This window comes from Scardinius erythrophthalmus (assembly GCF_964197995.2).
Source record: "Scardinius erythrophthalmus genome assembly, chromosome: 6".
Taxonomy (NCBI): domain Eukaryota; kingdom Metazoa; phylum Chordata; class Actinopteri; order Cypriniformes; family Leuciscidae; genus Scardinius; species Scardinius erythrophthalmus.
The window spans coordinates 35,579,953-35,652,041 of NC_138226.1; positions in this window are offsets into that span (position 1 = coordinate 35,579,953).

A 72,089-nucleotide genomic window follows, 5' to 3' on the forward strand; every position below is an offset into this window, starting at 1 on the left:
GACCTTCTCAGACCTCCCTCGTTCAGATAAACACTGTAGCGGGGTCGAGGATGAGCGTTTTGCCCGCTGTATTACGCGCGCTCCCCGCCTCAAATGTCACAGGCGTAACGCCTATGCTAGCGCGCCCCGAAGCGCCGCCGTCGCACAGCGAACAGAGCGCGCTTCGCATCCAACCCCTAGCCGGCCATGCAGACGCATGGGCCGCGCTTCCAGGGGTTTCGGACTGGGTGCTAGACATTATAAAGAAAGGCTTCTCGCTACAGTTTTGTCGGCGCCCTCCACGCTTCACAGCGCGCGTCGAAACTACGGTGAATTCAGAAGTAGCACACCTACTTCGCGCCGAAATATCAAAACTGTTGAGCAAAGGGGCGATACAACATGTATCCCAAGCTCAAAGCGAAGGGGGGCTATACAGCAGATACTTCCTAGTCCCCAAAAAGGACGGTGGTATCAGACCCATACTAGATCTAAGACGACTAAACAGAGCTTTAGTGAAACGCAGTTTCAAAATGCTCACGACCAGCAAAATCCTCGCGCACATTCGCCGAGAAGACTGGTTTATGTCGATAGATCTAAAGGACGCGTATTTCCAAATACAGATAGCGTCACGCCACAGGCGATTCTTGAGATTCGCCTTCGAGGGTCGGGCATACCAGTATACAGTCCTGCCATTCGGCTTGTCCCTGGCACCCCGTACATTTACGAAGTGCATGGACGCAGCGCTCGCCCCCCTCAGACTCAGGGGCATGCGAGTGCTGAACTATTTGGACGACTGGCTGATCATAGCTCAATCACGATCTCAGCTCGTGGAGCACAGAACCATGTTACTCGATCACCTCGAGAATCTTGGTATCACGATCAATTGGACGAAGAGCTCCCTGAACCCCAGTCAAACTATATCGTTTCTGGGCATCGTTCTGGACTCTCGTTCTATGACGGCGCGGCTGTCGCAACAGCGCGCGCTGCGCATACAGCACGCAGCGAGATCCTTCCGCTGCGGTGCGATTATCCCGCTCAAACGGTTTCAGAGGATGCTGGGCCTCATGGCCTCAGCATCATCAGTTCTCCAGCTGGGCCTGCTTCGCATGCGCCCTCTGCAGTTCTGGTTGAAAGCGCGAGTGCCACGCGGAGCGTGGGCACTCAGCCGATTGCGCCTCAAAGTCGATCAAGACTGCGCAGCAGCCCTGAGACCATGGGCGGCGGGCGATTGGTACCGTTCAGGTGTAAGCCTGGGGACTTCCTCGAGAGTGAAAGTGGTGTCTACGGACGCATCCACCTCGGGATGGGGAGCGCTGCTCGAGGGCAGGCCGTTCTTTGGCCTTTGGTCAGAACGAGAAAAGCTCCATCATATCAACTGCCTGGAAATGCTAGCAGTTCACAACGCGCTGACGCGCTTTTGTCCCCACATCAAGGACCAACACGTCGTAGTCCGCTCGGACAACACGGCCGTGGTGTCCTACATAAATCGCCAGGGCGGTCTCGGATCCAGTTCCCTTTACAGGCTGGCCGAGCGCCTCCTAATATGGGCTCAGCGCAACCTGAGCTCGCTGAGAGCGGTGCATGTGCCCGGGACACTCAACCTGGGTCCAGACAGGCTGTCCAGGAACAATGTTCCCACGGGCGAATGGTCTCTACACCCACAAACAGTCCGGCTGTTGTGGCAGAGATTCGGCAGGGCGGAGGTGGACCTATTCGCGTCCCCAGAAAACGCTCATTGCCCCGTGTTCTTTTCAAAGAACGACAGCGCGTTGTCCCACAAGTGGCCGCACTGCCCGCTATACGCGTTTCCCCCAGTCTCCCTCCTACCTCAGGTGCTGGAGCGAGTCAGGGAAGTGAAATGCCCAGTACTGCTTATAGCACCGTTCTGGGACAACCAAGCCTGGTTTCCAGTCCTGATGCAGTTAGCAGACTCCGCTCCATGGCCTGTGCCATTGAGGAGAGATCTCCTCTCGCAGGCCAGGGGCTCGATTTGGCACCCACACCCAGAGCTGTGGTCCCTTCATGCGTGGACGCTCAACGGTTACCCGTTGGCCTCACGGATGGAGTGCTGAACACCATCACTCAGGCTAGAGCGCCTTCCACCAGGCGGCTTTATGCCTCGAAGTGGTCGGTTTTCTCCAGCTGGTGTACAGCTCGGGGCCTGTCACCCCTCGATTGTGAGGTGACGGAGGTTCTCTCCTTCCTACAAGAGCTGTTGGACAAGGGCAGATCCCCTTCCACGCTCAAAGTCTATGTGGCGGCTATCGCAGCGTGCTCGACAGCAACGCCAGGCCAGTCACTGGGAAGGAACGATTTAGTCATCCGCTTCCTCAGGGGAGCTAGGAGGCTGAATCCCCCCAGACCTCCCTCAGTCCCGGTGTGGGACCTTTCTACGGTCTTGGCAGCCATGAAAGGTCCCCCCTTTGAGCCTATCCAATCTGTTAGCCTCAAACATCTGTCTTTCAAAACGGTGTTTTTGATGGCCCTCGCTTCGGTGAAGCGCATAGGCGATCTGCACGCGCTCTCTGTGAGTCCAACGTGCTTGGAGTTTGGGCCCAATGACTCCAAAGTCATACTCAAACCTAAGCACGGCTACGTGCCGAAATCCCTCAACACTCCGTTTAGGGCTCAGGTTATTTCCCTGTCTGCCCTGCCGGGATCAAACGAGGAAGGGGACTCGAGCTGTCTTTGCCCCGTTAGGGCTTTAAGAGCTTATGTGTCCCGCTCCGCTGCCCTTAGACAGACGGAGCAGCTCTTTGTCTCGTTCAGTGGACGTTCCAAGGGAACGGCTGTTTCGAAACAGAGCCTGTCCAGGTGGGTGGTTGACGCCATAACAATGGCTTATACTACCAAGGGCCTTCAGTGCCCGTTGGGCATTAGAGCGCATTCCACAAGAGGCGTTGCCTCATCGTGGGCCTGGTCTAGCGGGATTTCCTTACAGGAAATATGTACGGCGGCGGGCTGGGCCTCGCCGTCTACATTCATAAGGTTCTACAACCTAGAAGTTCCCGCCTTGCAGGCCAGGTTGTTTTCGGTTTAGCCGTATCAGCTGTCTACCACAACACTGATTTCGCAGGCGCACAACGCCACCGAAGACTTCACCGCACTTGCAAGCCAAGTATTTTCGGTGTATTCGAGTCAGCTGTCTAAACACGGCACTGATATCGCAGACGCACAGCGCCGCCGAAGTTTTCGGGCAGAATTGTGTAAGACCCATGTTCTTCCCACATTAGCCAGGCTCCCTCCTGCCTATGTGATGTTATATCGCGTCTAGAACGCACCTATTTGGGCGAAAGTGTGTAAGTCCCACATTTCCCACATCAGCCAGGCTCTCCCTGCCTATGTGACGTTGTATCGCGCTTAAGGGCGCATCCATTTGGGCGAAATTACGTAAGACCCACATCTCCCACATCAGCCAGGTTTTTCCCCTGCCTATGTGGCGCTGTTTTGCGCCTAAGGGCGCATATATCTGGGCAAATTTGCGTAAGACCCACATTTCCCACATTAGCCAGGCCTTCCCCTGCCTATGTGATGGTATATCGCGTCTTAGGACGCAGCTATCTGAGGGTGGTTGTCCCCCCCCCCTCCAGACTCTCCGAGTCTACCGGGTGATTATGCACTGTATACCTGGACTAGCTTCCAGTGGTCGGTGTTTTCTCATCCCAGCACGCACGGCGTCTTACAAGTGGTTCCCGCAGCGTTTATTCAAACGCAGTACGAGAGAACTCTCGTAAGAGAACGTACTCGGTTACTAACGTAACCTCGGTTCTCTCTAGAAGAGGGAACGAGTACTGCGTTCCCTGCCGTGCGCGCGGTTCGCTCTGGTTCGCTTCGGCGATGAAAACCAGTTGAATCAGCCTACTCGAGCTCCTTTTATAGGGGATGGCCACACCCGTTTCGGCGGGATGTGACGAGGAGCGCGCGAAGCGCTCTCATTGGTCTGATGTTGCATCAGCCCTCGCTCGATAGGCTCATGCAGTTGCCGCAGAACAGCCAATGAGTGAGCGAGCCGTCTCGCCATGGCTGTGCACTGCTGCAATGCGTTTTACAAATATGAAAATTAAGGATAATTTTGCTTCAGTATTTCGTGAAAAGAGACTTTTCCCGCAGCGTTTATTCAAACGCAGTACTCGTTCCCTCTTCTAGAGAGAACCGAGGTTACGTTAGTAACCGAGTACGTTTTCATGCCCAACTACCTCTCCCACTGCAAGACAGCACTTCTCCACACTAACCGCGGACGCCACTTTCACGCCATGACGCCGGGTCAATGAACCCAAACAACACCGTGAGTGTGGGGCCGTCATGCTCCCGATAAGGCGGCACGCGGCCCAAAACAACTACAACAAACCCCCCAAACCGCACAAAAACAACAAACAAAAAGAAAGACCAGAAAAAAGCCAGAAAGAAAGAAAATTAGATTCACTCACAGAGTCCAAACGCACTCGGCCCGTACTCAGCACTCACACCAGCAGTACTCTCACCGCAAACTCCGCCCACTCACTCACAGCATCCGCTCAGAGAGAGAGAGAGAGTGAGTGAGTGAGTGAGTGAGTGAGTGAGTGTGAGTGTGTGTGTGTGTGTGTGTGCAACTCTACATTATAGGGTCAAAATATCCCCACAAAGATGTCAATATCCGAATTTTTTTTCTTCTTCAGAAAACAGCTTAGCCTATAAATCAGACTTTTGTTTATTGAAAATGTAAAAATGCAGACAGTTTTCTGTGATAGGTAAGGTTAGTCTATAGGGGGCTAGAATGTTTGTTTGTACAGTATAAAAATCATTATGGAAAGTCCCCATAAAACATGAAAAAAATAACATTGCTTGGTCTGTTGAAGGCTGGTCTTGTTGAAATGAGAGGCCTGTTGATCAAATCATCCCAGTCTCATCAGCTGGACTGAAAGAAGTTTCAGTGCTCTTAGGACACTGAAAACATGGCTCAGAGCAATGGTCACAAGTGACACTTGACAGTATTGCTGTGTGTCGTGTCCAACAGGACAAACTGGACAGTATTGATGTGAAACATATGCCAACAGTTAATTTCTGTTAAATGATTAGTTCACTTAGTTAAAAATGAAAATTCTGTCATCATTTACTCACTCTCGAGTTGTTTCAAACCAGTTTCTTTCTTCTGCTGAAAACAAAAGAAGATATTTTGAAGAATGTCGATAACCAGACAGTTGATGGTAGCTATTGACTTTCATAGTATTTTTTTTTTTCTACAATGGAAGTCAATGGGGTCCATCCACTGTCTGGTTATCGACATTCTTCAAAATACACTCTTTTGTGTTCATCAGAAGAAAGAAATTCATACAGGATTGAAACAGTTTGAGGGTGAGTAAATGATTTTCATTTTTGGGTGAACTATATCCCTTTAATGAAAGATGCAGACATGTGTTTGGCTTCTTCAAAAAGCAAGGAACAAGACAGTATTGCACTATTGCATTGCACTATGAGTGCAGTAAAGTTAAGTCTCTGTTAAACTGCCACCATGTCTTTATTAGTTATTTGTAACATTACAGAATTAAATAATTTACGTATTTTTAAGGTCAATATAGACTAAAAACCTTAATACATTACCCTATTAATTTCCTGATTCCTCCGCTTATTTAGCTTATTTATTTAGAAAATTAATTTTCTATGGGCATATAAACGGCTGAAACAGGTAGCCTAGTGCATCATCCCAAATTTTTCAACATCAGCATTTTAATATAATTATAGTCAAATATGGCCTTTAGAAAAATGTGTTTTTTTTTTGAGGAGCTGGGGTAGTGCACTATATAGGCCCCTGTGGCGCGGCCTAAGCTTTTGTCCTTAATGGCATTTTTTTCCTTACATTACTTTTACTTTTACACTTTAAGTAGTTTTGAAACCAGTACTTTTATACTTTTACTTGAGTAAAAAGCTTGAGTTGATACTTCAACTTCTACAGAAGTCTTTTTAAACCCTAGTATCTATACTTCTACTTGAGTAATGAATGTGAATACTTTTGACACCTCTGCCACCAATGAACTCAGCCAGCTGATTTGACTAATTAGACTGATTTTATTAACCAGAATGAATTTCTGTCAGATGTCTACAGAAGCTGTTTCTGAAAATTAATAGGGGTTTAACTCTAATCTGTTTCATTTGAAATCACCGTAATGGTGATTATTGTTTACATTAGTTGGTCTCTTAACCCTCTCATGGTCTTAGCAGTCACACTGGGGGCCTTCCCGGTCATAAATGACCGGACACCTAAAAATGAAACTTCCTCCATCCCAGTAAAAAACAATGCAATTTATTTTTGTTCTATAATATTTATTCTTTTTAATTTAGAATTTTGAGACAATTTGATTGAACTTATTAATATTTATGCAATATTTATAGTCCATTTTATGCCATTGAAAATAATGATTTTTTTTTTTTTTGATAAAAAAATAAAATAATTCTATGCAGTATTTTCGGGTAAAATAGAGACTAGGCTTTCAGAAAAAAAAAATTAATCAATTTATTAAACATAAAATTAAATAAAACATGTTATTGCATGAGTTTACCACTAGATGCCTGTATAGCTCTAAATGGAGATGTTTGTGAATTCTAGTTGTTTTTGGACCAAATTACTTACTTTTAAGATGTGGATTGAATGTATTTTTTTAGAAATTCTCAAATAATACTTTTTGCCAAGGTTTATAACATTTTATTAATTATTATTTTAATAATTTTAATAATTATTATATTAATTATATATACATATATTAATTATAATTATTAATTATGTTATGTTTTTCACTCTTGATGTTTTAGAGCTTCACCCCTTCATTGCTGAGCACTTTTTTTCTGCATCGTGGCTGATTTGTAGAGAATTTTTGTGTTTTTGTCAATTTCCCATTCATTTCCTATGGGGGTAATTTTGACCGAAGACCAAAATCGTGACTTTCTTTTTTTACGACCACTTAGCATGCTCGGATCATGAACTCAATTTTTTGTGTGTGTTCACATACCTAATGCCAGAAAAGTCACCAAGTTTCGTAACATTCTGATGAAGCTGTGATTTTTAAAAATTCAAAACAGATTTTTGTAATCTGAATTTATTGGTGTGTATGTGTATAAACGTGTGTTTGTATGTGTGTGTGTGTGGGTGGGTGTGAATTTTTTGCACTCTTGATGTTGTAGAGTGTCACCCCTTTACTGCGGTGTACTTTTTTTTAGAATCGTGTCCGATTTGTAGATTGTACAGACAAAAATTCAGAGAATTTTTGTGTTTTTGTAAATTTCCCATTCATTTCCTATGGGTCGGTCATTTTTGACCGAAGACCACGAGTGTGACTCTTTTTGTTTACGACCACTTAGCATGCTCGGATCATAACCACAATTTTTTTTTTTGCATTCACATACCTAATGCCAGAAAAGTCACCAAGTTTCATAACCTTCTGATGAAGCTGTGATTTTTAAAATTTCAAAACAGAAAATTATTCGGTCAGAAATGACCGTAACTCTTGCAAAAAAAGCAGTACCAGCAAGCAGTGGTCAACCTAAAGCTTCCAAATGCAATCCCATCAAATCAAAGTAGGATTGATCCTGGTCAGTACCTGGATGGGACTTCCTGGGAGTCTGGTAGCTGCTGGAAGAGGTGTTAGAGAGTCTTAATCACAAAGTGTTAGTCACAATAAGCTGTACTGTATAAAGGGTACCACTGGTTTAAAATATTCCCTATATTACATATCATCCAACGCCCCAGTAAAGTCACCATTCAATATTCTAGAGAAAAGGAGTTTTTCCCATAGAGTAAGCTACTTATGCAATAGAAACCTCTCGAAAGGGAAAGTGTTGGTTACTAATGTCACCTTGGTTCCCTGAGATGAGGGAACGAGTATTGCGTAACTCGCTGTGCTTGTGCTTTGATCAAGGGATTGCTTCAGTCGATTTAACCCAATGGATGAATTGCAAAGCAAGTGCATATTTATTCTCTGGAAGGCAGGTTACACGAATAAACAAGGTATGCAAAGGGGCGAAATGGATCGCTGGATCCTACAACGTTGGTGAAAACTTGCTGGGACCCAAGGGGTATATATGCCTCTTGCAAAGGCATCAGCCGATACCACTGGGGAACAGGCTTTGACCCCATGGGTGATATCTTTTCCCTTCAAGGTTTAGTCACAGAACATCACTGGAAAAGAACAATACATCCAGACAGAGCAAACTTGAACAAATATAAACTTCTTCTTACGATTAATTTTCACACTTTTATCATATAGTGACCAGTGGCATACATGTAAGTGGCTACATGTGGTGTGATAGAACTTCAAGACCCTAGGCATAGTTGTCTATAAAAATCTCATACAGCAATCATGAGAACAGCAACATGAAAACAAATAAGATGAACCCGTCAAAGTCTAGAACTCTTGATTTGTTTGATTCCATAATAACCCAATGGATGAATTGCAAAGCAAGTGCATATTTATCTGGAGGGCAGGCTGCACGAGTAAACAAGGTATGCAAAGTGGCGAAATGGATCGCTACCCTACCACCTTGGTGAAAGTTTTTTGGGACCCGAGAGGTATATACTGTATGCTTCCAGCAAAGTCTTCAGCGGATACCATTGGGGAACAGGCTTTGACCCCATGGGTGATATCTTTTCCCTTCAAGGTTTAGTCATAGAACATCACTGGAACAGAACAACACATCCACACAGAGCAAACTTGAACTAATATAAAATTCTTCTTACAATTAATTTTCACACTTTTATCATATAGTGACCAGTGGTGTTGTAAATACCTAAAGAGTTACATATGCCAAGTAAGCATACATGTAAGTGACTACATTTGGAGTGATAGAACGTCAAGACCCTAGGCATAGTCGTCTATAGTAACATGAAAGCAAATAATAAGAACCTGTCAAAGTCTAGAACTCTTGATTAGTTTGATTCCATAATAACCCAATGGAAGAAATGCTAAGCAAGTGCATATTGATTATCTGGAGGGTAGGCTACACGAATAAACAAGGTATGCAAAGGGGAGAAATGGATCGCTGAGTCCTACCACCTTGGTGAAAACTTGCTGGGACCCGATGGGTATATATGCCTCTTGCAAAAGCTGCCGCAGATACCATTGGGGAACAGGCTTTGACCCCATAGATGATATCTTTTCCCTTCAAAATTTAGTCATAGAACATCACTGGAACAGAACAATACATCCACACAGAGCAAACTTGAACTAATATAAACTTTTTCTTACAATTAATTTTCACACTTTAATCGTTGTAAATACCTAAAGAGTTAAATATGGCGAGTAAGGAAACATATAAGTGGCTACATGTGGTGTGATAGAACTTCAAGACCCTAGGCATAGTTGTCTATAAAAATCTCATACAGCAATCATGTGAAAAGCAACATGAAAGCAAATAAGAAGAACCCGTCAAAGTCTAGAACTCTTGATTAGTTTGATTCCATAATAACCCAATGGATGAATTGCAAAAAGCAAGTGCAAATTTACTATCTGGAAGGCACGCTACATGAATAAACAAGGTATGCAAAGGGACGAAATGGATCGCTGGGTCCTACCACCTTGGTGAAAACTTGCTGGGACCCGAGGGGTATATATGTCTCTTGCAAAGAATTCAGCAGATACCATTAGGGAACAGGCTTTGACCCCATAGGTGATATATTTTCCCTTCAAGATTTAGTCAAAGAAAATCACTGGAACAGAACAATACATCCACACAGAGCAAATTTGAACTATTATAAAATTCTTCTTACGATTAATTTTCACAATTTTAACATATACTGACCAGTGGTGTTGTAAATACCTAAAGAGTTACATATGGCGAGTAAGCATACAGGTAATGTAAGTGACTACATGTGGAGTGATAGAACTTCAAGACCCTAGGCATAGTCTTGTATAGTAACATGAAAGCAAATAAGAAGAACCTGTCAAATTCTAGAACTCTTAATTTGTTTGATTCCATAATAACCCAATGGAAGAAATGCCAAGCAAGTGCATATTGATTATCTGGAAGGCAGGCTACACGAATAAACAAGGTATGCAAAGGGGCAAAATGGATCGCTGGGTACTACCACCTTGGTGAAAACGTGCTGGGAGCCGAGGGGAATATATGCCTCTTGCAAAAGCTTCAGTGGGTACCATTGGGGAACAGGCTTTGACCCCATAGGTGATATCTTTGCCCTTCAGATTTAGTCAAAGAACATCACTGGAAAAGAACAATACATCCACACAGAGGAAACTTGAACTAATATAAACTTCTTCTTACGATTAATTTTCACAATTTTATCATATAGTGACCAGTGGTGTTGTAAATACCTAAAGAGTTACATATGCCAAGTAAGCATACATGTAAGTGACTACATGTGGTGTGATAGAACTTCAAAACCCTAGGCATAGTTGTCTATAGTAACATGAAAGCAAATAAGAAGAACCTGTCAAAGTCTAGAACTCTTGATTGGTTTGAATCCATAATAACCCAATGGAAAAAAATGTTAAGCAAGTGCATATTGATTATCTGGAGGGCAGGCTACACGAATAAACAAGGTATGCAAAGGTGCAAAATGGAACGCTGGGTTCTACCACCTTGGTGAAAACTTGCTGGGACCCAAGGGTATATATGCCTCTTGCATAAGCTTGAGCAGATACCATTGGGGAAGAGGCTTTGACCCCATAGGTGGTACCGTTTCCCTTCAGATTTAGTCAAAGAACATTACTGGAACAGAACAATACATCCACACAGAGCAAACTGGAACTTATATAAATTTCTTACGATTAATTTTAACACTTTTATCATGTAGTGACCGGTGGTGTTGTAAATACCTAAAGAGTTACATATGCCAAGTAAGAAAACATATAAGTGACTACATGTGGTGTGATAAAACTTCAAGACCCCAGACATAGTTGTCTATAAAAATCTCATACAGCAATCATGAGAACAGCAACATGAAAGCAAATAAGAAGAACCCATCAAAATCTAGAACTGTTGATTAGTTTGATTCCATAATAACCAAAATGGATGAATTGCAAAGCAAGTGCATATTTATTATCTGGAGGACAGGCTACACGAATAAACAAGGTATGCAAAGTGGCGCAATGGATCGCTGGGTCCTACCACCTTGCTGAAAAGTTGCTGGGACCCGAGGGGTATATATGCCTCTTGCAAAAGCTGCAGCAGATACCATTGGGGAACAGGCTTTGACCCCATTGGTGAAATATTTTCCCTTCAGATTTAGTCAAAGAACATCACTGGAACAGATCAATACATCCACACAGAGCAAACTTGAACTAATATAAACTTCTTCTTACGATTCATTTTCACACTTTTATCATATAGTGAACAATGGTGTTGTAAATACCTAAAGAGTTACATATGCCAAGTAAGCATACATGTAAGTGACTACATGTGGTGTGATATAACTTCAAAACCCTAGGCATAGTTGTCTATAGTAACATGAAAGCAAATAAGAAGAACCTGTCAAAGTCTCGAACTCTTGATTAGTTTGATTCCATAATGACCCAATGGAAAAAATGCTAAGCAAGTGCATATTGATTATCTGGAGGGCTGGCTACACAAATAAACAAGGTAAGCAAAGGGGCGAAATGGATCGCTGGGTCCTACCACCTTGGTGAAAACTTGCTGGGACCCGAGGGGTATATATGCCTCTTGCAAAAGCTTCAGCAGATACCATTGGGGAACAGGCTTTGACCCCATAGGTGATATATTTTCCCTTCAGATGTAGTCAAAGAACATCACTGGAACAGAACAATACATACACAGAGAGCAAACTTGAACTAATATAAACTTCTTCTTACGATTAATTTTCTCACTTTTATCATATAGTGAACAATGGTGTTGTAAATACCTAAAGAATTACATATGCCAAGTAAGCATACATGTAAGTGACTAAATGTGGTGTGATAGAACTTCAAAACCCTAGGTATAGTTGTCTATAGTAACATGAAAGCAAATAAGAAGAACCTGTCAAAGTCTCGAACTCTTGATTAGTTTGATTCCATAATAACCCAATGGGAAAAAAAATGCTAAGCAAGTGCATATTGATTATCTGGAGGGCTGGCTACACGAATAAACAAGGTAAGCAAAGGGGATGTAGCGTTTACAACTCTGGGTAAATATGAATTAGCTCAAGAATATGGGGAATCTTGTGAATATTAATATTTATGACTCATGGTCATAATTCATAAGTCGCATGTACATTTATTTTATCAATTATCGAGATTACCTTGTTCTATAACTGTCTGACCAACATTTAATTCGTCCAGCAAAACAAATGTAAAATCATTACAGTCAAGAAGAGGTATTCACAAACTTCGAGAGAGTTTATGTCCTGGCCACGGACATCAAACTTTCTGAGTTTATTAATTAAAACTACTGAATGTAGTCTAATATCGAGCTTGTAGCTTAGATCTTTTAGATTCATTGACTTATAAGGTGGATTTTTCAAACACAGAGACAGTGAAAAGTATTTATGAATTTTAATAAATGCAAAACTAGAGATTATGAGCTACGAATATAAACGTACGTAAAAATGCAAACAATAAACAAACAACATATAACCAAACAATAACATAAGTGATCAGAATGAAATGAAAGAAAGAAAGAAAGAAAGAAAGAAAAGAGAAGAGGAAGAAGGGTAACTTAATTCACAGACCTCAGAGACACCAGGAAATCAACTTTTATCAACTCAATATACTTGCAGAATTCTGTGCTCTTTCAGTGCGATGCTGTAAAAGAGGCGCGCGTGTCCGGCTGGTTTGCGTCTGGCTTCGTCTTCTAGGTCGTTTCGCAAGACGATGTAAAGGCTTACTTGAATTTAAGTTACCGAGAAAGTTAGATCATTTCCCATTTTGAGGGGAAAGGCATGGATGAGCTTAGTTGCAAAGGCAAGGCAGCTACTCGAACATGTGTTGGTCCGAGGAGAAGGCCCAAAGCCTTCCCAGAGGTCCCTGGAGAAGCGTTGCCAGGAAGGAGAGGAGGAGGTCAGAGCGATCGAAGAGAGAAGAGAGGGAGGAAACTGAAGGTTTGGACTTTTATCAGTGTCCCATGTACCGCCCCCCTTCTTCGTGGAGGACGAATCAGCTGTCGAGATCTTTTCTAGCGGGAAGATCCTTTGTTCGTTTGGAACGATCTCCTGGCTCGAGTTACAGGGACGATTGACTTAAACCTTCCAGTTCCAGAAATATGAAATGTGTAAACAATGTATATTACTGCATTCTGCTATTGGAATTTGGCTCTGTTATATTGAGAGAATTCCATAGACATCAGACACATCACATGAAGGTTGTAGAAATGCAAAGTTACAGGAGATATGCAGAATTATACACATTTAAAGTTTTGATTACCACATGACAAAATCGTAGACACCCCAATATGACATGGTCATAACAAAAAGCACCTCAGAAATATATCACCATTTTGGTAATGTCCTATGTGGGTAAGTCAATGGGAAATCTGTGTGTGTGTGTGTGGTGCGTTTGGGACGTGACTCGCTGGAATGTTAGTTTTCCTGGGTTGTAAAGTTTTATGGTCTTAGGTAGGGTTACCACAAGACACTATTGAGGAACTTCTTTCATGAACCTTCAGAATTAAAGATTTTACTCTAGCAAGTCACACCTCTATTATAAATTTGTAATGAATGGTAAAATGAAATTTTACTATGTGGAAGTCCATAAATGGAAATGTGCTTCAGTTGCATCTCGTGGTGGGTTTCTGGTTGAAAGTCCACGAGTGTGTGTGTGTGTGTGTGTGTGTGTGTGTGTGTGTGTGGAATGTCACGAGGCTGTAAAGTCACAGGAAGTCCATGCTGAAATGGGGGTTTTAGAGGAGATTGTCCAGAACAGGTTTCCTTTTGTGACTAAAATGTCCCTCTGGGGAGCACCAGATTGCCATTTTGACATGTCCAAGCCGACTTAGCAACGCCGTGGACAGACCCGTTGTCTAAAAAGACAACGAAGGATGTGTTTGGAAACAAGGAATTACTAATTGGAACAGCATGTGACCGCATGTCAGGCATTGTCGCTACAGGGAGAAATGGATCGCTGGGTCCTACCACCTTGGTGAAAATTTGCTGGGACCCGAGGGGTATATATGCCTCTTGCAAAAGCTTCAGCAGATACCATTGGGGAACAGGCTTTGACCCCATAGATGGTATCTTTTTCCTTCATATTTAGTCACAAAACATCACTGGAACAGAACAATACATCCACACAGAGCAAACTTGAACTAATATAAACTTCTTCTTACGATTCATTTTCACACTTTTATCATATAGTGAACAATGGTGTTGTAAATATCTAAAGAGTTACATATGCCAAGTAAGCATACATGTAAGTGACTACATGTGGTGTGATAGAACTTCAAAACCCTAGGCATAGTTGTCTATAGTAACATGAAAGCAATTAAGAAGAACCTGTCAAAGTCTAGAACTCTTGATTAGTTTGATTCCATAATAACCCAATGGAAAAAAAAAAGCTAAGCAAGTGCATATTGATTATCTGGAGGGCTGGCAACACGAATAAACAAGGTAAGCAAAGAGGAGAAATGGATCGCTGGGTCCTACCACCTTGGTGAAAACTTGCTGGGACCCGAGGGGTATATATGCCTCTTGCAAAAGCTTCAGCAGATACCATTGGGGAACAGGCTTTGACCCCGTAGGTGGTATATTTTTCCTTCAGATTTAGTGACAAAACATCACTGGAACAGAACAATACATACACACAGAGCAAACCTGAACTAATATAAACTTCTTCTTACGATTAATGTTCACACTTTTATCATATAGTGAACAATGGTGTTGTAAATACCTAAAGAGTTACATATGCCAAGTAAGCATACATGTAAGTGACTACATGTGGTGTGATAGAACTTCAAAACCCTAGGCATAGTTGTCTATAGTAACATGAAAGCAAATAAGAAGAACCTGTCAAAGTCTAGAACTCTTGATTAGTTTGATTCCATAATGACCCAATGGAAAAAAATGCTAAGCAAGTGCATATTGATTATCTGGAGGGCTGGCTACACGAATAAACAAGGTAAGCAAAGGGGCGAAATGGATAGCTGGGTCCTACCACCTTGGTGAAAACTTGCTGGGACCCGAGGGGTATATATGCCTCTTGCAAAAGCTTCAGCAGATACAATTGGGGAACAGGCTTTGACCCCATAGGTGGTATCTTTTTCCTTCAGATTTAGTCACAAAACATCACTGGAACAGAACAATACATCCATACAGAGCAAACTTGAACTAATATAAACTTCTTCTTACGATGAATTTTCACACTTTTATCATATAGTCAACAATGGTGTTGTAAATACCTAAAGAATTACATATGCCAAGTAAGCATACATGCAAGTGACTACATGTGGTGTGATATAACTTCAAAACCCTAGGCATAGTTGTCTAAAGTAACATGAAAGCAAATAAGAAGAACCTGTCGAAGTCTAGAACTCTTGATTAGTTTGATTCCATAATAACCCAATGGAAAAAAAAAATGCTAAGCAAGTGCATATTGATTATCTGGAGGGCTGGCTACACGAATAAACAAGATAAGCAAAGGGGAGAAATGGATCGCTGGGTCCTACCACCTTGCTGAAAACTTGCTGGGACCCGAGGGGTATATATGCCTCTTGCAAAAGCTTCAGCAGATACCATTGGGGAACAGGCTTTGACCCCTTAGGTGATATCTTTTCCCTTCAGATTTAGTCAAAGAACATCACTGGAACAGAACATTACATCCACACAGAGCAAACTTGAACTAATATAAACTTCTTCTTAAGATTAATTTTCACAATTTTATCATACAGTGACCAGTGGTGTTGTAAATACCTAAAGAGTTACATATTCCAAGTAAGCATACATGTAAGTGACTATATGTGGTGTGATAGAACTTCAAGACCCTAGGCATAGTTGTCTATAGTAACATAAAAGCAAATAACAAGAACCTGTCAAAGTCTAGAACTCTTGATTCGTTTGATTCCGTAACAACTCAATGGAAGAAATGCTAAGCAAGTGCATATTGATTATCTGGAAGGCAGGCTACACGAATAAACAAGGTAAGCAAAGGGGCGAAATGGATTGCTGGGTCCTACCACCTTGGTGAAAACTTGCTGGGACCCGAGGGGTATATATGCCTCTTGCAAAAGCTTCAGCAGATACCATTGGGGAACAGGATTTGACCCCATAGGTGGTATCTTTTCCCTTCAGATGTAGTCAAAGAACATCACTGGAACAGATGAGTACATACACAGAGAGAAAACTTGAACTAATATAAACTTCTTACGATTAATTTTCTCACTTTTATCATATAGTGAGCATTGGTGTTGTAAATACCTAAAGAATTACATATGCCAAGTAAGCATACATGTAAGTGACTACATGTGGTGTGATAGAACTTCCAATCCCTAGGCATAGTTGTCTATAGTAACATGAAAGCAAATAAGAAGAACCTGTCAAAGTCCAGAACTCTTGATTAGTTTGATTCCATAATAACCCAATGGAAAAACATGCTAAGCAAGTGCATATTGATTATCTGGAGGGCTGGCTACACGAATAAACAAGGTAAGCAAAGGCGCAAAATGGATCGCTGGGTCCTACCACCTTGGTGAAAACTTGCTGGGACCTGAGGGGTATATATGCCTCTTGCAAAAGCTTCAGCAGATACCATTGGGGAACAGGCTTTGACCCCATAGGTGATATCTTTTCCCTTCAGATGTAGTCAAAGAACATCACTGGAACAGAACAATACATACACAGAGAGCAAATTTGAACTAATATAAACTTCCTCTTACGATTAATTTTCTCACTTTTATCATATAGTTAGCAATGGTGTTGTAAATACATAAAGAATTACATATGCCAAGTAAGCATACATGTAAGTGACTACATGTGGTGTGATAGAACTTCAAAACCCTAGGTATAGTTGTCTATAGTAACATGAAAGCAAATAAGAAGAACCTGTCAAAGTCTAGAACTCTTGATTAGTTTGATTCCATAATAACCCAATGGAAAAAAATGCTAAGCAAGTGCATATTGATTATCTGGAGGGCTGGCTACACGAATAAACAAGGTAAGCAAAGGGGCGAAATGGATCGCTGGGTCCTACCACCTTGGTGAAAACTTGCTGGGACCCAAGGGGTATATATGCCTCTTGCAAAAGCTTCAGCAGATACCATTGGGGAACAGGCTTTTGACCCCATAGGTGGTATCTTTTTCCTTCAGATTTAGTCACAAAACATCACTGGAACAGAACAATACATCCACGCAGAGCAAACTTGAACTAATATAAACTTCTTCTTACGATTAATTTTCTCACTTTTATCATACAGTGAACAATGGTGTTGTAAATACCTGAAGAATTACATATGCCAAGTAAGCATACATGTAAATGACTACATGTGGTGTGATATAACTTCAAAACCCTAGGCATAGTTGTCTGTAGTAACATGAAAGCAAATAAGAAGTACTTTTCAAAGTCTAGAACTCTTGATTAGTTTGATTCCATAATAACCGAATGGAAAAATGCTAAGCAAGTGCATATTGATTATCTGGAGGGCTGGCTACACGAATAAACAAGGTAAGCAAAGGGGCGAAATGGATTGCTGGGTCCTACCACCTTGGTGAAAACTTGCTGGGACCCGAGGGGTATATATGCCTCTTGCAAAAGCTTCAGCAGATACCATTGGGGAACAGGCTTTGACCCCATAGGTGGTATCTTTTTCCTTCAGATTTAGTCACAAAACATCACTGGAACAGAACAATACATCCACACAGAGCAAACTTGAACTAATATAAACTTCTTCTTACGATGAATTTTCACACTTTTATCATATAGTGAACAATGGTGTTGTAAATACCTAAAGAGTTACATATGACAAGTAAGCATACATGTAAGTGACTACATGTGGTGTGATATAACTTCAAAACCCTAGGCATAGTTGTCTATAGTAACATGAAAGCAAATAAGAAGAACCTGTCAAAGTCTAGAACTCTTGATTAGTTTGATTCCATAATAACCCAATGGAAAAAAAAAATGCTAAGCAAGTGCATATTGATTATCTGGAGGGCTGCCTACACGAATAAACAAGATAAGCAAAGGGGAGAAATGGATCGCTGGGTCCTACCACCTTGGTGAAAACTTGCTGGGACCCGAGGGGTATATATGCCTCTTGCAAAAGCTTCAGCAGATACCATTGGGGAACAGGCTTTGACCCCTTAGGTGATATCTTTTCCCTTCAGATTTAGTCAAAGAACATCACTGGAACAGAACATTACATCCACACAGAGCAAACTTGAACTAATATAAACTTCTTCTTAAGATTAATTTTCACAATTTTATCATACAGTGACCAGTGGTGTTGTAAATACCTAAAGAGTTACATATTCCAAGTAAGCATACATGTAAGTGACTATATGTGGTGTGATAGAACTTCAAGACCCTAGGCATAGTTGTCTATTGTAACATAAAAGCAAATAAGAAGAACCTGTCAAAGTCTAGAACTCTTGATTCGTTTGATTCCGTAACAACTCAATGGAAGAAATGCTAAGCAAGTGCATATTGATTATCTGGAAGGCAGGCTACACGAATAAACAAGGTATGCAAAGGGGCGAAATGGATCGCTGGGTCCTACCACCTTGGTGAAAACTTGCTGGGACCCGAGGGTTATATATGCCTCTTGCAAAAGCTTCAGCAGATACCATTGGGGAACAGGATTTGACCCCATAGGTGGTATCTTTTCCCTTCAGATGTAGTCAAAGAACATCACTGGAACAGATGAGTACATACACAGAGAGCAAACTTGAACTAATATAAACTTCTTACGATTAATTTTCTCACTTTTATCATATAGTGAACAATGGTGTTGTAAATACCTAAAGAATTACATATGCCAAGTAAGCATACATGTAAGTGACTACATGTGGTGTGATAGAACTTCCAATCCCTAGGCATAGTTGTCTATAGTAACATGAAAGCAAATAAGAAGAACCTGTCAAAGTCCAGAACTCTTGATTAGTTTGATTCCATAATAACCCAATGGAAAAACATGCTAAGCAAGTGCATATTGATTATCTGGAGGGCTGGCTACACGAATAAACAAGGTGAGCAAAGGCGCAAAATGGATCGCTGGGTCCTACCACCTTGGTGAAAACTTGCTGGGACCTGAGGGGTATATATGCCTCTTGCAAAAGCTTCAGCAGATACCATTGGGGAACAGGCTTTGACCCCATAGGTGATATCTTTTCCCTTCAGATGTAGTCAAAGAACATCACTGGAACAGAACAATACATACACAGAGAGCAAATTTGAACTAATATAAACTTCCTCTTACGATTAATTTTCTCACTTTTATCATATAGTTAACAATGGTGTTGTAAATACATAAAGAATTACATATGCCAAGTAAGCATACATGTAAGTGACTACATGTGGTGTGATAGAACTTCAAAACCCTAGGTATAGTTGTCTATAGTAACATGAAAGCAAATAAGAAGAACCTGTCAAAGTCTAGAACTCTTGATTAGTTTGATTCCATAATAACCCAATGGAAAAAAATGCTAAGCAAGTGCATATTGATTATCTGGAGGGCTGGCTACACGAATAAACAAGGTAAGCAAAGGGGCGAAATGGATCGCTGGGTCCTACCACCTTGGTGAAAACTTGCTGGGACCCAAGGGGTATATATGCCTCTTGCAAAAGCTTCAGCAGATACCATTGGGGAACAGGCTTTTGACCCCATAGGTGGTATCTTTTTCCTTCAGATTTAGTCACAAAACATCACTGGAACAGAACAATACATCCACACAGAGCAAACTTGAACTAATATAAACTTCTTCTTACGATTAATTTTCTCACTTTTATCATACAGTGAACAATGGTGTTGTAAATACCTGAAGAATTACATATGCCAAGTAAGCATACATGTAAATGACTACATGTGGTGTGATATAACTTCAAAACCCTAGGCATAGTTGTCTGTAGTAACATGAAAGCAAATAAGAAGTACCTTTCAAAGTCTAGAACTCTTGATTAGTTTGATTCCATAATAACCGAATGGAAAAAATGCTAAGCAAGTGCATATTGATTATCTGGAGGGCTGGCTACATGAATAAACAAGGTAAGCAAAGGGACGAAATGGATTGCTGGGTCCTACCACCTTGGTGAAAACTTGCTGGGACCCGAGGGGTATATATGCCTCTTGCAAAAGCTTCAGCAGATACCATTGGGGAACAGGCTTTGACCCCATAGGTGGTATCTTTTTCCTTCAGATTTAGTCAAAGAACATCACTGGAACAGAACAATACATCCACACAGAGCAAACTTGAACTAATATAAACGTCTTACGATTACTTTTCACAATTTTATCATACAGTGACCAGTGGTGTTGTAAATACCTAAAGAGTTACATATGCCAAGTAAGCATACATGTAAGTGACTACATGTGGTGTGATAGAACTTCAAGACCCTAGGCATAGTTGTCTATAGTAACATGAAAGCAAATAAGAAGAACCTGTCAAAGTCTAGAACTCTTGATTCGTTTGATTCCGTAACAACTCAATGGAAGAAATGCTAAGCAAGTGCATACTGATTATCTGGAAGGCAGGCTACACGAATAAACAAGGTATGCAAAGGGGCGAAATGGATCGCTGGGTCCTACCACCTTGGTGAAAACTTGCTGGGACCCGAGGGTTATATATGCCTCTTGCAAAAGCTTCAGCAGACACCATTGGGGAACAGGCCTTGACCCCTTAGGGGATATCTTTTCCCTACAGATTTAATCAAATAACATCACTGGAACAGAACAATACATACACAGAGAGCAAACTTTAACTAATACAAACTTCTTACGATGAAATTTCTCACTTTTATCATATAGTGAACAATGGTGTTGTAAATACCTAAAGAATTACATATGCCAAGTAAGCATACATGTAAGTGACTACATGTGGTGTTATAGAACTTCAAAACCCTAGGCATAGTTGTCTATAGTAACATGAAAGCAAATAAGAAGAACCTGTCAAAGTCTAGAACTCTTGATTAGTTTGATTCCATAATAACCCAATGAAAAAAATGCTAAGCAAGTGCATATTGATTATCTGGAAGGCAGGCTACACGAATAAACAAGGTATGCAAAGGGACGAAATGGATCACTGGGTCCTACCACCTTGGTGAAAACTTGCTGGGACCCGAGGGGTATATATGCCTCTTGCAAAAGCTTCAGCAGATACCATTGGGGAACAGGCTTTGACCCCATAGGTGGTATATTTTTCCTTCAGATTTAGTCAAAGAACATCACTGGAACAGAACAATACATCCACACAGAGCAAACTTGAACTAATATAAACTTCTTACGATTCATTTTCACAATTTTATCATACAGTGACCAGTGGTGTTGTAAATACCTAAAGAGTTACATATGCCAAGTAAGCATACATGTAAGTGACTACATGTGGTGTGATAGAACTTCAAGACCCTAGGCATAGTTGTCTATAGTAACATGAAAGCAAATAAGAAGAACCTGTCAAAGTCTAGAACTCTTGATTCGTTTGATTCCGTAACAACTCAATGGAAGAAATGCTAAGCAAGTGCATACTGATTATCTGGAAGGCAGGCTACACGAATAAACAAGGTATGCAAAGGGGCGAAATGGATCGCTGGGTCCTACCACCTTGGTGAAAACTTGCTGGGACCCGAGGGGTATATATGCCTCTTGCAAAAGCTTTAGCAGATACCATTGGGCAACAGGCTTTGACCCCATAGGTGGTATCTTTTTCCTTCAGATTTAGTCACAGAACATCACTGGGACAGAACAGTACATACACAGACAGCAAACTTGAACTAATATAAACTTCTTACGATTAATTTTCTCACTTTTATCATATAGTGAACAATGGTGTTGTAAATACCTAAAGAATTACATATGCCAAGTAAGCATACATGTAAGTGACTACATGTGGTGTGATAGAACTTCAAATTCCTAGGCATAGTTGTCTATAGTAACATGAAAGCAAATAAGAAGAACCTGTCAAAGTCTAGAACTCTTGATTAGTTTGATTCCATAATAACCCAATGGAAAAAAATGCTAAGCAAGTGCATATTGATTATCTGGAGGGCTGGCTACACGAATAAACAAGGTAAGCAAAGGGGCGAAATGGATTGCTGGGTCCTACCACCTTGGTGAAAACTTGCTGGGACCCGAGGGGTATATATGCCTCTTGCAAAAGCTTCAGCAGATACCATTGGGGAACAGGCTTTGACCCCAGAGGTGGTATATTTTTCCTTCAGATTTAGTCAAAGAACATCACTGGAACAGAACAATACATACACACAGAGCAAACTTGAACTAATATAAACTTCTTCTTACGATTAATTTTCACAATTTTATCATACAGTGACCAGTGGTGTTGTAAATACCTAAAGAGTTACCAATGCCAAGTAAGCATACATGTAAGTGACTACATGTGGTGTGATAGAACTTCAAATCCCTAGGCATAGTTGTCTATAGTAACATGAAAGCAAATAAGAAGAACCTGTCAAAGTCTAGAACTCTTGATTAGTTTGATTCCATAATAACCCAATGGAAAAAAATGCTAAGCAAGTGCATATTGATTATCTGGAGGGCTAGCTACACGAATAAACAAGGTAAGCAAAGGCGCAAAATGGATCGCTGGGTCCTACCACCTTGGTGAAAACTTGCTAGGACCCGAGGGGTATATAAGCCTCTTGCAAAAGCTTCAGCAGATAGCATTGGAGAACAGGCTTTGACCCCATAGGTGGTATCTTTTCCCTTCAGATTTAGTCAAAGAACATCACTGGAACAGAACAATACATCCACACAGAGCAAACTTGAACTAATATAAACTTCTTCTTACGATTAATTTTCACAATTTTATCATACAGTGACCAGTGGTGTTGTAAATACCTAAAGAGTTACCAATGCCAAGTAAGCATACATGTAAGTGACTACATGTGGTGTGATAGAACTTCAAGACCCTAGGCATAGTTGTCTATAGTAACATGAAAGCAAATAAGAAGAACCTGTCAAAGTCTAGAACTCTTGATTTGTTTGATTCCATAATAACCCAATGGAAAAAATGCTAAGCAAGTGCATATTGATTATCTGGAAGGCAGGCTACACGAATAAACATGGTATGCAAAGGGGCGAAATGGATCGCTGGGTCCTACCACCTTGGTGAAAACTTGCTGGGACCCGAGGGTTATACTGTATATGACTCTTGCAAAAGCCTCAGCAGACACCATTGGGGAACAGGCTTTGACCCCATAGGTGATATCTTTTCCCTTCAGATGTAGTCAAAGAACATCACTGGAACAGAACAGTACATACACAGAGAGCAAACTTGAACTAATATAAACTTCTTACAATTAATTTTCTCACTTTTATCATATAGTGAACAATGGTGTTGTAAATACCTAAAGAATTACATATGCCAAGTAAGCATACATGTAAGTGACTACATGTGGTGTGATAGAACTTCAAAACCCTAGGCATAGTTGTCTATAGTAACATGAAAGCAAATAAGAAGAACCTGTCAAAGTCTAGAACTCTTGATTCGTTTGATTCCGTAACAACTCAATGGAAGAAATGCTAAGCAAGTGCATACTGATTATCTGGAAGGCAGGCTACACGAATAAACAAGGTATGCAAAGGGGCGAAATGGATCGCTGGGTCCTACCACCTTGGTGAAAACTTGCTGGGACCCGAGGGTTATATATGCCTCTTGCAAAAGCTTCAGCAGACACCATTGGGGAACAGGCTTTGACCCCTTAGGTGATATCTTTTCCCTTCAGATTTAATCAAAGAACATCACTGGAACAGAACAATACATACACAGAGAGCAAACTTTAACTAATATAAACTTCTTCTTACGATGAATTTTCTCACTTTTATCATATAGTGAACAATGGTGTTGTAAATACATAAAGAATTACATTTGCCAAGTAAGCATACATGTAAGTGACTACATGTGGTGTGACAGAACTTCAAAACCCTAGGCATAGTTGTCTATAGTAACATGAAAGCAAATAAGAAGAACCTGTCAAAGTCTAGAACTCTTGATTAGTTTGATTCCATAATAACCCAATGAAAAAAATGCTAAGCAAGTGCATATTGATTATCTGGAAGGCAGGCTACACGAATAAACAAGGTATGCAAAGGGGCGAAATGGATCACTGGGTCCTACCACCTTGGTGAAAACTTGCTGGGACCCGAGGGGTATATATGCCTCTTGCAAAACCTTCAGCAGATACCATTGGGGAACAGGCTTTGACCCCATAGGTGGTATCTTTTTCCTTCAGATTTAGTCAAAGAACATCACTGGAACAGAACAATACATCCACACAGAGCAAACTTGAACTAATATAAACTTCTTACGATTAATTTTCACAATTTTATCATACAGTGACCAGTGGTGTTGTAAATACCTAAAGAGTTGCATATGCCAAGTAAGCATACATGTAAGTGACTGCATGTGGTGTGATAGAACTTCAAGACCCTAGGCATAGTTGTCTATAGTAACATGAAAGCAAATAAGAAGAACCTGTCAAAGTCTAGAAATCTTGATTCGTTTGATTCTGTAATAACCCAATGGAAGAAATGCTAAGCAAGTGCATGCTGATTATCTGGAAGGCAGGCTACACGAATAAACAAGGTATGCAAAGGGGCGAAATGGATCGCTGGGTCCTACCACCTTGGTGAAAACTTGCTAGGACCCGAGGGTTATATATGCCTCTTGCAAAAGCTTCAGCAGATACCATTGGGGAACAGGCTTTGACCCCATAGGTGGTATCTTTTTCCTTCAGATTTAGTCACAGAACATCACTGGAACAGAACAATACATACAAAGAGAGCAAACTTTAACTAATATAAACTTCTTCTTACGATTAATTTTCTCACTTTTATCATATAGTGAACAATGGTGTTGTAAATACCTAAAGAATTACATATGCCAAGTAAGCATACATGTAAGTGACTACATGTGGTGTGATAGAACTTCAAGAACCTAGGCATAGTTGTCTATAGTAACATGAAAGCAAATAAGAAGAACCTGTCAAAGTCTAGAACTCTTGATTAGTTTGATTCCATAATAACCCAATGGAAAAAATGCTAAGCAAGTGCATATTGATTATCTGGAACGCAGACTACACGAATAAACAAGGTATGCAAAGGGGCGAAATGGATCGCTGGGTCCTACCACCTTAATGAAAACTTGCTGGGACCCGAGGGGTATATATGCCTCTTGCAAAAGCTTCAGCAGATACCATTGGGCAACAGGCTTTGACCCCATAGGTGGTATCTTTTTCCTTCAGATTTAGTCACAGAACATCACTGGAACAGAACAATACATCCACACAGAGCAAACTTGAACTAAAATAAACTTCTTCTTATGATTAATTTTCTCACTTTTATCATATAGTGAACAATGGTGTTGTAAATACCTAAAGAATTGCATATGCCAAGTAAGCATACATGTAAGTGACTACATGTGGTGTGATAGAACTTCAAATCCCTAGGCATAGTTGTCTATAGTAACATGAAAGCAAATAAGAAGAACCTGTCAAAGTCTAGAACTCTTGATTAGTTTGATTCCATAATAACCCAATGGAAAAAAATGCTAAGCAAGTGCATATTGATTATCTGGAGGGCTAGCTACACGAATAAACAAGGTAAGCAAAGGCGCAACATGGATCGCTGGGTCCTACCACCTTGGTGAAAACTTGCTAGGACCCGAGGGGTATATAAGCCTCTTGCAAAAGCTTCAGCAGATAGCATTGGAGAACAGGCTTTGACCCCATAGGTGGTATCTTTTCCCTTCAGATTTAGTCAAAGAACATCACTGGAACAGAACAATACATCCACACAGAGCAAACTTGAACTAATATAAACTTCTTCTTACGATTAATTTTCACAATTTTATCATACAGTGACCAGTGGTGTTGTAAATACCAAAAGAGTTACCAATGCCAAGTAAGCATACATGTAAGTGACTACATGTGGTGTGATAGAACTTCAAGACCCTAGGCATAGTTGTCTATAGTAACATGAAAGCAAATAAGAAGAACCTGTCAAAGTCTAGAACTCTTGATTTGTTTGATTCCATAATAACCCAATGGAAAAAATGCTAAGCAAGTGCATATTGATTATCTGGAAGGCAGGCTACACGAATAAACATGGTATGCAAAGGGGCGAAATGGATCGCTGGGTCCTACCACCTTGGTGAAAACTTGCTGGGACCCGAGGGTTATACTGTATATGACTCTTGCAAAAGCTTCACCAGACACCATTGGGGAACAGGCTTTGACCCCATAGGTGATATCTTTTCCCTTCAGATGTAGTCAAAGAACATCACTGGAACAGAATAGTACATACACAGAGAGCAAACTTGAACTAATATAAACTTCTTACGATTAATTTTCTCACTTTTATCATATAGTGAACAATGGTGTTGTAAATACCTAAAGAATTACATATGCCAAGTAAGCATACATGTAAGTGACTACATGTGGTGTGATAGAACTTCAAATCCCTAGGCATAGTTGTCTATAGTAACATGAAAGCAAATAAGAAGAACCTGTCAAAGTCTAGAAGTCTTGATTAGTTTGATTCCATAATAACCCAATGGAAAAAAATTATTAGCAAGTGCATATTGATTATCTGGAAGGCAGGCTACACGAATAAACAAGGTATGCAAAGGGGCGAAATGGATTGCTGGGTCCTACCACCTTGGTGAAAACTTTCTGGGACCCGAGGGGTATATAAGCCTCTTGCAAAAGTTTCAGCAGATACCATTGGAGAACATGCTTTGAGCCCATAGGTGATATATTTTCCCTTCAGATTTAGTCACAGAACATCACTGGAACAGAACAATACATCCACACAGCGCAAACTTGAACTAATATAAACTTCTTCTTACAATTAAATTTCACACTTTTATCATATTGTGGCCAGTGGTGTTGTAAATACCTAAAGAGTTACATATGCCAAGTAAGCATTCATGTAAGTGACTACATGTGGTGTGATAGAACTTCAAAACCCTAGGCATAGTTGTCTATAGTAACATGAAAGCAAATAAGAAGAACCTGTCAAAGTCTAGAACTCTTGATTAGTTTGATTCCATAATAACCCAATGGAAAAAAAAAGCTAAGCAAGTGCATATTGATTATATGGAGGGCTGGCTACACGAATAAACTAGGTAAGCAAAGGGGAGAAATGGATCGCTGGGTCCTACCACCTTGGTGAAAACTTGCTGGGACCCGAGGGGTATATATGCCTCTTGCAAAAGCTTCAGCAGATACCATTGGGGAACAGGCTTTGACCCCATAGGTGGTATCTTTTTCCTTCAGATGTAGTCAAAGAACATCACTGGAACAGAACAATACATACACAGAGAGAAAACTTGAACTAATATAAACTTCTTCTTACGATTAATTTTCTCACTTTTATCATATAGTGAACAATGGTGTTGTAAATACCTAAAGAATTACATATGCCAAGTAAGCATATATGTAAGTGACTACATGTGGTGTGATAGAACTTCAAGACCCAAGGCATAGTTTTCTGTAATAACATTAAAGCAAATAAGAAGAACCTGTCAAAGTCTAGAACTCTTGATTAGTTTGATTCCATAATAACCCAATGGAAAAAATGCTAAGCAAGTGCATATTGATTATCTGGAGGGCTGGCTACACGAATAAACAAGGTAAGCAAAGGGGCGAAATGGATCGCTGGGTCCTACCACCTTGGTGAAAACTTGCTGGGACCCGAGGGTTGTATATGCCTCTTGCAAAAGCTTCAGCAGATACCATTGGCGAACAGGCTTTGACCCTATAGGTGGTATCTTTTTCCTTCAGATTTAGTCACAAAACATCACTGGAACAGAACAATACATCCACACAGAGCAAACTTTAACTAATATAAACTTCTTACGATTAATTTTCACACTTTTATCATATAGTGAACAATGGTGTTGTAAATACCTAAAGAATTACATATGCCAAGTAAGCATACATGTAAGTGACTACATGTGGTGTGATAGAACTTCAAGACCCTAGGCATAGTTTTCTGTAGTAACATTAAAGCAAATAAGAAGAACCTGTCAAAGTCTAGAACTCTTGATTAGTTTGATTCCATAATAACCCAATGGAAAAAATGCTAAGCAAGTGCATATTGATTATATGGAGGGCTGGCTACACGAATAAACAAGGTAAGCAAAGGGGCGAAATGGATCGCTGGGTCCTACCACCTTGGTGAAAACTTGCTGGGACCCGAGGGTTATATATGCCTCTTGCAAAAGCTTCAGCAGATACCATTGGCGAACAGGCTTTGACCCTATAGGTGGTATCTTTTTCCTTCAGATTTAGTCACAAAACATCACTGGAACAGAACAATACATCCACACAGAGCAAACTTTAACTAATATAAACTTCTTACGATTAATTTTCACACTTTTATCATATAGTGAACAATGGTGTTGTAAATACCTAAAGAATTACATATGCCAAGTAAGCATACATGTAAGTGACTACATGTGGTGTGATAGAACTTCAAGACCCTAGGCATAGTTTTCTGTAGTAACATTAAAGCAAATAAGAAGAACCTGTCAAAGTCTAGAACTCTTGATTAGTTTGATTCCATAATAACCCAATGGAAAAAATGCTAAGCAAGTGCATATTGATTATATGGAGGGCTGGCTACACGAATAAACAAGGTAAGCAAAGGCGCGAAATGGATCGCTGGGTCCTACCACCTTGGTGAAAACTTGCTGGGACCCGAGGGTTATATATGCCTCTTGCAAAAGCTTCAGCAGATACCATTGGCGAACAGGCTTTGACCCTATAGGTGGTATCTTTTTCCTACAGATTTAGTCACAAAACATCACTGGAACAGAACAATACATCCACACAGAGCAAACTTGAACTAATATAAACTTCTTACGATTAATTTTCACAATTTTATCATATAGTGAACAATGGTGTTGTAAATACCTAAAGAATTACATATGCCAAGTAAGCATACATGTAAGTGACTACATGTGGTGTGATAGAACTTCAAGACCCTAGGCATAGTTTTCTGTAGTAACATTAAAGCAAATAAGAAAAACCTGTCAAAGTCTAGAACTCTTGATTAGTTTGATTCCATAATAACCCAATGGAAAAAATGCTAAGCAAGTGCATATTGATTATCTGGAGGGCTGGCTACACGAATAAACAAGGTAAGCAAAGGGGCCTCTTGCAAAAGCTTCAGCAAATACCATTGGGGAACAGGCTTTGACCCCTTAGGTGATATATTTTCCCTTCAGATGTAGTCAAAGAACATCACTGGAACAGAACAATACAAACACAGAGAGCAAACTTGAACTAATATAAACTTCTTCTTACGATTAATTTTCTCACTTTTATCATATAGTGAACAATGGTGTTGTAAATACCTAAAGAATTACATATGCCAAGTAAGCATACATGTAAGTGACTACATGTGGTGTGATAGAACTTCAAGACCCTAGGCATAGTTTTCTGTAGTAACATTAAAGCAAATAAGAAGAACTTGTCAAAGTCTAGAACTCTTGATTAGTTTGATTCCATAATAACACAATGGAAAAAATGCTAAGCAAGTGCATATTGATTATCTGGAGGGCTGGCTACACGAATAAACAAGGTAAGCAAAGGCGCAAAATGGATCGCTGGGTCCTACCACCTTGGTGAAAACTTGCTGGGACCCGAGGGTTATATATGCCTCTTGCAAAAGCATCAGCAGATACCATTGGGGAACAGGCTTTGACCCCATAGGTGATATCTTTTCCCTTCAGATTTAGTCAAAGAACATCACTGGAACAGAACAATACATACACAGAGAGCAAACTTGAACTAATATAAACTTCTACTTACAATTAATTTTCTCACTTTTATCATATAGTGAACATTGGTGTTGTAAATACCTAAAGAATTACATATGCCAAGTAAGCATACATGTAAGTGACTACATGCGGTGTGATAGAACTTCAAAACCCTAGGCATAGTTGTCTATAGTAACATGAAAGCAAATAAGAAGAACCTGTCAAAGTCTAGAACTCTTGATTAGTTTGATTCCATAATAACCCAATGGAAAAAATGCTAAGCAAGTGCATATTGATTATCTGGAGGGCTGGCTACACGAATAAACAAGGTAAGCAAAGGGGCGAAATGGATCGCTGGGTCCTACCGCCTTGGTGAAAACTTGCTGGGACCCGAGGGTTATATATGCCTCTTGCAAAAGCTTCAGCAGACACCATTGGGGAACAGGCTTTGACTCCTTAGGTGATATCTTTTCCCTTCAGATTTAATCAAAGAACATCACTGGAACAGAACAATACATACACAAAGAGCAAACTTGAACTAATATAAACTTCTTCTTACGATTAATTTTATCACTTTTATCATATAGTGAACAATGGTGTTGTAAATACCTAAAGAATTACATATGCCAAGTAAGCATACATGTAAGTGACTACATGTGGTGTGATAGAACATCAAGACCCTAGGCATAGTTTTCTGTAGTAACATTAAAGCAAATAAGAAGAACCTGTCAAAGTCTAGAACTCTTGATTAGTTTGATTCCATAATAACCCAATGGAAAAAATGCTAAGCAAGTGCATATTGATTATATGGAGGGCTGGCTACACGAATAAACAAGGTAAGCAAAGGGGCGAAATGGATCGCTGGGTCCTACCACCTTGGTGAAAACTTGCTGGGACCCGAGGGTTATATATGCCTCTTGCAAAAGCTTCAGCAGATACCATTGGCGAACAGGCTTTGACCCTATAGGTGGTATCTTTTTCCTTCAGATTTAGTCACAAAACATCACTGGAACAGAACAATACATCCACACAGAGCAAACTTTAACTAATATAAACTTCTTACGATTAATTTTCACACTTTTATCATATAGTGAACAATGGTGTTGTAAATACCTAAAGAATTACATATGCCAAGTAAGCATACATGTAAGTGACTACATGTGGTGTGATAGAACTTCAAGACCCTAGGCATAGTTTTCTGTAGTAACATTAAAGCAAATAAGAAGAACCTGTCAAAGTCTAGAACTCTTGATTAGTTTGATTCCATAATAACCCAATGGAAAAAATGCTAAGCAAGTGCATATTGATTATATGGAGGGCTGGCTACACGAATAAACAAGGTAAGCAAAGGCGCGAAATGGATCGCTGGGTCCTACCACCTTGGTGAAAACTTGCTGGGACCCGAGGGTTATATATGCCTCTTGCAAAAGCTTCAGCAGATACCATTGGCGAACAGGCTTTGACCCTATAGGTGGTATCTTTTTCCTACAGATTTAGTCACAAAACATCACTGGAACAGAACAATACATCCACACAGAGCAAACTTGAACTAATATAAACTTCTTACGATTAATTTTCACAATTTTATCATATAGTGAACAATGGTGTTGTAAATACCTAAAGAATTACATATGCCAAGTAAGCATACATGTAAGTGACTACATGTGGTGTGATAGAACTTCAAGACCCTAGGCATAGTTTTCTGTAGTAACATTAAAGCAAATAAGAAAAACCTGTCAAAGTCTAGAACTCTTGATTAGTTTGATTCCATAATAACCCAATGGAAAAAATGCTAAGCAAGTGCATATTGATTATCTGGAGGGCTGGCTACACGAATAAACAAGGTAAGCAAAGGCGCAAAATGGATCGCTGGGTCCTACCACCTTGGTGAAAACTTGCTGGGACCCGAGGGTTATATATGCCTCTTCCAAAAGCTTCAGCAGATACCATTGGGGAACAGGCTTTGACCCCTTAGGTGATATATTTTCCCTTCAGATGTAGTTGAAGAACATCACTGGAACAGAACAATACAAACACAGAGAGCAAACTTGAACTAATATAAACTTCTTCTTACGATTAATTTTCTCACTTTTATCATATAGTGAACAATGGTGTTGTAAATACCTAAAGAATTACATATGCCAAGTAAGCATACATGTAAGTGACTACATGTGGTGTGATAGAACTTCAAGACCCAAGGCATAGTTTTCTGTAATAACATTAAAGCAAATAAGAAGAACCTGTCAAAGTCTAGAACTCTTGATTAGTTTGATTCCATAATAACCCAATGGAAAAAATGCTAAGCAAGTGCATATTGATTATCTGGAGGGCTGGCTACACGAATAAACAAGGTAAGCAAAAGCGCGAAATGGATCGCTGGGTCCTACCACCTTGGTGAAAACTTGCTGGGACCCGAGGGTTATATATGCCTCTTGCAAAAGCTTCAGCAAATACCATTGGGGAACAGGCTTTGACCCCTTAGGTGATATATTTTCCCTTCAGATGTAGTCAAAGAACATCACTGGAACAGAACAATACAAACACAGAGAGCAAACTTGAACTAATATAAACTTCTTCTTACGATTAATTTTCTCACTTTTATCATATAGTGAACAATGGTGTTGTAAATACCTAAAGAATTACATATGCCAAGTAAGCATACATGTAAGTGACTACATGTGGTGTGATAGAACTTCAAGACCCTAGGCATAGTTTTCTGTAGTAACATTAAAGCAAATAAGAAGAACTTGTCAAAGTCTAGAACTCTTGATTAGTTTGATTCCATAATAACACAATGGAAAAAATGCTAAGCAAGTGCATATTGATTATCTGGAGGGCTGGCTACACGAATAAACAAGGTAAGCAAAGGCGCAAAATGGATCGCTGGGTCCTACCACCTTGGTGAAAACTTGCTGGGACCCGAGGGTTATATATGCCTCTTGCAAAAGCATCAGCAGATACCATTGGGGAACAGGCTTTGACCCCATAGGTGATATCTTTTCCCTTCAGATTTAGTCAAAGAACATCACTGGAACAGAACAATACATACACAGAGAGCAAACTTGAACTAATATAAACTTCTACTTACAATTAATTTTCTCACTTTTATCATATAGTGAACATTGGTGTTGTAAATACCTAAAGAATTACATATGCCAAGTAAGCATACATGTAAGTGACTACATGTGGTGTGATATAACTTCAAAACCCTAGGCATAGTTGTCTATAGTAACATGAAAGCAAATAAGAAGAACCTGTCAAAGTCTAGAACTCTTGATTAGTTTGATTCCATAATAACCCAATGGAAAAAATGCTAAGCAAGTGCATATTGATTATCTGGAGGGCTGGCTACACGAATAAACAAGGTAAGCAAAGGGGCGAAATGGATCGCTGGGTCCTACCACCTTGGTGAAAACTTGCTGGGACCCGAGGGGTACGCCTCTTGCAAAAGCTTCAGCAGATACCATTGGGGAACAGGCTTTGACCCCATAGGTGGTATCTTTTTCCTTCAGATTTAGTCACAAAACATCACTGGAACAGAACAATACATCCACACAGAGCAAACTTGAACTAATATAAACTTCTTCTTACGATTAATTTTCACACTTTTATCATATAGTGAACAATGGTGTTGTAAATACCTAAATAATTACATATGCCAAGTAAGCATACATGTAAGTGAATACATGCGGTGTGATAGAACTTCAAAACCCTAGGCATAGTTGTCTATAGTAACATGAAAGCAAATAAGAACCTGTCAAAGTCTAGAACTCTTGATTAGTTTGATTCCATAATAACCCAATGGAAAAAATGCTAAGCAAGTGCATATTGATTATCTGGAAGGCAGGCTACACGAATAAACAAGGTATGCAAAGGGGCAAAATGGATTGCTGGGTCCTACCACCTTGGTGAAAACTTGCTGGGACCCGAGGGTTATATATGCCTCTTGCAAAAGCTTCAGCAGATACCATTGGGGAACAGGCTTTGACCCCATAGGTGGTATCTTTTTCCTTCAGATTTAGTCACAAAACATCACTGGAACAGAACAATACATCCACACAGAGCAAACTTGAACTAATATAAACTTCTTACGATTAATTTTCACAATTTTATCATACAGTGACCAGTGGTGTTGTAAATACCTAAAGAGTTACATATGCCAAGTAAGCATACATGTAAGTGACTACATGTGGTGTGATAGAACTTCAAGACCCTAGGCATAGTTGTCTATAGTAACATGAAAGCAAATAAGAAGAACCTGTCAAAGTCTAGAACTCTTGATTCGTTTGATTCCGTAACAACTCAATGGAAGAAATGCTAAGCAAGTGCATACTGATTATCTGGAAGGCAGGCTATATGAATAAACAAGGTATGCAAAGGGGCGAAATGGATCGCTGGGTCCTACCGCCTTGGTGAAAACTTGCTGGGACCCGAGGGTTATATATGCCTCTTGCAAAAGCTTCAGCAGACACCATTGGGGAACAGGCTTTGACTCCTTAGGTGATATCTTTTCCCTTCAGATTTAATCAAAGAACATCACTGGAACAGAACAATACATACACAAAGAGCAAACTTGAACTAATATAAACTTCTTCTTACGATTAATTTTATCACTTTTATCATATAGTGAACAATGGTGTTGTAAATACCTAAAGAATTACATATGCCAAGAAAGCATACATGTAAGTGACTACATGTGGTGTGATAGAACTTCAAGACCCTAGGCATAGTTGTCTATAGTAACATGAAAGCAAATAAGAAGAACCTGTCAAAGTCTAGAACTCTTGATTAGTTTGATTCCATAATAACCCAATGGAAAAAAAAAAGCTAAGCAAGTGCATATTGATTATCTGGAGGGCTGGCTACACGAATAAACAAGGTAAGCAAAGGGGCGAAATGGATCGCTGGGTCTTACCACCTTGGTGAAAACTTGCTGGGACCCGAGGGGTATATATGCCTCTTGCAAAAGCTTCAGCAGATACCATTGGGGAACAGGCTTTGACCCCATAGGTGGTATCTTTTTCCTTCAGATTTAGTCACAAAACATCACTGGAACAGAACAATACATCCACACAGAGCAAACTTGAACTAATATAAACTTCTTCTTACGATTAATTTTCACAATTTTATCATACAGTGACCTGTGGTGTTGTAAATACCTAAAGAGTTACATATGCCAAGTAAGCATACATGTAAGTGACTACATGTGGTGTGATAGAACTTCAAGACCCTAGGCATAGTTGTCTATAGTAACATGAAAGCAAATATGAAGAACCTGTCAAAGTCTAGAACTCTTGATTAGTTTGATTCCATAATAACCCAATGGAAAAAATGCTAAGCAAGTGCATATTGATTATCTGGAGGGCTGGCTACACGAATAAACAAGGTAAGCAAAGGGGCGAAATGGATTGCTGGGTCCTACCACCTTGGTGAAAACTTGCTGGGACCCGAGGGGTATATATGCCTCTTGCAAAAGCGTCAGCAGATACCATTGGGGAACAGGCTTTGACCCCATAGGTGGTATCTTTTCCCTTCAGATTTAGTCAAAGAACATCACTGGAACAGAACAATACATACACAGAGAGCAAACTTTAACTAATATAAACTTCTTCTTACGATTAATTTTCTCACTTTTATCATACAGTGAACAATGGTGTTGTAAATACCTAAAGAATTACATATGCCAAGTAAGCATACATGTAAGTGACTACATGTGGTGTGATATAACTTCAAAACCCTAGGCATAGTTGTCTATAGTAACATGAAAGCAAATAAGAAGAACCTGTCAAAGTCTAGAAATCTTGATTAGTTTGATTCCATAATAACCCAATGGAAAAAAAATGCTAAGCAAGTGCATATTGATTATCTGGAGGGCTGGCTACACGAATAAACAAGGTAAGCAAAGGGGCGAAATGGATTGCTGGGTCCTACCACCTTGGTGAAAACTTTCTGGGACCCGAGGGGTATATATGCCTCTTGCAAAAGCTTCGGCAGACACCATTGGGGAACAGGCTTTGACCCCTTAGGTGATATCTTTTCCCTTCAGATTTAGTCAAAGAACATCACTGGAACAGAACAATACATACACAGAGAGCAAACTTTAACTAATATAAACTTCTTCTTACGATTAATTTTCTCACTGTTATCATACAGTGAACAATGGTGTTGTAAATACCGAAAGAATTACATATGCCAAGTAAGCATACATGTAAGTGACTACATGTGGTGTGATAGAACTTCAAAACCCTAGGCATAGTTGTCTATAGTAACATGAAAGCAAATAAGAAGAACCTGTCAAAGTCTAGAAATCTTGATTAGTTTGATTCCATAATAACCCAATGGAAAAAAAAAATGCTAAGCAAGTGCATATTGATTATCTGGAGGGCTGGCTACACGAATAAACAAGGTAAGCAAAGGCAAGGCAAGGCAAGGCAAGGCAAGGCAAGGCAAGGCAAGGCAAGGCAAGGCAAGTTTATTTATATAGCACATTTCATACACAATGGTAATTCAAAGTGCTTTACATACTATTAAAAATAATCAGAAGAAATAAGAATATACAAAACAGTTTAAAATAAAGAAACAAGAAAGAACTAAAAATAATTAAAACAGTTTAGAATAAAGAACAGTTTAAAATAAAGAAACGAGAAAGAACTAAAAATAATTAAAACAGTTTAGAATAAAGACTAAAATAAGACACAGTATAAACAGTCGGACAAACTGTGACACAGTGCTCATTCATTAAATGCAAAGTTAAACAGATGTGTTTTGAGTCTGGATTTGAATGTGACTAATGTAGGAGCACATCTGATCTCCTCTGGAAGCTGGTTCCAGCTGCGGCTGGCATAATAGCTTAACGCAGACTCTCCTTGCTTAGAGTGAACTCTTGGAACTTCTAGCTGATGTGATCCTAATGATCTGAGTAATCTGTTGGGTTTGTATTCCGTGAGCATATCTGCAATGTATTGAGGTTCTAGGCCATTGAATGATTTATATACTAGTAATAATACGTTAAAATCAATCCTATAAGTAACTGACAGCCAGTGTAATGACCTGAGTACTGGTGTGATATGATCATATTTTCTGGTTCTGCTAAGAATCCTGGCTGCAGCGTTCTGTATGAGCTGCAAATGTCTTATGGTCTTTTTGGGAAGGCCAGTGAGGAGTCCATTACAATAATCCACCCTGCTGGTGATGAAAGCATGCACTAGTTTTTCTAAGTCTTGATTGGAAACAAAGCATCTAATTCTTGCAATATTTTTCAGATGATAGTATGCTGATTTAGTTATTGCTTTGACATGACTATTGAAACTAAGGTCTGACTCTAAAGACACACCAAGATTCTTGACCTGATTTTTAGTTGTTTGACCTTTAGAGTGAAGGTATGCGTTCACCTTGAGAACTTCATCTTTGTTTCCAAACACAATGATTTCAGTTTTGTCTTTGTTTAACTGTAGAAAGTTTTGGCACATACAGCTGTTGACTTCATCAATGCATTGAAGCAGAGAGTCAATGGGGCTGTAATCATTAGGCGATAGGGCTAAGTAGATCTGTGTGTCGTCTGCATAGCTGTGGTAAGAGATTTGGTTCTTTCTCATTATTTGGCTCATTGGGAGCATGTACAGGTTGAACAGGAGTGGCGCAAGAATTGAGCCTCGAGGGACTCCGCATGTCATGGGCGTCCACTCAGACTTATGGTCACCTATACTCACATAATAACCTCTCCCATCTAAGTATGACCTGAACCATTTTAGAACTGTCCCAGAAAACCCCACCCAGTTTTCCAGCCTGTCTAGAAGTATTTTGTGATCGACAGTGTCAAATGCAGCACTGAGGTCGAGTAGAACCAGCACTGATAATTTGCCTGAATCTGTATTTAAGCGAATATCGTTTATTATCTTAATGAGCGCCGTCTCTGTGCTGTGATGCGATCGGAAGCCAGATTGAAAATTATCAAAGTATCCATTTGAGTTTAAGAATTTGTTCAGCTGGTTGAAGACAACTTTTTCAATGATTTTGCCTGTGAAAGGAAGATTTGAGATCGGTCTATAGTTGCTTAATATAGTCTTATCCAGATTGCTCTTTTTCAGGAGGGGTTTGACAACAGCAGTTTTAAGGGAGTTTGGAAAACTTCCATAGAAAAGTGAGGCATTCACCACTTCTAGGAGATCTGCTTCTAAACAGTCTAACACACTTTTAAAAAAAGATGTGGGAAGTGTGTCAAGGGCGCAGGTTGATGTTTTAAGGTGCTGAACGGTTTCTTTCAGAATTTTGCCATCAATTTCTTCAAAATCAGACATAGTAACTACTTTCTCAGGTTGTAGTCTGATCTGACTGACCCCAGCGCAACTCAAGGATGTGCTGATCACCTTTCTAATATTATTGATTGATAATTAGAACAAAGGGGCGAAATGGATCGCTGGGTCCTACCACCTTGGTGAAAACTTGCTGGGACCCGAGGGGTATATATGCCTCTTGCAAAAGCTTCAGCAGATACCATTGGGGAACAGGCTTTGACCCCATATGTGGTATCTTTTCCTTTCAGATTTAGTCAAAGAACATCACTGGAACAGAACAATACATACACACAGAGCAAACTTGAACTAATATAAACTTCTTCTTACGATTAATTTTCTCAATATTATAATACAGTGAACAATGGTGTTGTAAATACCTAAAGAATTACATATGCCAAGTAAGCATACATGTAAGTGACTACATGTGGTGTGATATAACTTCAAAACCCTAGGCATAGTTGTCTATAGTAACATGAAAGCAAATAAGAAGAACCTGTCAAAGTCTAGAAATCTTGATTCGTTTGATTCCGTAATAACCCAATGGAAGAAATGCTAAGCAAGTGCATACTGATTATCTGGAAGGCAGGCTACACGAATAAACAAGGTATGCAAAGGGGCGAAATGGATCGCTGGGTCCTACCACCTTGGTGAAAACTTGCTGGGACCCGAGGGTTATATATGCCTCTTGCAAAAGCTTCAGCAGATACCATTGGGGAACAGGCTTTGACCCCTTAGGTGATATCTTTTCCCTTCAGATTTAATCAAAGAACATCACTGGAACAGAACAATACATACACAGAGAGCAAACTTGAACTAATATAAACTTCTTCTTACGATAAATTTTCTCACTTTTATCATATAGTGAACAATGGTGTTGTAAATACCTAAAGAATTACATATGCCAAGTAAGCATACATGTAAGTGACTACATGTGGTGTGATATAACTTCAAAACCCTAGGCATAGTTGTCTATAGTAACATGAAAGCAAATAAGAAGAACCTGTCAAAGTCTAGAAATCTTGATTCGTTTGATTCCGTAATAACCCAATGGAAGAAATGCTAAGCAAGTGCATACTGATTATCTGGAAGGCAGGCTACACGAATAAACAAGGTATGCAAAGGGGCGAAATGGATCGCTGGGTCCTACCACCTTGGTGAAAACTTGCTGGGACCCGAGGGTTATATATGCCTCTTGCAAACGCTTCAGCAGATACCATTGGGGAACAGGCTTTGACCCCTTAGGTGATATCTTTTCCCTTCAGATTTAATCAAAGAACATCACTGGAACAGAACAATACATACACAGAGAGCAAACTTGAACTAATATAAACTTCTTCTTACGATAAATTTTCTCACTTTTATCATATAGTGAACAATGGTGTTGTAAATACCTAAAGAATTACATATGCCAAGTAAGCATACATGTAAGTGACTACATGCGGTGTGATAGAACTTCAAAACCCTAGGCATAGTTGTCTATAGTAACATGAAAGCAAATAAGAAGAACCTGTCAAAGTCTAGAACTCTTGATTAGTTTGATTCCATAATAACCCAATGGAAAAAATGCTAAGTAAGTGCATATTGATTATCTGGAGGGCTGGCTACACAAATAAACAATTTAAGCAAAGGCGCGAAATGGATCGCTGGGTCCTACCACCTTGGTGAAAACTTGCTGGGACCCGAGGGGTATATATGCCTCTTGCAAAAGCTTCGGCAGATACCATTGGGGAACAGGCTTTGACCCCTTAGTTGATATCTTTTCCCTTCAGATTTAATCAAAGAACATCACTGGAACAGAACAGTACATACACAGAGAGCAAACTTGAACTAATATAAACTTCTTCTTACGATTAATTTTCTCACTGTTATCATACAGTGAACAATGGTGTTGTAAATACCGAAAGAATTACATATGTCAAGTAAGCATACATGTAAGTGACTACATGTGGTGTGATAGAACTTCAAAACCCTAGGCATAGTTGTCTATAGTAACATGAAAGCAAATAAGAAGAACCTGTCAAAGTCTAGAAATCTTGATTAGTTTGATTCCATAATAACCCAATGGAAAAAAAAATGCTAAGCAAGTGCATATTGATTATCTGGAGGGCTGGCTACACGAATAAACAAGGTAAGCAAAGGGGCGAAATGGATCGCTGGGTCCTACCACCTTGGTGAAAACTTGCTGGGACCCGAGGGGTATATATGCCTCTTGCAAAAGCTTCAGCAGATACCATTGGGGAACAGGCTTTGACCCCATAGGTGGTATCATTTCCCTTCAGATTTAGTCAAAGAACATCACTGGAACAGAACAATACATACACAGAGAGCAAACTTTAACTAATATAAACTTCTTCTTACGATTAATTTTCTCACTTTTATCATACAGTGAACAATGGTGTTGTAAATACCTAAAGAATTACATATGCCAAGTAAGCATACATGTAAGTGACTACATGTGGTGTGATATAACTTCAAAACCCTAGGCATAGTTGTCTATAGTAACATGAAAGCAAATAAGAAGAACCTGTCAAAGTCTAGAAATCTTGATTCGTTTGATTCCGTAATAACCCAATGGAAGAAATGCTAAGCAAGTGCATATTGATTATCTGGAAGGCAGGCTACACGAATAAACAAGGTATGCAAAGGGGCGAAATGGACCGCTGGGTCCTACCACCTTGGTGAAAACTTGCTGGGACCCGGGGGTTATAAATGCCTCTTGCAAAAGCTTCAGCAGATACCATTGGGGAACAGGCTTTGACCCCATAGGTGGTATCTTTTCCCTTCAGATGAAGTCAAAGAACATCACTGGAACAGACCAATACATCCACACAGAGAAAACTTGAACTAATATAAACTTCTTCTTACGATTAATTTTCACAATTTTATCATATAATGAACAATGGTGTTGTAAATACCTAAAGAATTACATATGCCGAGTAAGCATACATGTAAGTGACTACATGTGGTGTGATAGAACTTCAAAACCCTAGGCATAGTTGTCTATAGTAACATGAAAGCAAACAAGAAGAACCTGTCAAAGTCTAGAACTCTTGATTAGTTTGATTCCATAATAACCCAATGGAAAAAAAAGCTAAGCAATTGCATATTGATTATCTGGAGGGCTGGCTACATGAATAAACAAGGTAAGCAAAGGGGCGAAATGGATCGCTGGGTCCTACCACCTTGGTGAAAACTTGTTGGGACCCGAGGGGTATATATGCCTCTTGCAAAAGCTTCAGCAGATACCATTGGGGAACAGGCTTTGACCCCATAGGTGGTATATTTTTCATTCATATTTATTCACAAAACATCACTGGAACAGAACAATACATCCACACAGAGCAAACTTGAACTAATATAAACTTCTTCTTACGTTTAATTTTCTCACTTTTATCATACAGTGAACAATGGTGTTGTAAATACCTAAAGAGTTACATATGCCAAGTAAGCATACATGTAAGTGACTACATGTGGTGTGATATAACTTCAAAACCCTAGGCATAGTTGTCTATAGTAACATGAAAGTGTAGCGGGTACAGGATCTCTGTATCAGCTGACAGTTAAGCGTTCCCAGAAATCTGTGGAATGGTGGAAGAAACACAGGACAACAATGTGCGTGTGATCAGCTCCGGTCTTGCTGGATTATCTATTTATTCCAAAAGGTTCACATTAAAACAAACACAAGTGTCAAAAAAATATATTATCAAATATATGTCACAATAATTCGCTTTATATGCAAAACTTCACTGTTTCAGTCTCTTTCTTACAATTACACAATGTTTTCATGAAGATATGTCTATCAGCCAATCACTGTATTACTTATTTGCATATTCAAAATGCTGTTCAGTGTTCAATGAAAAACACATATTCAAACAAGACATTCCTGTGTGTTCTACCCATTTTGGACCACTTATATAGGCATTTAAGTAAAATGACACATTATTAACTAATATATTAACACATTTAACCATGTTCACCTTCAATAAACTCTATAATGCAGCATACATACCATACAATTGCGGGAGAACATCGCGATTTCATTTTGAGATTAAACATGTTAAACTTTATCAAAACGAATCAATTTGCAACCCTTAATATGCATTAATGTGTATTATTTCAACATCCATGGAAATTGACATATAAAACAATCGACTAACCTGTGGAATGGTGGAAGAAACACAGGACAACAATGTGCGTGTGATCAGCTCCGGTCTTGCTGGATTATGACGAGCAACGAAGCAGACCCGTCGCAACACACTGCACTCACATAGCGCCCTCCACTGGTCTGGCAGAACCACCATCCACTCAATGTATTTTCACATACAGCGATAATATTATATTCATCAATTGTGAAGAACCAACAATTGGGGCATCACACTCTCCCCACCACAGAAGGTGAACCTCTAAATTTTTACTAAATGTCTTTATGCATAACTTTAATAAATTGGAACCATAAAAGTAATTGGCACTGCTCTGTATGGATCATTGGCACAGCCTAACCATGTGTGTGCAGTTGTGGGTACCAATGGTAGTGGCTGAATTGGGTTTGCTGCTACTGTGTTTAGTGTAGTCAATGTTTGGAATGTGGGTTGTCCAAGATATGGGTAAGTCATTCTTTGGGCAGGTTTTCTATCTCTGAGTGACCGTCTAATTGCTCCACAGGATTCCTGTTGCTGTGACCCTCCCTCTTGGTCCTCAGTCATCTGCTCCTCTTGTGTGTCTCCACATTCTGGTTCCATATATTGTTCTGGTTCTGGATTCTCAGCAGATAAGTAAGAGTCAGCTTGTGTGCAAGTATCACTAGACATGTACTCTGGTTCTGTTGGTACTTGTTCCAAAGTCTCTCTTGTGCAAGTCCTTGGTGAATCATCTCCTCCCATGATGTAGGGTTCATTCAATCCTCGCTGAATCGGTATACTTTCTGATTCTTTTCTTCTAGATCTTGGGTCTTCTGGAATGCTCCTCCAACAGTAAACGTCCTCCTCTTCCGAGCTAGATTCTCCATCTTCTCCTACTTCCTCTTTTTGTGTCGCCTTTCTGTCCTTCTGTCCCCTTGTCTCAACACTCCCCTTTTGACACACTTCCTGTCTCTTTGGGTCCAGGCTCTCCAGTGTTGGTAAGTCATTCACAAGCAGAAGGAGATTTCGATGCAGTGTTCTGATCTTGCTCTTATCATTTTCAGGATGCACTTTGTATACAAAGTTGTCACCTAATTGCTCCTTTACAACGTGAATGTTAGGCTCCCAATAAGAACGCAGCTTTCCTGGGCCACCTCTCTGGCTCAAATTCCTTACCAGGACACGATCTCCAGGTCTTAGGATGACACAGCTGGCTTTCTGATCATAATATTCCTTATTGCGAAGACTCATCTGTTTGCTGCTTTGTGCTGCAATCCTATAGGCTTCAGCCATCCGATCTGCCCAGCGTTCCGCATACCCATGTGGGGTGGTAAATCCATCTTCCTGCACCAGCCCAAACAATAAATCAATAGGGAGACGGGGATGACGACCATACATAAGGTAAAACGGTGAGTACCCCGTAGATTCATGTTTGGTGCAGTTGTAGGCATGGATCGCCTTCTGCAGATGTTCCCTCCAACTCTGTTTGTCCTTATCAGTCAGTGTCCGCAGCATCTGGAGCAAAGTTCTGTTTAGTCTCTCTACAGGATTACCTTGGGGGTGGTATGGTGTAGTCCTGGAGCGACCAACTCCACAGAGCTTCTGTAGGTTGTGAAAGAGGGAATTTTCGAACTCACGCCCCTGATCATGATGTAGTTTTGCAGGGAATCCGAAACGAGGAATGAAGTCATTGAATATTTTCTCAGCCGCGGTCTTCCCAGATTTGTTCTTGGTAGGATAGGCCTGGGCAAATCTGGTGAAGTGGTCAATCACCATCAAGATGTATTCATAACCCCCGCGACTGGCCTCGAGGTGCAAGTAATCAATACATACTAACTCAAGGGGTGCGCTTGATGCGATTCCTCCCATTGGTGCACGCACATGCATTACTGGCTGTTTCTGCGTTATGCATGGACACTGGCGAGTCACATATTCTTCCACACTCCTCCTCATTCCAGGCCAGTAGAATCTCTCCCGAGTTAGCTGTAACACCTTCTCTGACCCGACATGACTCATATGGTTATGAAGCTGCTGAAGAACCATCTGACGATACTTTGCGGGCAACACCAGTTGTCGTCTTTGTTTTGTTATCCTATACAAGATGCTGTTTTCTAGGACCAACCATTGCCACTCTCTTAACAGCTTCCTTGTGTCGCTAGCAGCAGTGCACCGAACATCAGGGGTCACCATCTTACCAGCTTCCTTCAGCTCGAAAACTGGGCCAATCACCATGTCCTCCCGCTGGGCTCTACTTAATTCATCAGTACTGATGGTCGGTGAAATCTGGTTATGCAGTGTAACCACGTCTGGCGCCTTCAAATTTAGAGCTGCCACCCAGGCTACATCTCTATTCATGGACATCCTGTTGCCCTCCCAAGTTGCTTGGATGGCATTTTGTGACAGGTTCTCTGTGCACTCACTGATGTATTGGTCCATGTCCAAGGGGCAACGTGACAGCAAGTCTGCATCGTTGTTGCTCTTGCCCGGTCTGTATTTGATCTCAAATCGAAAATCTGCGAGCTCCCCCACCCAACGATAACCAGCTGCATTTAACTTTGCAGAACTCATCACATAAGTGAGAGGGTTATTGTCAGTATAGATGGTAAAATACGGGGCATAGAAGAGGTAATCGCAGAACTTTTCGCACACCGCCCACTTAAGTGCAAGAAACTCCAGCTTGCCTGAATGGAGCCTGTAATTTTTCTCAGCAGGGGACAATGTTCTTGAGCCATATGCAATGACCCGTAATTTTCCTTCTTACCTCTGGTAAAGTACTGCCCCCAGTCCTTGCTCAGACGCATCTGTGTGTAATATAAACGGAGTGTCAAAGTCAGGGTATGCGAGCACAGGCGGGCTGGTAAGCATGTCAATGAGTGTGTCCAAGCTCTGCTGGTGCTTGTCTTCCCACACAACCGAATGTCGAGTTGGCATCTGTGGACTTCTCTTCCTTTCCTTCTTACGTCCTATTTGTGATGGAGTTTCTGATGTGCTAGCTTGAAGCAGCTCATAAATGGGTTTCGCCAACCTAGCAAAATCTTGAATGTAGCTTCTATAATAGCTCAGGAAGCCTACAAGGCGGCGGACTTCTCCAGCGTTTTGAGGTGTTTTGTCACGGAGAACCCTCACAGCCTCCAGATCTTTTGGGTCAACTCTTACTCCATCTGAAGACACAAGACGACCCAGGTACCGGACCTCTTGCTTAAACAACTCACACTTAGCTGGACGTAGCTTGACACCATGCTGCCGAAGAGCTCTGAACACAACTCGTAACTTCTCCACATGTTCTTCAAAGGATTTGGCAAAACACAGCACATCATCCAGGTAGGGCAGACAACACTCATCGCGGATGGAATCTAACATCTCTTCCATACTCCGCTGAAAAGCGGCTGGGGCATTTGATAGACCAAAGGGTATCCTTACCCATTCAAATAGGCCCCAAGGGGTCACAAATGCAGTAAAGTGCCTCGACCCTTCAGCCATAAATCCCTGGTGGTAAGCCTTACCCTGGTCGAGTATGGAGAACCAACGGTAACCACCCAAGGTGTTCATGAGATCCTGGATTCGTGGCAGAGGATGGCGATCAGGTATGGTTTTCTTGTTAAGCTGGCGATAGTCAATACACAATCGTAATGTACCATCTTTTTTCCGGACACACACTACTGGGGCAGCATAGGGTGATCGGGATTTTACGATCCAACCCTTGACAAGCAAGTCCTGAACATACTCTTTTACTTCCTTCAAGAGTGGCTTGGGTATAGATGTGTAGGCCTTTTGCACAGGGATATCATCTTTCACACTCAGGGTCATTTGTAGACTGGGGATGTTCCCAATGTCGTTTTCATCACGGGCAAACACAGCAGACTCTTCATAAAGTAGTTGTTTCACAACTGCTTGACTGCTTGCCTTCAAATGACTCAAATCTACGGGAGGATGCCACAGTTTGCCACTGTCATCCGGCTGCACTGGCTGAGATGACACCATTTCCTGTGAGCTGCTTGGTTCAATTTGATCAGTCTGGACAATCTTGCTAATGGTTGCTATTTCCCCAAGTATAGCTCTTTTTGGAATGGTCACGTCATGCTTAGTATGGTTTCCAACTGGAACTTTTATATATGACTGCCCTCCTTGTGAAGGTCAAGAAGTCCTACAGGTGAGATCTCATTACTTGGCTCGAACAGAACTGTAGGTTCGGAAGTGTTGAAGTTATAAGGCACCCTACATTTCACATTAGCAACCTGGCCAGGACGAATAGTGAAACTTTGCGGTCCTACCCTCACCCGAGCTGTGTCTGCACATACTTTGTCTGCACGGATGAAGCCAACTGACACCTCAACAGGGTCATCTTGGGTATTTCCAGTGTTACTCATAAGAGAATGCAAGGTGGTAAGAATATCTGCACTATCTTTTGGCCCTGTAATTAACTCTGAGATCACATTAAACCCCAAAAGAGGCCTCTCCAACTGCAGCTGACTGACCAGAAAGAGCACTTGGATGGAGTAACGAGTCCCGTCATGTCCAGGTAAGCTTACTGTTGCTTCAACCCACCCACTGAATGGAATTACATCCCCACTGATGGCGAATACCTCCAAACCAGCACTGGGTCCCACTATTTCAGATAAGGGACGAACATCATGTGTTGGTAGGTACTTTTCCCTCCAGTTCTGATCGATAATGCTAACCTGTGCTCCAGTGTCAAGAAGCATGCTCATTTTATGGCCTCCAATTTCCCCTTCCAGAAGACACTTCTTCCCAACAAACTGAACAATCTTTTCTTCTGAGTTCTGAGGCTGCCTTGTGTATGGTTTCCTTGCAGTGCTGCTTCTGTGATCCCACGAACCTACATTGACTGTATAGTTATGGCAGGGTGACCCTGGTTTGGTGACTGCAGTCTGTGGTGTGTTCTTTGACCTGGTGCCAGGTGCTGACCTGTTTTGTCTGCTCAGGCAGCCAACAGCCCTGTGACCCTCTTCGCCACACAAGAAACAGTGATTGCATGTCTCTACTTTCCCTTGCTTAATACAGTTGGGACAACCTAGTCTTCTCCTCTTTTCAGGTGCTTTAGCTGTGCATTGACACTTCTGTTCTGTCATTTTGGTCTGCTGCAGTGAATTGACAACATCCGTCAGCGCTTCCACTTGGGTTATTAGTTTGCGAATCTCTTTATCAGTATGTTCAGTAGTAACAGCTGCTGCCTTAATTTCTGGAGCTTCTTCAATCTGAGCACTACGAGCGTGAGTGACTTTATGTCGTGGCAGAGACTGCAGCCGACGCTGTCTTTCCTCTTCCTCACTTGTAACCTTTACAAGCTGTCTGAGAAGCATGTCATCGGTCACGTCTCCAGCAGCGACAAGTTGTTTAAACTCACGACGAATCTCACTGTACTTGGGCCCCAGACCCTGGCAAACCGTATGGAGAAACACTTCTTGAATGGTCTTGGCATCATACCTTATATCAGATGTGTTGTGCTTAGAAGCAAACTGAATCTTTTGTTTAAGGCCAATGACGCGATAAAGAAATTTTTGTGGGGTCTCATTTTCTCCTTGGCATGCACACATCAAAGTTTGAAACAGCTCAGTGCTACTCTTATCACCCAAGTGAGACTGTAATAGTCCTCTTAACTCTTGTACTGTCAAATCCTCTTTTTCCATTAACATCTCCTTGAAATGACCAGGTTTAGTGATTTTCAGTACCCCTCTGATAATTTCACTCTCACTAAAATGTTCTTGTAGGCCCTCATCAATTTGTCAACATAAGCTGTTAAAGCTGATCTCAGACGTGGAGTCACCAATCTGACCTCCATGGACTTTAAACTCTCTCCGTGAGCTATATGCGAGTTCTCTCCTGAACACTTGGTCATCGGTATTGGACGGAGAAGGGTAAGTCTGGAAAGGGGGTTGGAAAGAGCTGGGCTGTGGGGGTATAGCATAAGGACTCTTAGCTTGAATCTTTCGGCCAAGCTCTTCGTACATCTTCAACATCTGCTGGTATTCAGTGTCCCCAGTGTATGTGTATGTGTGGGTGTGACTAGTATTTGTGTTTGTGTCAGGTGTTGTGTGATCAGAATAAACCTGAGCTTGAGCTGTACTTGTGCCATGTGTTGTGTCTTTTTGTGCTGCTATGTGCTGGGGCTGAGTAATTTGTGTAATTTTGTCTCTCAGATCAAGTAATACAGCCATCCCCTCATCTTCCCTTCTCAACAGGCTTTTACTACACAAAAACCCACTAACAAAATCAAAACAACCCTCTTCATCCCCCAGTTCTACTTGTGATTCTTCCCTCTCGTCAATGTGTTCGATGTTTTTAGCGATAAAGAAGAGTTCATCAGCAGACAGTTCACAGAGTGCTTTCCTGATTTCTCTCACCAGGCTTCTTCTCTCGTTTGTCACGTACTGACCTCCATACCACTGTTAACAACAGTCAAACAACAGCAGGGATTCCATTCAGGAAATCACAGCAAGCTGGTCTTGGTCTTCGGATTCTTTTGGATAAGCTCCACTCCTCCAGTAGGTGGCGCCATCCCGGACGAGCCCCCAAGAACTGTAGCGGGTACAGGATCTCTGTATCAGCTGACAGTTAAGCGTTCCCAGAAATCTGTGGAATGGTGGAAGAAACACAGGACAACAATGTGCGTGTGATCAGCTCCGGTCTTGCTGGATTATCTATTTATTCCAAAAGGTTCACATTAAAACAAACACAAGTGTCAAAAAAATATATTATCAAATATATGTCACAATAATTCGCTTTATATGCAAAACTTCACTGTTTCAGTCTCTTTCTTACAATTACACAATGTTTTCATGAAGATATGTCTATCAGCCAATCACTGTATTTCTTATTTGCATATTCAAAATGCTGTTCAGTGTTCAATGAAAAACACATATTCAAACAAGACATTCCTGTGTGTTCTACCCATTTTGGACCACTTATATAGGCATTTAAGTAAAATGACACATTATTTACTAATATATTAACACATTTAACCATGTTCACCTTCAATAAACTCTATAATGCAGCATACCTACCATACAATCGCGGGAGAACATCGCGATTTCATTTTGAGATTAAACATGTTAAACTTTATCAAAACGAATCAATTTGCAACCCTTAATATGCATTAATGTGTATTATTTCAACATCCATGGAAATTGACATATAAAACAATCGACTAACCTGTGGAATGGTGGAAGAAACACAGGACAACAATGTGCGTGTGATCAGCTCCGGTCTTGCTGGATTATGATGAGCAACGCAGCAGACCCGTCGCAACACACTGCACTCACATAGCGCCCTCCACTGGTCTGGCAGAACCACCATCCACTCAATGTATTTTCACATACAGCGATAATATTATATTCATCAATTGTGAAGAACCAACAATTGGGGCATCACAAAAGCAAATAAGAAGAACCTGTCAAAGTCTAGAAATCTTGATTCATTTGATTCTGTATTATCCCAATGGAAGAAATGCTAAGCAAGTGCATATTGATTATCTGGAGGGCAGGCTACATGCATAAACAAGGTATGCAAAGGGGCAAAATGAATCGCTGGGTCCTACCACCTTGGTGAAAACTTGCTGGGACCCGAGGGGTATATATGCCTCTTGCAAAAGCTTCAGCAGATACCATTGGGGAACAGGCTTTGACCCCATAGGTGGTATCTTTTTCCTTCATATTTAGTCACAAAACATCACTGGAACAGAACAATACATCCACACAGAGCAAACTTGAACTAATATAAACTTCTTCTTACGATTAATTTTCACACTTTTATCATATAGTGAACAATGGTGTTGTAAATACCTAAAGAGTTACATATGCCAAGTAAGCATACATGTAAGTGACTACATGTGGTGTGATAGAACTTCAAAACCCTAGGCATAGTTGTCTATAGTAACATGAAAGCAAATAAGAAGAACCTGTCAAAGTCTAGAACTCTTGATTAGTTTGATTTCATAATAATAACCAAATGGAAAAAAAATGCTAAGCAAGTGCATATTGATTATCTGGAGGGCTGGCTACACGAATAAACAAAGTAAGCAAAGGCGCAAAATGGATCGCTGGGTCCTACCACCTTGGTGAAAACTTGCTAGGACCCGAGGGGTATATAAGCCTCTTGCAAAAGCTTCAGCAGATAACATTGGGGAACAGGCTTTGACCCCATAGGTGGTAGCTTTGACCCCATAGGTGGTATCTTTTCCCTTCAGATGTAGTCAAAGAACATCACTGGAACAGAACAATACATCCACACAGAGCAAACTTGAACTAATATAAACTTCTTCTTACGATTAATTTTCACAATTTTATCATACAGTGACCAGTGGTGTTGTAAATACCTAAAGAGTTACATATGCCAAGTAAGCATACATGTAAGTGACTACATGTGGTGTGATAGAACTTCAAGACCCTAGGCATAGTTGTCTATAGTAACATGAAAGCAAATAAGAAGAACCTGTCAAAGTCTAGAAATCTTGATTCGTTTGATTCCGTAATAACCCAATGGAAGAAATGCTAAGCAAGTGCATATTGATTATCTGGAAGGCAGGCTACACGAATAAACGAGGTATGCAAAGGGGCGAAATGAATCGCTGGGTCCTACCACCTTGGTGAAAACTTGCTGGGACCCAAGGGTTATAAATGCCTCTTGCAAAAGCTTCAGCAGATACCATTGGGGAACAGGCTTTGACCCCTTATGTGATATCTTTTCCGTTCAGATTTAGTCAAAGAACATCACTGGAACAGAACAATACATACACAGAGAGCAAACTTTAACTAATATAAACTTCTTCTTACGATTAATTTTCTCACTTTTATCATATAATGAACAATGGTGTTGTAAATACCTAAAGAATTACATATGCCGAGTAAGCATACATGTAAGTGACTACATGTGGTGTGATAGAACTTCAAAACCCTAGGCATAGTTGTCTATAGTAACATGAAAGCAAACAAGAAGAACCTGTCAAAGTCTAGAACTCTTGATCAGTGGCGTACAGCACATCTCTGAGGCCCCCCCGCAAAGAAGGCGACAGGGCCCCTCCCACCAGCAGTGATAATGCCTATCAGTGATGCGCGGGTCAATGTATAAACAACCCGCACCCGACCGACGTTTTAAACTAACCCGCCCGCAACTCGGACCGTAAAAAAAAGAAAAAGAAAATATTGTACCCGACCCGCATTTTTTAAAAGTAGTAAATGCTCTTCGTTGCGTCGTTGGGGAAAAAAAAGAATATAGCCTAGGCTATTCTAATTTTGTCAAGAATTATAAAAAAATCGTCAATAAGCTCATAATTTGTAAATAGTCTAAATGTTTAGTTTTAACAACAATTTTAAAAAGCTGGCTATGTCTATTTTGATGTTTCTGTGCAAGTTCAGCAGACAGTAAGGTTCGGGTTTGTTCCGAGCTCGTGAGCGGAGAGCTGAACCTATTCCGCTCCGCTCACTCATTCCGCAGGGTCGCTCGCTTAACCCAGAATGGCCTGCTGGTTCGAAAATATGTGGAATAAGGGCTGCCTCCGACTAATTATTTTTTTTTTTCTAGTCGACTAGTAGTTGTTCATTTAAGCCATTCGTGGACAAATCGCCCCTTTATATTAATTTAATTAGCCTACTTAAATAGGCTATAGCCTATGGATAATAAGCGTTATGACCGCACGCATAAAGCTTGCCACAAAGAACCGGTTAAAGTGATGATTATGAATGTGTCTAAATTAGCAAGGAGACATTTAATTGTTTAGTAATAAACTGGTGTTTTCTGTGTCGCTGCAAAGATGAAGTTGACAATTCGGACTTGCCATGAACGCCAGAGAGAAATGCACATTTCATTTGGATTACATAATCAGAGAGTAGTAGCCTATTTATTTTGGTTTGAATATTTTCGTTTAAAAGTAGACAATTGATTGATAAAACATTGATCAAAATTAAGATACAATTTATACAAAACGAAAATCTTTTAAAAAGAGTTTTCAATAAAACAAAACGTCGTCAAAATGTTTTACCAAAAACAGCGCCGTTGCTAGGAGGGCGCCAGCGCCTCTGCCTCTCAGCAGCTCTGCCTCGCGAGTGGATGATGATAGCCCTGAAGACGCCTAGCAATGATAGCCTATACATTAGTGGTAGTATACCTTTAGTTAAGTTATACCTTAAAAGTCTTCGTAGCGCGCTAATAGACAATATTTTCAGAAAATGCAGCCCAGGTATGATGCGTAATGGAGATTCCAAAGCGCTCTTCTTTGGTCAGAACCATGGAGAGCGATCGCGGATAGGTCCATCCTATGCACCGAAACTTTTAACAATGCAACAAAATATTTAAAGAGCATCAAGCTATTAAAATCTATATTATGTATACGCACGCACAGATCATAACAGCTATATTAGTCAATATTTGTTTTATTAAGTTAAGCAGTGATTGGATAACGTTTTGTATTTTTTTATTTAACGTTTTTAATTTAAGGCCCACCCACAATTGGTCTGGCTTATCCAAAACTGAAATCCTGGCGCCGTGCCTGGTTGGTCGTGCCAGTTTTGTGGCTATCAAATGTGTAAATAGCATCGCAAGAAGTACACATGACAAAACCAGCACTTTGGTCATCATCTTTCATTATTTCGGCAAATGTCTCCCACACTCCCACAGCTTCCACTCCCCAGTCTTCACCTTTTCTCTTGCCGCCTCCATCTCTACCTCCAGACTGAGCTCGTGCGTCATCGTACTTCTTGCCAGTTATTCAGCCAATAAAGTGTAGACCTATGTATTTCATTGAAAATAGTGTCTAGTTATATATAAATTACAAAGGTTTAATTGGCATCTTTATTTCAAACGACCCGACCGACCGCGACCCGAATATCATTAAAAATATTTTTGGATGACTCGTAACCGCGGGTGACCGCAGGCACCCGCTCATTTCGGATCAACCCGCGCATCACTGTAGGCTATAGTGTTAATGACAAGTCAAATGTAAGAGAAAATTGATTTTCCCTGATTGCTGTTTTAGAAAATTATTCAGCATTATTAAGAGTTTTTCACGTACTTTTTAAATCACTGCACTACCTTCACGCTTTACGTGCCGTTTCTCCAGCATGACACGGCATTCTAAATTCATCTCAAATTCATTTGCCGCGTCTTGAGTTTTTCAAAGCAAAAACACGTTCTATGTGGTGTGTGAACGCCTTTTAGAAGGGCCTGGGCGGGGCCCTCCAAAGAGGCGGGGCCCCCACGCACCGCGGGGGCTGCGGGGGTGTCCGGTACGCCACTGCTCTTGATTAGTCTGATTCCATAATAACTCAATGGAAAAAATTGCTAAGCAAGTGCATATTGATTATCTGGAGGGCTGGCTACACGAATAAACAAGGTAAGCAAAGGCGCGAAATGGATCGCTGGGTCCTACCACCTTGGTGAAAACTTGCTGGGACCCGAGGGGTATATATGCATCTTGCAAAAGCATCAGCAGATGTCATTGGGGAACAGGCTTTGACCCCATAGGTGATATCTTTTCCCTTCAGATGTAGTCAAAGAACATCACTGGAACAGAACAATACATACACAGAGAGCAAACTTGAACTAATATAAACTTCTTCTTACGATTAATTTTCTCACTTTTATCATATAGTGAACAATGGTGTTGTAAATACCTAAAGAGTTACATATGCCAAGCAAGTATACATGTAAGTGACTACATGTGGTGTGATAGAACTTCAAAACCCTAGGCATAGTTGTCTATAGTAACATGAAAGCAAATAAGAAGAACCTGTCAAAGTCTAGAACTCTTGATTAGTTTGATTCCATAATAACCCAATGGAAAAAAAATGCTAAGCAAGTGCATATTGATTATCTGGAGGGCTGGCTACACGAATAAACAAGGTAAGCAAAGGGGAGAAATGGATCGCTGGGTCCTACCACCTTGGTGAAAACTTGCTGGGACCCGAGAAGTCTATATGCCTCTTGCAAAAGCTTCCGCAGATACCATTGGGGAACAGGCTTTGACCCCATAGGTGGTATCTTTTTCCTTCAGATGTAGTCAAAGAACATCACTGGAACAGAACAATACATACACAGAGAGAAAACTTGAACTAATATAAACTTCATCTTACAATTAATTTTCACAATTATATCATACAGTGACCAGTGGTGCTGTAAATACCTAAAGAGTTACATATGCGAAGTAAGCATACATGTAAGTGAATACATGTGGTGTGATAGAACTTCAAGACCCTAGGCATAGTTGTCTATAGTAACATGAAAGCAAATAAGAAGAACCTGTCAAAGTCTAGAACTCTTGATTCATTTGATTCCATAATAACCCAATGGAAAAAATGCTAAGCAAGTGCATATTGATTATCTGGAGGGCTGGCTACACGAATAAACAAGGTAAGCAAAGGCGCGAAATGGATCGCTGGGTCCTACCACCTTGGTGAAAACTTGCTGGGACCCGAAGGTTATATATGCCTCTTGCAAAAGCTTCAGCAGATACCATTGGGGAACAGGCTTTGACCCCTTAGGTCAGTGGTTCCCAAACCTGTCCTGCCGGCACCCCAACACTGCACATTTTCTTTGTCTCCCTAATCAAACACACCTGATTCAACTCATCAGCTCATTATCACATGGGTTAATGAGCTGATGAGTTGAATCAGGTGTGTTTGATTAGGGAGACAAAGAAAATGTGCAGTGTTGGGGTGCCGGCAGGACAGGTTTGGGAACCACTGCCTTAGGTGATATCTTTTCCCTTCAGATGTAGTCAAAGAACATCACTGGAACAGAACAATACATACACAGAGAGCAAACTTGAACTAATATAAACTTCTTCTTACGATTAATTTTCTCACTTTTATCATATAGTGAACAATGGTGTTGTAAATACCTAAAGAATTACATATGCCAAGTAAGCATACATGTAAGTGACTACATGTGGTGTGATAGAACTTCAAAACCCTAGGCATAGTTGTCTATAGTAACATGAAAGCAAACAAGAAGAACCTCTCAAAGTCTAGAACTCTTGATTAGTTTGATTCCGTAATAACCCAATGGAAAAAATGCTAAGCAAGTTCATATTGATTATCTGGAGGGCTGGCTACACGAATAAACAAGGTAAGCAAAGGCGCGAAATGGATCGCTGGGTCCTACCACCTTGGTGAAAACTTGCTGGGACCCGAGGGGTATATATGCCTCTTGCAAAAGCTTCAGCAAATACCACTGGGGAACAGGCTTTGACCCCATAGGTGATATCTTTTTCCTTCAGATTTAGTCACTAAACATCACTGGAACAGAACAATACATCCACACAGAGCAAACTTGAACTAATATAAACTTCTTCTTACGATTAATTTTCAAACTTTTATCATACAGTGAACAATGGTGTTGTAAATACCTAAAGAATTACATATGCCAAGTAAGCATACATGTAAGTGACTACATGTGGTGTGATATAACTTCAAAACCCTAGGCGTAGTTGTCTATAGTAACATGAAAGCAAATAAGAAGAACCTGTCAAAGTCTAGAACTCTTGATTAGTTTGATTCCATAATAACCCAATGGAAAAAATGCTAAGCAAGTGCATATTGATTATCTGGAAGGTAGGCTACACGAATAAACAAGGTATGCAAAGGAGCGAGATGGATCGCTGGGTCCTACCACCTTGGTGAAAACTTGCTGGGACCCGAGGGGTATATATGCCTCTTGCAAAAGCTTTAGCAGATACCATTGGGGAACAGGCTTTGACCCCATAGGTGGTATCTTTTTCCTTCAGATTTAGTCACAAAACATCACTGGAACAGAACAATACATCCACACAGAGCAAACTTGAACTAAAATAAACTACTTCTTACAATTAATTTTGACACTTTTATCATACAGTGGCAAGTGGTGTTGTAAATACCTAAAGAGTTACATATGCCAAGTAAGCATACATGTAAGTGACTACATGTGGTGTGATAGAACTTCAAGACCCTAGGTATAGTTGTCTATGGTAACATGAAAGCAAATAAGAAGAACCTGTCAAAGTCTAGAACTCTTGATTAGTTTGATTCCATAATAACCCAATGGAAAAAAAATGCTAAGCAAGTGCATATTGATTATCTGGAGGGCTGGCTACACGAATAAACAAGATAAGCAAAGGGGAGAAATGGATCGCTGGGTCCTACCACCTTGGTGAAAACTTGCTTGGACCCGAGGGTTATATATGCCTCTTGCAAAAGCTTCAGCAGATACCATTGGGGAACAGGCTTTGACCCCTTAGGTGATATCTTTTCCCTTCAGATGTAGTCAAAGAACATCACTGGAACAGAACAATACATACACAGAGAGAAAACTTGAACTAATATAAACTTCATCTTACAATTAATTTTCTCACTTTTATCATATAGTGAACAATGGTGTTGTAAATACCTAAAGAATTACATATGCCAAGTAAGCATACATGTAAGTGACTACATGTGGTGTGATAGAACTTCAAAACCCTAGGCATAGTTGTCTATAGTAACATGAAAGCAAACAAGAAGAACCTCTCAAAGTCTAGAACTCTTGATTAGTTTGATTCCGTAATAACCCAATGGAAAAAATGCTAAGCAAGTGCATATTGATTATCTGGAGGGCTGGCTACACGAATAAACAAGGTAAGAAAAGGCGCAAAATGGATCGCTGGGTCCTACCACCTTGGTGAAAACTTGCTGGGACCCGAGGGGTATATATGCCTCTTGCAAAAGCTTCAGCAAATACCACTGGGGAACAGGCTTTGACCCCATAGGTGATATCTTTTTCCTTCAGATTTAGTCACAAAACATCACTGGAACAGAACAATACATCCACACAGAGCAAACTTGAACTAATATAAACTTCTTCTTATGATTAATTTTCAAACTTTTATCATACAGTGAACAATGGTGTTGTAAATACCTAAAGAATTACATATGCCAAGTAAGCATACATGTAAGTGACTACATGTGGTGTGATATAACTTCAAAACCCTAGGCATAGTTGTCTATAGTAATATGAAAGCAAATAAGAAGAACCTGTCAAAGTCTAGAACTCTTGATTAGTTTGATTCCATAATAACCCAATGGAAAAAAATGATAAGCAAGTGCATATTGATTATCTGGAAGGCAGGCTACACGAATAAACAAGGTATGCAAAGGGGCGAAATGGATTGCTGGGTCCTACCACCTTGGTGAAAACTTTCTGGGACCCGAGGGGTATATAAGCCTCTTGCAAAAGTTTCAGCAGATACCATTGGAGAACATGCTTTGAGCCCATAGGTGATATCTTTTCCCTTCAGATTTAGTCACAGAACATCACTGGAACAGAACAATACATCCACACAGCACAAACTTGAACTAATATAAACTTCTTCTTACAATTAAATTTCACACTTTTATTATATTGTGGCCAGTGGTGTTGTAAATACCTAAAGAGTTACATATGCCAAGTAAGCATACATGTAAGTGACTACATGTGGTGTGATAGAACTTCAAGACCCTAGGTATAGTTGTCTATGGTAACATGAAAGCAAATAAGAAGAACCTGTCAAAGTCTAGAACTCTTGATTAGTTTGATTCCATAATAACCCAATGGAAAAAAAATGCTAAGCAAGTGCATATTGATTATCTGGAGGGCTGGCTACACGAATAAACAAGGTAAGCAAAGGCGCGAAATGGATCGCTGGGTCCTACCACCTTAGTGAAAACTTGCTAGGACCCGAGGGGTATATAAGCCTCTTGCAAAAGCTTCAGCAGATAACATTGGGGAACAGGCTTTGACCCCATAGGTGGTATCTTTTCCCTTCAGATTTAGTCGAAGAACATCACTGGAACAGAACAATACGTACACAGAGAGCAAACTTTAACTAATATAAACTTCTTCTTACGATTAATTTTCTCACTTTTATCATATAGTGAACAATGGTGTTGTAAATACCTAAAGAGTTACATATGCCAAGCAAGTATACATGTAAGTGACTACATGTGGTGTGATAGAACTTCAAAACCCTAGGCATAGTTGTCTATAGTAACATGAAAGCAAATAAGAAGAACCTGTCAAAGTCTAGAACTCTTGATTAGTTTGATTCCATAATAACCCAATGGAAAAAAAATGCTAAGCAAGTGCATATTGATTATCTGGAGGGCTGGCTACACGAATAAACAAGGTAAGCAAAGGGGAGAAATGGATCGCTGGGTCCTACCACCTTGGTGAAAACTTGCTGGGACCCGAGGGGTCTATATGCCTCTTGCAAAAGCTTCCGCAGATACCATTGGGGAACAGGCTTTGACCCCATAGGTGGTATCTTTTTCCTTCAGATGTAGTCAAAGAACATCACTGGAACAGAACAATACATACACAAAGAGAAAACTTGAACTAATATAAATTTCATCTTACAATTAATTTTCTCACTTTCATATAGTGAACAATGGTGTTGTAAATACCTAAAGAATTACATATGCCAAGTAAGCATACATGTAAGTGACTACATGTGGTGTGATAGAACTTCAAGACCCTAGGCATAGTTGTCTATAGTAACATGAAAGCAAATAAGAAGAACCTGTCAAAGTCTAGAACTCTTGATTAGTTTGATTCCATAATAACCCAATGGAAAAAAATGCTAAGCAAGTGCATATTGATTATCTGGAGGGCTGGCTACACGAATAAACAAGGTAAGCAAAGGGGCGAAATGGATCGCTGGGTCCTACCACCTTGGTGAAAACTTGCTGGGACCCGAGGGTAATAAATGCCTCTTGCAATAGCTTCAGCAGATACCATTGGGGAACAGGCTTTGACCCCTTAGGTGATATCTTTTCCCTTCAGATTTAGTCAAAGAACATCACTGGAACAGAACAATACATACACAGAGAGCAAACTTTAACTAATATAAACTTCTTCTTACGATTAATTTTCTCACTTTTATCATACAGTGAACAATGGTGTTGTAAATACCTAAAGAATTACATATGCCAAGTAAGCATACATGTAAGTCACTACATGTGATGTGATATATCTTCAAAACCCTAGGCATAGTTGTCTATAGTAACATGAAAGCAAATAAGAAGAACCTGTCAAAGTCTAGAACTCTTGATTAGTTTGATTCCATAATAACCCAATGGAAAAAATGCTAAGCAAGTGCATATTGATTATCTGGAAGGCAGGCTACATGAATAAACAAGGTATGCAAAGGGGCGAAATGGATCGCTGGGGCCTACCACCTTGGTGAAAACTTGCTGGGACCCGAGGGGTATATATGCCTCTTGCAAAAGCTTCAGCAGATACCACTGGGGAACAGGCTTTGACCCCATAGGTGGTATCTTTTTCCTTCAGATTTAGTTACAGAACATCACTGGAACAGAACAATACATCCACACAGAGCAAACTTGAACTAATATAAACTTCTTCTTACGATTAATTTTCACACTTTTATCATATAGTGGCCAGTGGTGTTGTAAATACCTAAAGAGTTACATATGCCAAGTAAGCATACATGTAAGTGACTACATGTGGTGTGATAGAACTTCAAGACCCTAGGCAGAGTTGTCTATAGTAACATGAAAGCAAATAAGAAGAACCTGTCAAAGTCTAGAAATCTTGATTAGTTTGATTCCATAATTACACAATGGAAGAAATGTTAAGCAAGTGCATATTGATAATCTGGAGGGCAGGCTACACAAATAAACAAGGTATGCAAAGGGGCAAAATGGATCGCTGGGTCCTACCACCTTGGTGAAAACTTGCTGGGACCCGAGGGGTATATATGCCTCTTGCAAAAGCTGCAGCAGATACCATTGGGGAACAGGCTTTGACCCCATAAGTGATATCTTTTCCCTTCAGATTTAGTCAAAGAACATCACTGGAACAGAACAATACATCCACACAGAGCAAACTTGAACTAATATAAACTTCTTCTTACAATTAATTTTCACACTTTTATCATATAGTGGCCAGTGGTGTTGTAAATACCTAAAGAGTTACATATGCCAAGTAAGCATATGTGACGATCACACAAGTATTGTAATTGTACTTTAGGTATATTCAAAATTATTGGTTTCATTTTGAATATGTTATTGTGTTATTTTGGAAAAAGAAACATTCGGAAGGGTTTTATTTTAATGTCATTCCTTGTAAAAAAAAAGATAAGTGTGCTCCTGACCGTTAGGGGCAGAGTCGAGCGACGGGTGTTAAGCTGTGCGAGTCGTGAGTTTTTCATTACTCCAGAGAGCTTGAACGAGACACTAGCCGTTTCTCAATACCAAGTACGCAAAGTTCGGACTTGAGTCCTTGGTAGTTCGGATTGACAAGTTCGACTCAGGAGAACAAACTCCCGAGGACGGGAGGACGCGAGTCCGATAATTCTGCAAATGGAACAGCGGCGTACTTGATACCGTCACTCAGCTTGCTCTGGCTACTCCGGTTATCTCTTTATAGGCTATAAATAAAACAAAACATGTTATAAACCACCATTTTGCCTCTTTTCATTTTCATTTAAAAAAGATCTTTAACATAATGGCCACACAAATGAGGTTCAGGCAACGCAATTGATTATCTTCACTGCATATTTACAACAACACGAAATATAAAGCACAACCCTGACTCTTTTTGTTTTCATTTTAAAAATATGATGAATAAAAAACATTATAATATTGATCATTAAAACGAACATTTAGCAAAAAGAGACAGGGTTGTGTCATATATGTATATACAGTGAAGATAATGTAGGCAACATGTAGGCTATTATAATAAAATATTTTATATGTTTTAAATATATAAAATAAAATGACATAACCTTTTTTGCTAAATGTCAGTTTTAATGATCAATAATAGCCATTCTAAAAGTATAAGTAGCCTAAAAGGTATAAGAAGCTATACAATAATAAAGCCAACGATTCAGTCAAACATAAGTCAGCTCTCTAGGCTACATAGTTAAATAGACTAACGTTAAATAAAGCTATAACTTCACTTTGCCCTCAGCTAAAACGTTTTGCCAGGGAACAAATAATACATTAATGAGACAAATAAAATAAATAAATCGCCTGTTGGATATACACAAGACGATTTAAATCTCATGTTATACCCAGACTGTAAAAGGTTATACCACTAGACTAGAGACATCTGAGCCAACGGCAAGTCAGCAGCAGAAGCCGAGGAAAGGCTGTTCTCGGCGGGGTACGAGCGCCGAGCGTCCGATTTCCTGGTTCTCACAACTCCGAAAACGTCAGATCAAATTTTCAAATAGGCGCTATCTTTATAAATAAACCAAAGATTTGAGCTTTAAACAACTACATTCTCGCCTGAAATACTCTTAAAACTACATTTCGTGACACATTTATAGCAGTATTTTTAAATTACGCGGGGTTTCTCCTCTGCTATTGACGCTTGCTGGTTGGTGGTGTGAGATGCATTCTGGGATACCTGGCTTGTCAAGTCCGCACAAGTCACCTCTTGATGCATCCTCGGTAAAAGGGGCGGATCAAGAACACATCCGGGGATTCGAACTGGACTTGGCTAGATGTGAACTTTGAATTGGCACAGTACTAGGGCAGCGACTGATGACGTTTCACAAGTCCACAAGAACACAAGTACAGACAAGAACGCATATTGAGAAACGGCTACTGTCTCCTCGTTTCTGTCCTGTGTGTTACAGGTGGGTAAATGTATAAAAACACTTTAAAGTTGAATTTAACCATGCTGAAATGTGTTTAGAATGTAAGTGAATTGTTTTAGAGAAGTGATGTTCGTCAGAGGTTGTTTTTGAGTTTGATTTAAACGAGAGTGAAAAGCTCGACCAAATAGCGGTCTACTGAAAACGCACATGTAACGTTTGTGAGCGCATCAGTTAAAAATATACATTTTTCCTTATACAAATGCACATGAAGGTATTCTATAAGCTCTAAAGGTTAATAAGTATTGTTTAATGCACTATATGTGTGTTGAATGTCAATTGATAATGGTTAATGTGTTAAATAAGGTTTAAAGTTATATTTGAAGTATATTAATAATTCTGAGAGTGATTTGCAGCATCGTATTAATGTGATACTGGTAAAATATTGTGAATAGAAATGTTTAATCATTTAAGAGAAGTAATTGAGGTATATTACTATGTTTTTTGTATTTCTTTTTTGATGAATAGTGTGAAATATAAAAAATACAGAGTCAGTGAACATAAATGTGAAATTGAGAAGTTTATTTTATTGCAGATTGTGAATTGACATGGACACTGAAAGTCATTATAATGTTAAGAAGACACTGAAAATGTGATATGTGAAGCATAATGTGACTCTGAGAAACAGAGATTTGTTTAATTAACATATTGTGAATAAATTACTCCAGAGAGCTTGAACGTGACACTGTCTCCTCATTTCTCTCCTGTGTGTTACAGGAGAATAATCTGTCCCTATCCCGTTACAGATTTTTGGTGGCCCGTACGGGGAATGACAGTAGATGCGCAGGCTACAAGCACGACCAGAATCAGCAGTTGACATGTGCCAGGAACTGACGTCTCTTCAGGCTTGAAGTGAGAGGAAGATTGGGTGATGCATAAGTCCTGCTTTCACCAGAACGAGTACCGGTGAGGTGACGATTGTTCTGCACACGTGGAGCCAGACCAGCAGAGGCGAGTGAAAGCGTGACCAAGACGAGCAACCGACGGTGGGGAAGAGAGAAAAGCAGTCATGGCGGATGGTGAGAGAAAAGGCTTGGTGTGGAGCATCAAGAAAAGTCTACTCATGCTGACGGCCGATGAACTTTTCCAACTAGCCCAGAGAGTTGGTCCGGTGCCAGGGAAGGACTCATCCAAACTTCAGTTTGGCGAAGAATTGTTTTGAGTACATTCTAACTTTTATGAACGGTGACATGTTGGTGGAATCTGAGGATTCAGGTATGGCAGTGCTGTTAGAGCTTAGTGATACTGTGAATAATGTCATTCAGATTCGTTATGCTCAACCTAAATTAGGTGTTGGGGAGAATGTGAACGAGATAATGTCAATTCCAGTACTGAGTGAGAACAGGACAGTAGGTCAACTAGCGGCAGATACTGATAACTTGACAACCGTTAACGTGACAGCCAGTGGTTTGAATATTACTCACACAGCTGCAGTTAGCGTGAACAACCCCCCACTCACACCTACTGAAGTCAAAAGCACACAGAACGCTGACACAGAGTTACAGAGAGTGCTTTCTAGTTACGCTGAGCTTAGCAATAAAGTCATGCAATACATAAACAGCCCCACCTCCTCACTCACACCCACACCTCTGCCATTACAACCTACTCAACAATATGACAACACTCCCACACCAGAACAGCAGCCACATGGAAGACCCGACCGAATAATTCCCCTTTGAGACCTTTCACTGCTTCGTCGCGAGTTCAAGATCCAAGGTGGACAGATCGGCGACCAGGGCTCAGATTTAAGCTACAATAGCATATGCAGACAAATCGATGAGGGTGTTAAAGAGCGATTCAGCGAGACTGAAATATTGAGAGGCGTTCTCAGAGCCATTAAACCGGGAAACTTTAAAGACATGCTAATACACAAAGACGATTTGACGATAGACGAGCTGAAAGGCTTTCTGCAATCCCATTTAGGTGGGCAAAGCAACACAGAACTTTTCCAAGAGCTCATGTGCACAAAACAAAACGACGGCGAGACTCCACAACAATTCTTGTATCGAGTGATAGGCCTCAAACAAAAGATCCTGTTCGCTTCAAAATATGCTGACACAGAAGTGAAGTATAATGCGAACACAGTTAAAGACGTTTTCCTTCCCGCCGTGTATCAGGGTCTCAGCCATAAGCATAACGACATACGTCGAGAACTGAAACCATTTCTCTCAGATAGCAGCGTGTCTGACGAGACGATCTTAAAGCAAATGATGAAGATAACAAACATTGAGAATGAGAGACAGAGACGTTTGGGGTCGGTTGTGAAGCAGAAACAAATAAGTGTGAATAGCACAGAGCTTGAAGCGGCAGCAGTACAAGGCAGTAGTACAAAGAAAGATGTTCCAGACAAACAGTCAAAGACTGATGTACTCCAGCAGCTAACTGAGAAAGTAGAGGAGTTAATGAATAAGGTTGAACTACTGCAAAGACCCCAGCAGATTCAAAACCCAGAATGTTGCCATCATTGCCAAGTTAAAGTGGATCAAAGGAAAACCAGACCAAATAGCTGTGCTAATTGCGTCAAACAGAACCGCCCAGGTTGCACTCATTGTTTCTACTGTGGTGAGGACGGTCACAGAGCAGTAGGCTGTTTGAAAAAACCCAAGCGTCCGGAAAACTGGAGCCGGTTTCTTCCACGGGACAAGCAGTGACCGGGCTTTACGTTCAGTCCCACAGTGCTGAGGGTAGCGTACGGAGCTCTGAGAGTCGTACAGAGACAAGTTCAGTTAATCAGAGACCAAAAGAAAACAATGAACAAGTCAATAACCAACTTTCTCTCTCTTTACCTACTCAAACCAGTAGACGTCTGGCCAAGTTCATAGGAGCCAAAGCCCTTGCACGATGTGACCTCAATGGGTTGACAGTCAATGCCTTACTGGACACTGGAGCCCAGGTGAGCATGATAGATAAAAGCTGGAAAGAGAAGTATCTACCAAACACACCCATTAGGCCGCTTAGTGAAATCTTTGATGAGAGAGAAGAGCTGGAAGTGCACGCGGTGAATGGAGAAATCCTCCCTTTTGATGGCTGGGTCCTTATTGCAGTCAGTTTCAGTGGAAATGGTGCGCTTAGCCAGTCGATCATGGTGCCTTTTCTCATCTGTAGCATTCCGCTTGCACAGCCACTACTTGGATTTAATGTCCTAGAGGAAGATATTCAGAATCGAACAAAATAACTTGTTCAAGCACTTACCACGCTTCTATCTGACGCAATATCGGTTCCTGCTGAGAAAGTTGAGCTGCTGATGAGCTTCATTCAGACTGACAAACCCTCCATGTATCAGAGATTGATAAAAACTGGTAATTATGAGACTACAGTCCCAGCCGGACAAGTAGCCTGGGTGAAGTGTCAGGTCCCATCCGCTGTAGACCAGTCAGACCCTCTTATCTTGTTTGAACCTAACGAGAACAGTGGCCATCTCACCGAGCTTGAGATTGAGGAGGGCTTACTAGACCTACAGACCGCAAAGAGACCTTATGTCATAATACCAGTGAGAAATAACACGAAGCATCCTATTACAATACCAAGGAAGACAGCCCTTGGTAGCGTCCAGACGGTGGCTAGAGTGATTGAGAACAATCCATTAGAGAGCCCCAGGCCCAGAGTAACAGTCGTTAAAGCAGCAACAGCCCCAGTTAAACAGAGTGTTCCAGCTTTATGGCAGCCCCGTGTGGACCTCAGCCACCTTAGTGATGAGGAACAAGAGAAAGTCGAGAAAATGCTGTGGGAGGAATCGGCTGCTTTTGCACAAGACAGTCATGATATTGGATGTATTCCTAGTCTACAGATGTCTATCTCAGTCAAAGACGAGATTCCAGTGCAGAGAGCTTACTCTTCGGTGCCCAAACCACTGTTCAAAGAGGTGAAGGAGTATGTACAAGATCTGCTCATGATAGGTTGGATTGTGAAGTCAAAGTCCTCTTATGCTGCTCCAGTGGTCTGCGTCCGAAAGAAAGACGGTACACTCCGCCTCTGTATCGATTATCGTCTCTTGAATCAGAAGACCATCCCTGATCGACATCGCCTACCTAGGATACAAGACCTGACTGATAGCCTCGGTGGTTATTCCTGGTTCAGCATCCTCGACCAAGGAAAGGCTTATCATCAGGGCTTTATCGCCAAGGACTCCCAGCACCTCACTGCTTTCATTACCCCCTGGGGGCTATATGAATGGGTGCGTATCCCTTTTGGCCTCTCCAATGCTCCAGCAGCTTTCCAGAGGAGTATGGAAGAGATGTTGAGTTCCTTGAGAGATGATTGCTGTCTTCCGTACCTTGACGACGTGCTCTGCTATGCAAAAACCTTTGATGAGCACGTGGAAGGGGTCCGTAAAGTACTCCAAGCTCTTCAGCGACATGGAGTGAAACTGAGACCTGAAAAATGTGAGTTATTCCGACGAGAAGTAAGATATGTGGGTCGTCTTGTGTCAGCTCAGGGAGTGAGAATTGATCCCAAAGTCCTGGATGCAGTGCGGTCGTTAGCCAGCAGGACACCACAGACAGTGGGAGATGTAAGAAAGCTCACCGGCTACATTCAGGACTTCTCAAGGATAGCAAAGCCCATCTATGAGCTACTACAAGTCAAGCCAGGACAAGCAGCTGTAGCACGTGGAAAAAGTAAAGGTCCACAACTACCATCCAGAACACCTGTGGAGTGGGCCACCGAGCATCAGAAAGCCCTTGACCGACTTGTATCTCTCCTTGTTAGCCCTCCCGTGCTAGCATACCCCAACTTCGACTCACCCTTTGTATTACATACCGATGCTTCAGACCAGGGGCTCGGCACGATTCTTTATCAATATCAGAATGGCAAGTTAAGAGTCATTGGGTACGGGTCTAGGACTTTGACTGCAGCTGAGTGAAACTACCACCTGCATAGTGGAAAGCTAGAGTTCCTAGCCTTGAAGTGGGCCGTGTGTGAAAAGTTTAGGGATTACTTATTCTACGCACCCCATTTCACAATATTCACCGACAACAATCCCCTGACCTACGTTATGACTACAGCCAAGCTAAATGCAGTAGGCCATCGGTGGGTAGGAGAACTCTCCAATTTCAGATTTGACATAAAGTACAGACCAGGAAAGGCTAACATTGATGCCGATACGCTGTCGCGTCTTCCTTTAAACATTGAGGCCTATGCTGAGTCCTGTACCAAAGAGTGTACCGAAGACGTGGTTCGTGCGATATGGGATGGAAGTAAAGTAGCCAAACTGAAAGATGAACCGTGGGTGGCGGCTCTCAACATCTCTTCCCAAGCCGACTCATCCCCCTCATTTGATCACTTGACTGCAATCAGCCACGATGAGCTTGTGGAGGGTCAGGGTATATTCTGGCAAACCGTTTGCCAATCACGTCTAGCAATCGGCAAAGCAAACTGTGGCACACGCCATTTACCAACAAGCGATGGGTAATTCGCAAAGCACAATGTTATTTTCTGTTTCCCCAGCACGATACCATAGAACGGCATAAAGTAAGAGGTTTGAGAAGTAAGAGGCGGGGCACCAGTTAAAAAATTTCAAAGTTAAAGTTCACGCAAACTGGTAGCCTATTAATAGACCAGGTTTAGTCAAATATTGATTGTTTATAGCTGAATTAGTTATAGGCTATATAGCCTACAATTATACACAACCGATTTTATTGGTTAATAGCCTACAGCAATCCTACGCATGTAGGCTACACGTCTGGTACGAGTTTATGAATGATCTATCACGCTGTTTGGCCGTAGGCTAGCCTACTACAGAAATATTAAGTGATAACGATTTCAGTAACAATCAATTGGATAATGTTTTGATGAACTTACGAATCAAGTTAGATGAAGTTACTGTAAAAATGTATTCGTATAGCCTAGAGCTCAATTCACATCGTTTTCGTTTAAAAGTTTTACAAAAAAGTCATATTGTAAGCTTTATGGCTAGACGATATCACGAAATATGTTGCTGATAAATGATACACTGTTTGAGAGTTAGCCTAGTTATATTAAATTAATTTACCCGATATATCAGTGCCACTTTTAGTGAGCAATGAGCATGACTGCATGAAATTACTGGCATGTCAAAGTCTGATATAGACAATATATTTTCCGCATGCTATGCATGGCTTCGTAATTTTACTTCATGCTTCTTCGTTTTTCCATTAGGATCTGTGAATAAACACAACATCGGGATTTTACACATGGTGTAGGCCTAATTCACTGTAGGCTATTTCAGTAAAACATCAGAGAACATCTTTATTTTAAAGCAAAACCACCGTGACAAATAAGACCATAATAGGCTACCAAATAGAACACAAGCCCTGCATGGCCATTGGGTTTTGTGCGTAAAATGGGAATAAAAACCGCGCAGTGCTAAAATGTGAAAATAAATAAAGAAATATATATTTTTTACTAAAACAGATATTATGTCGATCTTTAGGTTATGCAGATAGCTATATGTGACTGTTAATATTTGAAACCATTTTTATATACATTACACGCAGATTAAAACATGAACACACAATGCGGGGGTAGATAAATAAATAATTGGATTTTTAATGTCACAGTCGTAGGGCCTATGTGTCAGGTTTTAAAATCATCGGTGCCGTCACCAAGAGTTTGTTTGCAGCCGGTGTGAAAGCACAATGGGCACGCACGCGCAGCAAACGCTCTTTCCGACGCGCCACTCAGGCGTGCTGTATGAAACCGGCCTTAAAATAATTGTAATGTGGCGATCGGGTGCGGATATCTATAAATTATGAGAGAGAAAATTATGTTGCGGGTGGGTGGCGGTGCATTATTAATTAGAAGCAGCCGATTCGGGTGACGTTTAATATGATCCGCGCATCTAATGTAGGCCTATAGCCTCAGTATTAAACGATCAAGCTTTAGATGATTTTTTTCCACAGAAAATGAATGACACAAAACCATTTAAAACTTACCATACATAGCCTACATGAAATAATAGCCTAGAATGCGTTATGCAATGATTTAATAAATTATGTTGGTTGGAAGTCTTATTTCTCTGATGATTGGCTACACTGAATTTCTGAAAATTTCTATAGTTCATAAAACGTCTTAAGTGTGGCTAGGCTACCCTGTACCATCTGGAAGCTTTACAGCATGGCCACCAGTTTGAGAACCACTATTAGGCTAAAATCTGTGTTAACGGACTTTACAATTATATTACAAAATGGAGGTATGAACTTAGATATTAAATTTGATATTTTATTAAGATATTTTACATAAGAATGGGGTTGCTCATGCCAATATCTTATATCGTTGGATTCTTTATTGGATTATAGGGGAGAGCGGGGCACAAAGTAACGCTTTTTGACTTTCTCAGTTTGTGTAAATCATGGTTCAGAGTATTTTTTTTCCCACATTAATTTACCACATGTCTTCTACAATTATGTGTTTTTGTTTTATTAATACAGTATATACTTTTTTCTTGATATACCCCGAAAGAATGGAAGTGAAATGTGACATGCCCCATAGGTAGGGTACATTGTAACATGTGTGGGGCACATTGTAACATGTGACCATATGACAGCTTAAAATGTTATCTGATCTAATAAAAAATATATACAAAACAAACTAAAATATTTTCTAAATAAAATAAATTAAAAAACGTTTTCATAATGACAATTTTTAATAATTAAATATAAACTCATTTTTGACTTTTGACTACGAACACATGAAAACACAGCTATACAACATAGTTCAAAACAAATAAATAATTAGTAATTTCTGAACATTGACTCTCAGTCAGTTATCACCTTTTTCTCATGTTTTCTCAATAAAATTAATAAAAGTATAGAATATAATACCATATTTCTAATAGGGGCACATTGTAACGCAGAGTGACAACATGCCCCCGCCTGCACAACTGGGATTTAAACCCGGCTAGTGTCTTCTGCTAGTTAGCGAAGCATTAAACAACTATCTCAACTGTTAAATAACATCTTAGAGATTAAAATAATATCAGATTTGTCTAATTTTAAATAAACACAAAAAATAGAGATGAAAAATTAATTTAAGTAAGAAATTTACTTTTGCTATGGTTTAATAAATGTCAATGGATATCTTCCAAAAAAAAAAATATATATATATATACACAAAGTTTCGTCATCCAAGCATGTGCGGAAGTATTTAAAACAAGCGTGTTACAACTAGCCCCGCGTTAGGTTGTGCCCCGCACTCCCATAGGCTATATTCTATCTATGTTCCAAATATAATTGCGTTCTACTAATTCAGCTATAAACAATCAATATTTGACTATTAAAATATAGACCTTGTCTATTAATACCTGTTTGCGTGAACTTTAACTTTGAAATTTTTTAACTGGTGCCCCGCCTCTTACTTCTCAAACCTCTTACTTTATGCCGTTCTATGGTATCGTGCTGGGGAAACAGAAAATAACATTGTGCTTTGCGAATTACCCATCGCTTGTTGGTAAATGGCGTGTGCCACAGTTTGCTTTGCCGATTGCTAGACGTGATTGTCAAACGGTTTGCCAGAATATACCCTGACCGTGGAGGCACAACATGCAGATGAAGCCATCGGTGAAATAATCAAGTTAAAAGAGGCGGGTACACCTTTAACCCTCTGAGGTCGACAAACGCGCGGGCGCGTTTTGCTGGATTTTCTCCACATTGTAGCACTATAAACTTAAATTACTCAGTCATACAGAAAAAAGAAATATAAAAAAAATCTGTGATATTTCTCCTTTTGTATGTGTCCGCTTTTGTAAAATAAAGAAAATAAACAGGGTGTGCGTTCTGCCTCTCTGTCGTGGTGAACTTTTTTTTCTTGAGCACGTCTATAAACTGAAACAAAACTCAGCGAATACTTGTCACACATTTATGAGCCATATACCTTTATAAACATTTAAGTGTGTACTTTTAAATGATCGGATTCAAAACGAAAACAAATATTCTCTGTTTAAGTAATTTGTATAAAACCAACAAGATGTCCAGCTTCTCAAACGCTTCCTCATTACAGTTAATTTGGCCACGCCCACTCGCGCAAAAGATATTCACATGCAAATCTCCACATGGAACGCGGACTCGCTCATTACCTCAACAACAAAACACTTCACTTCACTTTTCGTCGAGTTTGAAAGACGTGCCTGAGCTTACATTGGATTTAGGCTACCTCAGAAGAAGAAGAACGCGATTTGAAGACAAGAAAGATGTAAGGTAAGAAATTCTTACATATTAGTTTGCTATTGTTGCATAAATGTCACGTTGCAGTTGAACTGTTGCTAGATATATGGGGAATATTATAATATTACAATATTATAATATTGTATTTTGATAGTGATCGCGTTTGAATGTATCATATTTTTGATAGCGATCGCGTTTGAATGTATCATATTTTTGATAGCGATCGCGTTTGAATGTTTAATATTTTGCTGCGCGATCGCGTTTGAATGTACTGTATCATATTTTGGATGAAAGCAAAACGCACCAAACGGCTTCATGTTTTTATTATTATCTCATTTCATATCATCATAACGGATGGAAACATTTGAAGTAACATGATAATCAATATATTTTTCTCTAGCTTAGTTGTTACTGAAATCTTTTGGAAGATTTATACTGCTATAGGTTATTTATTGTTATTATTATTTTATCCGGCACTGCGCATATACCTTATGCCTACAAGGCACAACAAACCTGGTGTTCATTATATTATATATTGTTGGAAACATTTGTGTGTGTGTGTGTGTGTGTGTGTGTGTGTGTGTGTGTGTGTGTGTGTGTGTGTGTGTATTCTGTGAATTTTAAAAAGGAATTTTAAAAAGGAATTTTAAAAAGCAATTTTAACCAGAAAAATCTAATATTTATTTCCAAAATCGTGCAGGGCTTTCTCTTGATATCAGTATGTTCACTTTTTTTTTTCAGGGCCCAGATGCCACTGAGGACTTCAACATTCACATGAGTCTCTGTACGTGAACACGGTAAAGTGAAAATCTTGGAAATGAAAGGTATGTACAATGTTTTTAGGAATGGCACAAAGGTCTCTGTCTTTGAAGTGCTTTTTTGGCATTTGTTGTGTATCTTTGGATTATGTTGTGTTGTAAATAAATCCAAACAATTTAAAAGCCATTCTTTTTTAAATCTCCTCATTTACAGTATTGTGCAAGGTTGCTCAGAATGAAAGGGCCTGATAGCTCCTAATAGGGCCGTTAGGGGAGGTTCTTTGTCTTTCTCAGGTGAGAAAAGCTTACATATTAATGAGCTCCCGCATAAAGCTTTCTA